The sequence below is a fragment of the Mauremys mutica genome, chromosome 12 (genome assembly GCF_020497125.1).
Source record: "Mauremys mutica isolate MM-2020 ecotype Southern chromosome 12, ASM2049712v1, whole genome shotgun sequence".
In the NCBI taxonomy this organism is placed as follows: domain Eukaryota; kingdom Metazoa; phylum Chordata; order Testudines; family Geoemydidae; genus Mauremys; species Mauremys mutica.
The window spans coordinates 54800865-54853371 of NC_059083.1; the positions used below are offsets into that span (position 1 = coordinate 54800865).

At 48.5% G+C, this 52507-nt stretch overlaps 1 protein-coding gene across 8 annotated transcripts; it reads left to right on the forward strand.

The window, feature by feature from the left end:
• Positions 1–1167: 1167 nt before the first annotated feature.
• On the forward strand, positions 1168–28727 carry LOC123345409 (zinc finger protein 34-like). 8 transcript variants are annotated; one of them, XM_044982259.1, is made up of 6 exons: positions 1168–1634; positions 19384–19471; positions 19980–20085; positions 21010–21106; positions 21806–21919; positions 22141–28727. In XM_044982259.1, the coding sequence occupies exons 4-6, from the start codon at positions 21031–21033 to the stop codon at positions 23226–23228; spliced, it is 1278 nt and encodes a 425-aa protein (XP_044838194.1). In that variant the 5' UTR covers positions 1168–1634; positions 19384–19471; positions 19980–20085; positions 21010–21030; the 3' UTR covers positions 23229–28727. The 8 variants fall into 8 exon arrangements, with proteins under 8 accessions (XP_044838194.1, XP_044838193.1, XP_044838189.1 ...); XM_044982258.1 differs by having other exon boundaries at positions 19980–20043; XM_044982254.1 differs by lacking the exon at positions 19980–20085.
• The last annotated feature ends 23780 nt before the right edge of the window (positions 28728–52507 follow it).

The window sequence follows — 52507 nt, forward strand, 5'->3', positions numbered from 1 at the left end:
CTGGCCTCTCTCAGCACAGTACATCTAAGTCTCTCCTTCATCCAGGTGGGCTCTGCCTGCTCTCTCTCTCCAGTTCCGAGCCCCCTTGCTTTCCAGCTGGGCATCTGATATCACCTCCCCCAAGCCCTGCCTCTGTCCATCGTCTTCTATCCAGGTAAACAGGGTCACCTGGCTGGAACTCGCTGATTAGGTCACTGGGGTCCTCTCGTGGCAGCCCATTGTCCTCCCACTGGCCAGAACTAGTTGTGACTCCCGAGCTGGGTCACCATGACACCAGTTGCTGGGGTAGCCATTCCCCAGGCCATTGGCTGGGGTCCTAAGTTCTGTTGCTGGTCCTCTGTAACAACAAACTCCCTCTCCCATCACTCCATTAAACCAGTAACACCCAGGGAAACTGAGTCCCACCCCTTCTGCATGCAAACCATTGAAAAAACCAAGAGAAGCCCCCACTTCATCTCACCTGGTGTCAGAGCTGAAGGTCTGTGCCATGGATCAGGTTTCCTCATTCTCAACACCCCATTTCTTATCACTGGTTGTCTGCGCTACACCATGTGTCCCCGTTCTCAGCTGCCCATGTCTTAACTCTGTGTTTGGGGCATGTATTTAACTCAGGGCTGCCTAGAGGATTCAGGGGGCCTGGGGCAAAGCGGGGGAGCTGCAGCGCTTGTACTCACCCGGCGGTGGTCCGGGTCTTTGGCAGCATTTCGGTGGCGGGGGGCCCTTCAGTCGCTTCGTGTCTTCAGCAGCACTGAACGGCCCCCGCTGCCAAAGACCCAGACTGTCGCCGGGCCAGGGCTCACGGGGCCCCTGCGGGGCCTGGGGCAAATTGCCCCACTTGTCCCCCCCACCGATTTAACTTCCCCATTCTCAGCTCCCTTGGTCTCAGGGCTAAGTGTGGGTGCTCTGCACTGAGTCTTGGTCTACACTACAAGTTTAGGTCGAATTTAGCAGCGTTAGATCGACAAGGGGATTAGTGCTGAAATTGACCTTGCTGGGTCGAATTTGGGGTAGTGTGGATGCAATTTGACGGTATTGGCCTCTGGGAGCTATCCCAGAGTGCTCCATTGTGACTGCTCTGGACAGCACTCTAGACAGGAAAAGCCCTGCGAACTTTTGAATTTCATGTCCTGTTTGCCCAGTGTGGAGAGCTGATCAGCACAGGTGACCATGAAGTCCCAGAATCGCAAAAGAGCTCCAGCGTGGACCAAACGGGAGGTACCGGAATATTTGAAAAAATCTCAAAGGGCATGAAGGACAGAGGCCATAACAGGGACCTGCAGCAGTGAAACTTTAGGAGCTGAGGCAACCCTACCAAAAAAACAGAGAGGCAAATGGCCGCTCTGGGGCAGAGTCCCAGACATGCCGCTTCTATGATGAGCTGCATACTATTCTAGGGGGTGCCCCTACAACTACCCCACCCCTGTGCTTTGACTCCGTCGATGGACTCTCATGCAACAGGGATGCGGATTTAGGGAATGAGGAAGAGGAGGAGGACATTGAAGTTAGCGCGCAGCAAGGACGCGGAGAAAACGTTTTCCCCGACAGCCAGGAACTGTTTATCACCCTGGACCCAGTACCCTCCCAACCCACCCAAGGTGGGCTCACAGACCTTGAAGGAAGCGAAGGCACCTCTGGTGAGTGTACCTTTGTAAATATTGTACATGGTTTAAAAGCAAGCACGTTTAATGATTAATTTGCCGTGAAGACTTGGGATGCATTCGCGGCCAGTACAGCTACTGGAAAAGTCTGTTAACGTGTATGGGGATGGAGCGGAAATCCTCCAGGGACATCTCAGTGAAGCTCTCCTGGATGTCCCCTTAATAAAATACAATTAAGCCTTTGCAAAAGGTTTCTGGGGAGGGCAGCCTTATTCTGTCCTCCATTACCATGCCAGGCCAGTAGCACGTAGTCTGGAATCATTGCATAACAAAGCATGGCAGCATATGGTTCTGGTGTTTGCTGGCATTCAAGCAACACCCTTTCTTTATCTTTCTTGTTATCCTCAGGAGAGTGATATCATTCATGGTCACCTGGTTGAAATAGGTCAATTTTATTAAGGGGACATTCAAAGGTGGCTGTTCCTGCTGGGCTGTTTGCCTGTGGCTGAACAGAAATCATCCCCGCTGTGTGCCACGCGGTTGGGGGAGGGGTGAAGCGATCATCCCAGAGAAAAAGGTGGGGTGGAGGGCTTTAGTTAGGTTTGAGCTGCACGTTAACCCGAAAACTGCAGCCCCTCCTTTTAAATGGCCAACCCATTTTAAATGGCCAACCCAACGGATGCTTGGTATGGGACATGAGGGCGCTGCTGTTTGAAACCATTCCCTCATGTTACGAAGGTTAAAGAAGCCAAAAGACTGTGGCTTACCATAGCTGCCTGCAAGCCGAATTCTGTTGCCCGCCAGCCCTGCGTGTGTGATCTCTCACACCAAACTGGCAGGCCCTCAATATAAGAGTCAAAATGTGACCTTGTAAAGAAAGCACACATGCTATGTAATGTTAACAGCTTGGTTCACTGTGGAAACGTGTACCCTTTGCTCTCTAAAATGTCTTTTAAAATACTACTCTCCCTTTTTTTCCTTCCGCAGCTGCAAATATTTCAATGCTCGCTATATTGTCTCCAGCCCAGAGGCTAGATTAGATTAGAAGGCAAAAAAAAAACCGCACTCACAATGACATGTTCTCTGAGCTCATGCAGTCCTCCCACACTGAAAGAGTCCAGCAGAATGTGTGGAGGCAGGCAATGTCAGAGTGCAGGAAAGCACAAAATTAACACGAGGACAGGAGGGACGAGCGAGAGGACAGGAGGGACCAGCGAGAGGAGATGTGGCGTCAGCGTGATGAAAGGAGGCAGGAAGCTCAGGCTACTCGAGGATCAAACTCATATTCTCTGGTGTATTGTTGAGCAGGACAGGCAGCAGGAGGCACACAGACCGCTGCTGTGGGAGGGATAGCTCGGTGGTTTGCTAATCCCAGGGTTGTGAGCTCAATCCTTGAGGGGGCCACTTAGGGATCTGGGGCAAAAATCTGTCTGGGGATTGGTCCTGCAAAGCAGGGGCTTGGACTAGATAACCTCCTGAGGAACCTACCAACCCTGATATTCTATGCTGCAGCCACTGTGTGACCAACCGCCCTCCTCCCCAAGTTCCATAGCCTCCTTACCCAGATGCCCAAGAACATAGTGGTGGGGTCACCGGCCACCCAACCATTCCACCCCAGAGGATTGCCCAAGCAACAGAAAGCTGGCATTCAATAAGTTTTGAAGTGCAGTGTGGCCTTGTCCTTCCCTCCTCCACCAATCCAACCCATTGCTTCCCTCCTCCCCCACCCCTTCTGGGCTACCTTGGCAGTTATCCCCCCATTTGTGTGACAAAGTAATAAAGAATGCATTAATTTTGAAAAACAGTGATTTTATTGCCTCTGCAAGTGGTGATCAAAGGGGGAAGAGGGGAGGGCGGTTTATTTACAGGGAAGTAGAGTGAACCAAGGGGGCAGGTTTTTATCAAGGAGAAACAAACAGAACTTTCACACCATAGCCCCCTGACCAGTCATGAAACTGGTTTTCAAAGCTTCTCTGATGCGCACTGCTATGCTCTTCTAATCACCTGGTGTCTGGCTGTGCATAATCAGTGGCCAGGTGATTTGCCTCAACCTCCCACCCTGCCGTAAATGTCTTCTTACTCTCACAGAGATTGTGGAGCACACATCAAGCACTAATAACAATGGGAATATTGGTTTCGCTGAGGTCTAACCGAGTCAGTAAACTGCACCAGCGTGCTTTTAAATGTCCAAAGGCACATTCTACCACCATTCTGCACTTGCTCAGCCCATAGTTGAACAGCTCCTGACTACTGTCCAGGCAGCCTGTGTATGGCTTCATGATCCATGGCATTAACGGGTAGCTGGGTCCCCAAGGATAACTATAGGCATTTCAACATCCCCAATGGTTATTTTCTGGTCTGGAAAGTAAGTCCCTTGCTGCAGCCATTGACACAGACCAGAGTTCCTGAAGATGCGAGCATCATGTACCTTTCCCAGCCATCCCACATTGATGTTGATGACACGTCTCTTGTGATCCACCAGTGCCTACAGCACCATTGAAAAGTACCCCTTTCGGTTTATGTACTTGCTGCCTTGGTGCACTGGTTCCAAGATAGGGCTATGCGTTCCGTCTACCACCCCACCACAGTTAGGGAATCCCATTGCAGCAAAGCCATCCACTATGGCCTGCACATTTCCCAGAGTTACTACCCTTGATAGCAGCAGGTCAAAGATTGCATTGGCTACTTGGATCACAGCAACCCCCACAGTAGATTTGCTCACTCCAAATTGATTCCCAACAAGCTTCCAGAGGGCTATCGTCACTCGCTTGTGAACTGTGAGGGCTGCTCTCATATTGCTATTCTTGCGCTTCAGGGCAGAGGAAAGCAAGTCACAAAGTTCCATGAAAGTTTCCTTACGCATGTGAAAGTTTCGCAGCCACTGGGAATCATCCCAGACCTGCAACACTATGTGGTCCCACCAGTCTGTGCTTGTTTTCTGGGCCCAGAATCAGTGTTCCATGGCATGAGCCTGCCCTTTTGTCACCAGGATGGACAAATTGCTGTGGCCCATGCTTTTAGCAAAGTCTATGTCCATGTCCACATCACTCTTGTGACTGCCCTGCCATCGCTGCCGTCGCCTCCTCGCCTGCCTTTGCCTTTGGTGCTGCATATACTGCAGGATAATGTGCGTGCTGTTTACAGTGCTCATAACTGCTGCGGCGATCTGAGCGGGCTCCATGCTTTGGCATCTGCGCGGAAAAGAGGCACGAAACAATTCTCAGCTGTTGCTCTCAGTAAGGGAGGGGCGACTGATGACTGTAGCTATTCCACGGTTCCCGCAGTCTCCGCCAACCATTTGAATTCTGGGTTGAGCTCCCAATGCCTGATGGGTCAAAAACATTGTCATGGGTGGTTCTGGGTACATGTCGTCAGTCCACCCCACCCCCCATGAAAGCAACGGCAAAAAATAGTTTCTCGCCTTTTTTCACTGTCACTGGGTGCTGCTGGCAGACGCGGTACTTCAGTGCTACACAGCAGCATCCCCTTGCATTGCGGATGGCAGATGGTACAGTATGACTGGTAGCTGTCATCATCGTCCCATGGGTGCTCCTGGTTGGCCTCGGTGAGGTTGATTGGGGGCACCCGGGCAGACATGGGTGCTCCTGGCTGGCCTCGGTGAGGTCAGTCGGGGGCGCCTGGACAAAAATGGGAATGACTTCAGGTCATTCTCTCTTTAAGTTTTGTGTTATGGAGATTCAGTCCTGCCTGGAATATCATGCCAGCTGGAGGCTTCTGCCTCAGGCTGCTCTCCCAGTCGGCAGCACTATGCGGTTGCACCTACCCCAGCCTACCTCTTGCTCCCATGGCTCATGAAGCCTGGACAGTAGTAAGGAGGAGTCCAAATATAGGCTGGGCAAGTGCAGAATGCTGGTTCACTCTACTTCCCTGTAAGCCAACCCCCGCCCCTGCCCCTGATCTCTGCTTGCAGAGGCAATAAAGTCAGTGTTGTTTCAAATCCATGCATTCTTTATTAATTCATCACATAAATGGGGGGATAATGGCCAAGGTAGCCCGGGAGGGGTGTAGGAGGAGGGAAGCAATGGGTGGGGTAGTTGTTGGGGCACCCCCTAGAATGGCATGCAGCTCATCATTTCTGCGGGATGTCTGGGGCTCTGACCTGGAGTGGCCGTTTGCCTCTCTGGTTCTTTAGTAGGCTTGCCTAATATTCCAGGCAGGACTGAATCTCCATTAGACAAAACTTAAAGAAGAGAATGACCTGGGGAGTCATTCCCATTTTTGTCCAGGCGCCCCGACCGACCTCACTGAGGCCAGCCAGGAGCACCCATGTCTGCCCAAGCATCCCTGACTGACCTCACCGAGGCCGGCCGGGAGCACCCATGTCTGCCCAGGCACCCCTGACTGACCTCAGTGAGGTCGGCCAGGAGCAACCAGGAGACAGCAGCAGACGGTACGGTATGCAAAGGCAAGGAATTGAGTGGACTCCATCCTTGCCGTGGTATGTCGTCTGCATGGGTAACCCAGGAAAAAAGGCGAGAAATGATATTTTGCCATTGCTTTCACCGGGGGGGGGGGAGGGGGCTGACACTATGTACCCAGAACCACCCACGACAATGTTTTTGCCCCATCAGGCATTGGGAGCGCAACCCAGAATTCCAATGTGGGGGGCGGCGACTGTGGGAACTGTGGGATAGCTACCATAGTGCAATGCTCCGAAAGTCTACACTAGCCTCGGTACTGTGGACGCACACTGCCGACAATCCGCTTAGTGGGGACACACGCAAATGACAGTATCAAATCAATTTCTAAAAAATCAACTTATGTTAATTTGAACTAATTTTGTAGTGTAGACAAACCCTGAATTGCCCCCTTCTTAGCTCCCTTGTTCTCAGTGCTGCATGTGCTAAGTTTTCCCATTGTCAGCTTCCCTGGTCTAAGCACTGGCATGTAACAAGCTTTCCCATTCTCAGTTCCCCTGGTATCCTTGCTTGGTGACTGTGTCATGATGAGTTCCCTCATTGCTTGCTGATTTCATGTGAGTCCTGTGTGTCTGTACCATGGACCGAGTTTTACCATTCTCATCTGCCCTGGTCTCAGTGCTGTGTGTCAGTTTCATGCACTCATTTCCTATGCTCATCATCCCTGGTCTGAGTGGTGTGTGTATGTGCCAAACTCCGCATTTCCACTTCTCTGGTGCCGTGGTTTTAGCATTATGTGTTTGTACCATAAGAACATAAGAAGAACATAAGAACGGCCGTACCGAGTCAGACCAAAGGTCCATCTAGCCCAGTATCTGTCTACTGACAGTGGCCAATGCCAGGTACCCCAGAGGGAGTGAACCTAACAGGCAATGATCAAGTGATCTCTCTCCTGCCATCCATCTCCATCCTCTGACGAACAGAGGCTAGGGACACCATTCTTACCCATCCTGGCTAATAGCCATTTATGGACTTAGCCACCATGAATTTATCCAGTCCCCTTTTAAACATTGTTATAGTCCTAGCCTTCACAACCTCCTCAGGTAAGGAGTTCCACAAGTTGACTGTGTGCTGCGTGAAGAAGAACTTCCTTTTATTTGTTTTAAACCTGCTGCCTATTAATTTCATTTGGTGACCCCTAGTTCTTGTATTATGGGAATAAGTAAATAACTTTTCCTTATCCACTTTCTCAACATCACTCATGATTTTATATACCTCTATCATATCTCCCCTTAGTCTTCTCTTTTCCAAGCTGAAGAGTCCTAGCCTCTTTAATCTTTCCTCGTATGGGACCCTCTCTAACCCCCTAATCATTTTAGTTGCCCTTTTCTGAACCTTTTCTAGTGCTAGAATATCTTTTTTGAGGTGAGGAGACCACATCTGTACACAGTATTTGAGATGTGGGCGTACCATGGATTTATATAAGGGCAATAATATATTCTCAGTCTTATTCTCTATCCCCTTTTTAATGATTCCTAACATCCTGTTTGCTTTTTTGACCACCTCTGCACACTGCGTGGACATCTTCAGAGACCTATCCACGATGACTCCAAGATCTTTTTCCTGACTCGTTGTAGCTAAATTAGCCCCCATCATGTTGTATGTATAGTTGGGGTTATTTTTTCCAATGTGCATTACTTTACATTTATCCACATTAAATTTCATTTTCCATTTTGTTGCCCAATCACTTAGTTTTGTGAGATCTTTTTGAAGTTCTTCACAATCTGCTTTGGTCTTAACTATCTTGAGCAGTTTAGTATCATCTGCAAACTTAGCCACCTCACTGTTTACCCCTTTCTCCAGATCATTTATGAATAAATTGAATAGGATTGGTCTTAGGACTGACCCTTGGGGAACACCACTAGTTACCCCTCTCCATTCTGAGAATTTACCATTAATTCCTACCCTTTGTTTCCTGTCCTTTAACCAGTTCTCAATCCATGAAAGGACCTTTCCTTTTATCCCATGACAGCTTAATTTACGTAAGAGCCTTTGGTGAGGGACCTTGTCAAAGGCTTTTTGGAAATCTAAGTACACTATGTCCACCGGATCCCCCTTGTCCACATGTTTGTTGACCCCTTCAAAGAACTCTAATAGATTAGTAAGACACGATTTCCCTTTACAGAAACCATGTTGACTATTGCTCAACAGTTTATGTTTTTCTATGTGTCTGACAATTTTATTCTTAACTATTGTTTCGACTAATTTGCCCGGTACCGACGTTAGACTTAATTGCCGGGATCACCTCTAGAGCCCTTTTTAAATATTGGCGTTACATTAGCTAACTTCCAGTCATTGGGTACTGAAGCCGATTTAAAGGACAGGTTACAAACCTTAGTTAATAGTTCCACAACTTCACATTTGAGTTCTTTCAGAACTCTTGGGTGAATGCCATCTGGTCCCGGTGACTTGTTAATGTTGAGTTTATCAATTAATTCCAAAACCTCCTCTAGTGACACTTCAATCTGTGACAGTTCCTCAGATTTGTCACCTACAAAAGCCAGCTCAGGTTTGGGAATCTCCCTAACATCCTCAGCCGTGAAGACTGAAGCAAAGAATCCATTTAGTTTCTCCGCAATGACTTTATCATCTTTAAGTGCTCCTTTTGTATTTTGATTGTCAAGGGGCCCCACTGGTTGTTTAGCAGGCTTCCTGCTTCTGATGTACTTAAAAAACATTTTGTTATTACCTTTGGAGTTTTTGGCTAGCCGTTCTTCAAACTCCTCTGTCGAAGAAAAACTCAGTTCTCGCTTTTTGTTTGGGTGCAGCAAAATCAAATTCTTTATTATTTCTCCAGTAATTACCATGGAGGGAGAGAGTGCCATAGGACACAGGGTCACCCCAGTCCTGGACAGGTCTCTCAACTGGTAAACAATTACATCAAGCCTTTATACCGTTGTTTCAGACAATTTCTAGCAATAATACAGACAGTAAAAAGCAACAAATACATTTTGTTTATACATAAGCTTTTCTGCTATCTCACTAGAAAAACAAGACTGCAAGACTGCATATTGCAAGGTCGTAATAACTTTCACACAATTCACTCTGTCTTACATTATCTTGCTTCCTCACGTCACCAGGGTCACAGTTAACCTAACTCATGCTAACTAACATTCATTAAGATCTCTTCAAAACCTTGTTAATTATTTACTGGCTTCCACACTCCCCCCTTTTGTACTTCTAGTACAACAAACAATTTCAACTCTCAATTCGCATGAAACCATGGACTTCAGATTCTACAGCAAACATGTCAACCGTCATGGGACGTAATGACAATGCATGAGTAGCATGAACATGAAAGGTATTGCTATTCTTACGTTATTTACAACAACAACAACAATAATATAATCCTAAATTAACTAACAACGTTACAAACAATAACAATCCCATAGGAATAATATAATGGGGCTGTTGTACAATTGCGAACACAAAGCACAAAACATCATACCTAGTACATAAAGTAAACACTCTATAAGCTGTATGAAAGACATTCCTTCCATCTTGATATATATTCTAAAGCATGGGAATTTGCCCTTGCAATTCAGAGATTCTTTGAACCTTTGGTAACAATGAAAGCAAATTTTGAAACTGATCAGGCACTATTCTAGTCCAATCAAAATATACCTAAAATCTAAGAGCTACCTGCAACATTCTATCTGCATTCTATCTGCATTCTATCTGCAGGCCAGTAAATGATATAATTGCCTGCAGCAGTGGTAAGATCAATATGTATATCTTGTCAGGTGTTATTCTAGGGGTACTGTCTATAAATCAGGTAGGTATACCAGGTGGTCTAATTTCCCAGATGTCTCGGTAAATAATTCAGTTCCACATGCATCCTCCCCATGGACCCAGCAGGATTCGGTATGTGGGAGCCCACACCCCCTAAATGGTCCATATGCTTGGAAGGAGCACTGTGAATGTCCACACTTCCATCCAGAAAGTGTCCAAGTATGTCTTCATGACCACAGATCAGATGGTACTCCTGACGTGTCTGTAAGGGCAGTGGGCCAAGTCTGGTACAGATCCCACTGCAATGCCTTCCCAGCCTCAGTGATATGCAATACCATCTCTGTCAGTAACTTCTGGGTCATAGAACTAAGGGCTGAAATGACATGTAACTCACCAACTCCAGCCTGTACTTAAGATAGCTGAGCTTCAAAAATAAGACTAGTGGCCTTTTCTAGTTGCCCCAATTTCTGATCATGTTCTTGGCCTTTAAGAATAGTCCAAATGGCTACTACACTATTGGCTCCAGCCCACAGGGATCTGGTCAATTCCCTTTTTGTCCAGAGGAAATAACCCAGGCCTTTTGTTGTGCTAATCTAATGGTAGCCCCTTGTGAGCAATCTGGGTATGTAGAAAACTGGATAAGGGCAATGTCAGTTAAAATCCAATTAGGGAGGGCAATACATACTGAAGTATTTATCCAGAACACAGGGCGCAGCCTGTAGAATAAACCTCAAAATCCAATTAATACCACAGTCCCAAGCATGGGTCCCACAAATTTCTTCCTGCCAGTATGTAATTCTTTGTTTCTTCACCAGGGTCAGTTCTCAGTGTCCTTTTCAGTCAGGAATTCCTGGACTTTGGCAATGTCAGTGGAGTGAGTGTTTCTTCTTCTTTCCCAAAACAATCGAGGTTTAGCATCCTACAGGGGAGAGGTTGCCAGCACATATCACCCTGTAATAGCTGTGCTTTTTCTAGAAAAGTCTAAAGGCACAGTTGGTCTGTCAGTGGACAAGGGAGAGGTTGTCCAGAAGCACAGTAGAACTAGAAGAAAGAATAGGCTAATCATCAATAGGAAAATTCTTCTGATGTGGAGGGGTCTTTTTGCAGTGAGAATCCTGGGTCCAAGCAGTCAGTCTGTGGCACTTTACAGCGGTGTCGGTAGTCAGCAGGACTTGGAAAGGGCCTTTCCAGCATGGAGCCAAGGCAGTCTTTCGCTGATGGATCTTTATGTAGACCCAGGCTCCTGGTTCCAACGAGTGGCAAGGTTGCACAGGATCCTTTGGTAGTGCTTCCATCACCTGTGTATAAAAAAGACTTAACACATTTCATTAGTGCCTGACAATATTTAAGCATTATGTTATCCAGCAAATGAATGTCCATCTGAGCTGGGGTTAGTGGGGGTGCAGTTGGTAGTCAGCATTGGGTGTTCTGTCAAATTTCATGAGGGCTGAGTCCAGTCGTTCGATTGGGAATGGCTCTCATACACATCAGTGCCAAAGGAAGGGCATCTGGCCACTTTAAGTGTGTCTCAGCACAAATCTTGGCCAGTTCATTTTTTGTAAATCCCGTTCCGGCGTTCCACTGTCCCAGCAGACTGTGGGTGGTGAGGGCAGTGAGTTGCACATAACTCCTTTACAATCTGTCCAGTAAAGTGAGTTCCACGACCACTGTTGATAGTCACAGGGATGCCAAAACGTGGTACAAAATCTGTAAGCAAAGACATCTACTGTCCTGCAGGGAAAAGCTTCAACCCAAGTGGTAAATACATCAACTAAAACTAATACATATTCATAACCACAACATTTAGACATTTAAATAAAATCAATCTGAATATTTACAAAAGGTCCCCAAGGAGGAGAGTGGGCTGGCCGCTGCACACCAATCTCGTGTAACTGCAGCAAGCATTCCCCCCCCTTCTCTTGGTAGGCAGCCAAGCGGTGTCCTTGACTGGGGCCAGCGCATGTTAGCCATTCTCTTCTTGGCTTTTTTTTTTTTTTTTTCATTTAACCTACAAAGGAAACTTTTACTCTTCAATTATACACCTTTTTCATACCATGAACACATAAACAGTACTGTTATACAGTACAGAAGTATTATCATTCAATGTATGCCACATATACCCTTTCACTAAAATAACCTTATTACAGAACTTTGGAAGAACAAGCCAGGAGAAGCACACCCACTTTGAGAAGTTCACTTAATATAACTTCTAGGCCAATAGCTATCCACCATCCCCAGCCCTCTGGCTAAAAGTCTGAGGTAGCCAGAAGGATCCCTTGTACAATATGGGGAGTGGGTTAACTTTTCATGTCCTCGCTTCCAAAGACTGTCAGTATGCAAATTTTAACAACAATTCTCAATTAAAAGATTTGGCCAATGTAGTTTCTTTCCCTTACTTAAGAAAATGTATTAGACTTTAGTATATCACATTTTCTGATGTAACCAAACACTTTGTATTCTAAATTGAACAAAACAAGTATCTGCATCTCAATCCAACATTTCCGCTTGATATCAAATCAGACCATCTCATGAAAATATTAAACACAACAATTCTGGCCACGAAAAAAAACACAACAAGACAGAACATAGAACACACAACATAATTTTTTACTGTGCCAGTAAATCAAGGTACGTTGAATGCTGTGCAGCTGGCATTAGTTTTCTTTGATTATCTGAAAGACAAAAACAGAGGTCCACCCCGTCTGGGCAATTAAATACTTAAAATATACAAATACTCTTGTTGATTCTAGGCAAAACAGAGGAATTACCCCATATTTTCTCGTATGTGTTTCTTAGACAGCCTTGGTTTCAGCGGCCTTTACCTTATCAGTTAGTTAATTTGCAGTAACACAGATTATTTCTGGCTTGCTTTTTATTTCTTTTAACTCCTGCTTTTAAACACTGAAAGAAAACATCACCACTTATAGTGCCTGTAGAGCCTAATAAAATTCCCATTACATAGCACTGTATACATTCTTCAACTGATTTAACAAAATTGTTCATAGCCAAATGATTGCAATCTAATAAGTTCTTTGCCTGAATTTATTTACAAACATTTCATAGACACCAAAAACTGTTCTCTTAAAAATCACTTGCTTTTCCCTTCCAACAGCCACTTTTATCAACTCAAATCACCATTCCAAATATCCTCTTGAGTATTTGAAATCCTCATGCTTATATTCACTTACTCCTTCTTTCCACTACACCCTCAAAAGTTTCCAACCTGTTTTCCAAATCTCTTTGTCTGTCGCCTGTCCGCCTGGGCCCGATCCTTTTTTCCTCACTGAATCGTCCCGTCCATGGACACGAGCTTGTTCCACAACCAGTTCTTAGCTAGGAGGGTGGGCTTCACAACTAGCCCCCACCCTTCTGGTCTTGTCCCCAAAACATTTTTACTCACAAGACTACCTGAGTCCTCCCTAGTAAGGCTTGCCACCTGGGCAAAAATACATGGCCATTCACTTAACACATAATCCAAACCCCTTTGGGGGTCTACCCAGAGACCCACCCATTTGTCTGCTGACACTTAAACAGAAAAGAAAATTACACAGAAAGCAGAGAAAATTACAGTCTAAGCCAAATTTTTCTACTTCTATTATATTGTCCGCTACGGGGGGGGCGGGACTGTAAAAATCTCAGGACAACCTCAGAGCTTCATCGCACACATGGCTTCCACCCTGAGGAATTACGAACGAGAAGTTCAGTTCCGCTCACACACCTAACGCCCAAATGAACAGAGCAGAAAAACATCAGTAACCGGTTAAACAAAACAGAGCCAAAGCTAAATAGTGCACCAAAACCAAATAGTGTTTCCTTATTCTATTAGAGCTCACCTATAATCATGCTATTCTTAACACATAACACCAACAGTACCAAACAAAGCAAACATAAACTAACAAGGGTAAAACAGATAGATGGTGTAAATTCTACAGTGCCCCCCATTCTTAATTGCTCACCAAACTGTGACAAATTCCTGTTACTAATTATCCCTTATGTCAGGTGATCAAACTGACATTGCAGGACGGGGGGGGGGGGTAGATAGAGAAATCACACCATATAACCAAATTTTAAAGCTTCATTAAAATAATAAAACAACAATGGAGAGTGTTGGGAATGCTCCCACATCACTCGGGAAAAATATGAATGCCCCAAGCCTTAAACCACTTTAATACTCACACATGTCTCACTGGGAAGTTAAGCTTTGCAAATATAATTCCAATTCTGTAACTCCTGCTGTTGGTTTGCCTCAGTTTCTATTTTCCACAAGCAGCTGGGGCTGAAAGCAGTTTTTCTTTGCACTTAGCATAGTCCGCACTAATTCATGACCTTGAAGACAAAACAACTTCTCCTTTATCTCAGGGCTAAGCCGAATTTCAAATTAACCCGTTCCTAGACAAATTGCTCACACTGTGTCAGAGGTTTTTCTCTGTGATTAAAGCTCCACTGAGATATATGATCTTATCTAGATTGAAGGTACCTTCTAATGGGCATTGTTTAAATGAATTTTCACGCGTGTACAGATTCCAATCATTTAAATACCTGCAGGTTTTAGGACCATAATGTACGTACATGTAATATGCTGGGGCACCCTTAGGGGGTAAGGTGGAATATTTAGACTGTCCCTTACCCATTTTCCACTTACACACACAGAGAGGGTGTCCTGTCCGTGCTAGCGGCTCAAAAACCAAGGAGATGATCAGACTGTCAGTAGCCCACACGGAAGGGAAAGGGGAGGGAAGATGGGTTCACACACCCCTAGACCTAGGCAGCTTCCTTGCCGAACTATGCCAGGCTGAGTCAGCCCACCGTGGGTCGGATCTCCTAAAGATCCACTAGTTACCGGGCTAGCCCGGTAACAGCCACTCACACTGGTGTACACACACACACACCAAGGCCTCTTTTTCTTCCTTTTTCTTTTTTTTTTTTTTTTTTTTTTTTTTTTAACCATGATGCATCTTTACCTGGTCCGGACCAATACCATGAGGCGGTATGACAACCCCTCTTGAGGCGGTAAAAACCCCTCAGCACCGGTGCATTCTAATGCATTTACCTATGCATTACCTTATGCATTACCTTATGCATTTCCTTGGCGAACTCAGCAGTTCCCAGTACTGCTATAAACTAACCTTATTGGGGCCTCTCCCCAATACCACTTTGCATCTGATCCTGCTGCACAGTCAATAAGTTCAGATGGCGTGAGCCCAACAGAGACAGACGTCCTCACGGAAAGTCCTCCTCCGATACCCCAATAGAGATTTCAAAAGGTCTCATACCTCTCATGTGGCGCCATGGGGTTCGAAGGGGAATGATCCGTAGTAGTTGTCTGTGGGTCCGTGGGCGTTGCCATCCCGGACGAGCCCCCAAATTGTCGAAGAAAAACTCAGTTCTCGCTTTTTGTTTGGGTGCAGCAAAATCAAATTCTTTATTATTTCTCCAGTAATTACCATGGAGGGAGAGAGTGCCATAGGACACAGGGTCACCCCAGTCCTGGACAGGTCTCTCAACTGGTAAACAATTACATCAAGCCTTTATACCGTTGTTTCAGACAATTTCTAGCAATAATACAGACAGTAAAAAGCAACAAATACATTTTGTTTATACATAAGCTTTTCTGCTATCTCACTAGAAAAACAAGACTGCAAGACTGCATATTGCAAGGTCGTAATAACTTTCACACAATTCACTCTGTCTTACATTATCTTGCTTCCTCACGTCACCAGGGTCACAGTTAACCTAACTCATGCTAACTAACATTCATTAAGATCTCTTCAAAACCTTGTTAATTATTTACTGGCTTCCACACCTCTTTGGCTTTTCTTATTACACTCTTGCACTTAAGTTGGCAGTGTTTGTGCTCCTTTCTATTTGCCTCACTAAGAACATAAGAACATAAGAAAGGCCGTACCGGGTCAGACCAAAGGTCCATCTAGCCCAGTATCTGTCTACCGACAGTGGCCAATGCCAGGTGCCCCTGAGGGAGTGAATCTAACAGGCAATGATCAAGTGATCTCTCTCCTGCCATCCATCTCCATCCTCTGACGAACAGAGGCTAGGGACACCATTCTTACCCATCCTGGCTAATAGCCATTTATGGACTTAGCCACCATGAATTTATCCAGTCCCCTTTTAAACATTGTTATAGTCCTAGCCTTCACAACCTCCTCAGGTAAGGAGTTCCACAAGTTGACTGTGCGCTGCGTGAAGAAGAACTTCCTTTTATTTGTTTTAAACCTGCTGCCTATTAATTTCATTTGGTGACCCCTAGTTCTTGTATTATGGGAATAAGTAAATAACTTTTCCTTATCCACTTTCTCAACATCACTCATGATTTTATATACCTCTATCATGTCCCCCCTTAGTCTCCTCTTTTCCAAACTGAAGAGTCCTAGCCTCTTTAATCTTTCCTCATATGGGACCCTCTCTAAACCCCTAATCATTTTAGTTGCTCTTTTCTGAACCTTTTCTAGTGCTAGAATATCTTTTTTGAGGTGAGGAGACCACATCTGTACACAGTATTTGAGATGTGGGCGTACCATGGATTTATATAAGGGCAATAATATATTCTCAGTCTTATTCTCTATCCCCTTTTTAATGATTCCTAACATCCTGTTTGCTTTTTTGACTGCCTCTGCACACTGCGTGGACATCTTCAGAGAACTATCCACGATAACTCCAAGATCTTTTTCCTGACTCGTTGTAGCTAAATTAGCCCCCATCATGTTGTATGTATAGTTGGGGTTATTTTTTCCAATGTGCATTACTTTACATTTATCCACATTAAATTTCATTTGCCATTTTGTTGCCCAATCACTTAGTTTTGTGAGATCTTTTTTAAGTTCTTCACAATCTGCTTTGGTCTTAACTATCTTGAGTAGTTTAGTATCATCTGCAAACTTTGCCACCTCACTGTTTACCCCTTTCTCCAGATCATTTATGAATAAATTGAATAGGATTGGTCCTAGGACTGACCCTTGGGGAACACCACTAGTTACCCCTCTCCATTCTGAGAATTTACCATTAATTCCTACCCTTTGTTCCCTGTCCTTTAACTAGGATTTGACTTCCACTTTTTAAAGGAAGTCTTTTTATCTCTCACTGCTTCTTTTACATGGTTGTTAAGCCACGGTGGCTCTATTTTAGTTCTTTTACTGTTTTTCTTATTTTGGGGTATACATTGAAGTTGGGCCTCTATTATAGTGTCTTTAAAAAGGGCCCATGCAACTTGCAGGGATTTCACTTTAGTCACTGTACCTTTTAACTTTTGTCTAACTAACCCCCTCATTTTTGTATAGTTCCTCCTTTTGAAATTAAATGCCACAGTGTTGGGCAGTTGAGGTGTTCTTCCCACCACAGGGATGTTGAATGCTATTGTATTATGGTCACTATTTCCAAGCGGTCCTGCTCCACTCAGGATTAAATCTAGAGTTGCCTCTCCCCTTGCACAGATTGTCCCTTTTCTTAGCTATCTTGTTGGTCTCACCTCTGTTTGTCTGTGGCATACTCTGAGTTTACCAGATCTTGGTCTCAGAACTGAGTGCCTGTGCCATGCACTGAATTTCCCCATTCTCTGTTCCCCAGGTCTCAACACTTTGTTTCTGGTCTGTACATTGAGTTTTCCTGTCCTTAGCAACTCAGGTATTAGTGCTTTGTTTCTGTGACATGCACTGAGTTTCCCCATTCTCAGCTCTACTGGTCATTGTTTGCAAGGCCATGGCAGCAAGGGTGAAGTGATATGCTCTTAAAAATGGAGTCCTCTGTGTGTGATACTGGACAAAACCACATCTGATTTTATCTCAGTACTGGACAGCGGAAAACCCATACCCTACCCCATACCCCCGATTGTCTGTCTTAAAACTGAATGAATGGCCTGCCTGTGTAAGAACTCTGCAGTAACACACACAAACTAATCTGGCCCTTCATAGGCTTGGTCTCTATAGACATTGAATTAAATGCTGAAGCAGGAGGATTAATATCCCTGCCAAAATTATCTTTTTTTGTAATGATTTTGAAAAATTTCAAACCTTTAAAATATCGTTTAAAAAGATATTCTGGGTGTTTTTCCTTATTTGTTTAATTTTATATTTCAACTCTAGGAGCAAAGAAGGCTGGTCACACATAAAGGCTGGGGGACTGTTGTATCCTTGACAGCAGTGCTTCTGGGTAGAATTTAGGATTCTTGGTGGAATCCAGCTGAACACAGGCTCCTGGTGTGATGCTGTGTTGCTAAGAGAATCAGTATAATCCTTGGAGGTAGAAGCAGGGAAATACTGAGTAGGAGTAGACAGGTGGTATTGTCTGGATATAGGGCATCAGGGAGACCATTACTGGACACACTGTCCACTTCTTGTGTTCTCACTTCAACAAGGATGTTGAAAACCTTAAAATGACAAAGAAAAGAACCACCAGAATTATTCAAGGTCTGGAAAACCTGCCTCAGGGCGAAAGACTTACAGAGATCCATCGGTTCGTTTTATTCAAGTGAAGGTTAGGGGGTGACTTGATCCTGGTTTATAAGTACCTACATGGGGAGATTCATGTGGGTTCTTTATCCCAGCAGAAAAACGCCTCTTGCATTGAATTACTCCCCAGGAAGAGGAGGGAGGGGAAAGGGCCCTCGTCTGGTACCACTAACTGTGGCCACCAGAGGGCCCTGGCTATTGTCGCTTGCTGACTATGGACAGTTCTTCCAGTGGGTGTTTCCCTGTCTGAGGATACCGGGTTTGAGCTTCCTGGGTCAGAGGCTGCTGCTGCCTCCATTGTGAGTCTGGATTCTTTTCCAGGCTGAGCCGTAGCTGCTCCACGGGGTTTGTGGGGGGAGAGCCCTTTCTTAGCATCCCTCTGGGCACAGCCGGGGGGACTTTCTCCGTTTTTTTTTTGTTGCTGCTCCGCTGGCACCCCCCACCCCACCCCTGTGTCCTGATATTTCACGTCTCTCATCTAGACTCCCTATCCGAGGGAGCGGGGGTCTGCGAGTCCCAGAGCTGCTGCCCTCCCTGATGCCCCCAGACTCTGCTCCCCTGAGCGCCTGCAGGAGCCGAGCCAGCTCCGGGGAGCGAAGGCCCCGGGCCGGGCCAGGAACCGAATCTCCCAGCTCGAAAGGAGGTGCGGGAGGGAGACAGGGGGAGAGACTGGCAGGGGCAGCAGGAGCGATCAGTGGGGAGGGAGGTTCCCAGCTCCCAGCCCTGCCCAGCCCCATTCCCTGCAGCACCCCGGGGCACATTGACTTTCCTGGGACAAGGTGAGGGGCAGGGAGAGGAAAAGCCAGTTCCTGCCTCTGCCTGGTGCCCGCGCCGCTGGGGGAATGTGCTGCTCTGGGGACAGTGTCAGGGGGATTCCCCAAAGCGGCTCCTTCGATTCTGCTCTTTTCTAGTGTTTGGCTCAGGGACTCTGCTACGGAGCGGGTGGCCGGCCGGCCGGCCGGCGGGGGGGGGGGGGGGAATGGCTCGGTGGGGTTAGTCCTGGTGGGAGAGGCCGGGTCGGTGACTGAAGCGTGTTCTCAGCACTGCAGAGTCCCGTGTGTCTGTTTGCAGGGAAAGAGCCTGTGATGAATGGGGCTGTGAAATGCACCAAAGCCCCTTCTGAAATCTCCCCACTGGCCCTTCTTGCCCTGATAGGCTGCAGAACCACGTCAGCGCTTGGCTCCAGATCGCCCCGTGTGCCGGGGAACGGGAAAGGGACATGGCTGCAGCGGATCATGCTCAGGTAGGGGATCTATCCAGGGGAAGTGGGTTGTGGCAGGAGGAGTAACCACAGTATGGAAGTGGGAGGGTTAGTGCATTGGGTGAGGAATTTCCTCATTGGGCTGTGTTTAAATGGAGGCAGTGTGGCCTAGTGGCTAGCGTACCTGACGGACACGTGGGAGACCTAGCTTCTATTCCCAACTATGCTGCTGGCTTGCAGCCTGGCCTTGGGCAAGTCACTTCCCCACTCTGTGCCTCAGTTTCCCCATCTGTAACGTGGGGATAATGATGCTGAGCTCCTATGTAAAGTGCTGTGGGGGGCGTAGCATAAATTTAGATGGAACAAAGGGGCCAAAGAGGTTTACGTAACCCAGTCCTTGTCTAACGTTAAACAAGGGCCAGGGCTTGGTGTACAGAGATCTCACCACTAAACACCTTTTGAACCTTCCATTATAGATACAACATTTGACATGTAAAGTGCTAAGTGAGGCCTTCATTTTAATGACATCCCATCTTCCCTTTTGCTTTAGCTGGAGAGGATTTTAGAAGGAAAAAGCCCCTTGTCTCGCAGTCTCTTACCTGGTATCAGAGACGGTAATAACTATTCTTTAGGGGAAAGAGAAGAAGTTAATTGAGGTGGGCTGGAGCTGTTGTTAAAGTCTAATCCCATTTCACTGGGATTCCGGTGGGAACGGTACGGGTGGTGATGTTATGTGGGTCCCTTTCTCTGTCCCGGGCCGGTCAGGACAGCTCTCAGGATCAGGACAAAGAGTGTCCAGGATCCTGGGAAAGGGTGGAGGTGGTGGGCAGGGTGGTGAAGCTTACCCCACTAGCCTCTGTCTGTTCTTTCCGACTTGTCCTCACACAAAGGGAGTGGTGAGTGGACATGGTATTTTGTCCACTGATTAGGTCCAATATCTGAAACACTAATTTTGGTTCATTAGTTTCCAGCTCCACGTCAACCGTTTTTAACAAGCATTAGTTTCGGGAGCCATTGGATTACATCAGCATGGTCTTTTCGGTTTAGACCAAACCAGTCTCAGTCTGGTTTCCTTGTACCAGTTCCCATCACCATTTGTTATTACAGGTTATTGTGAAGTCTTATGAACTCACACTCATGTTTAGGCTCAGTTCTCCCCACAGAGGGTGAGGGAGGGGGCAGGGGATGGGACAGAGGTGGGGTGTAATGGCCACTCCTCCAGCCTAGCTGTTCAGAGAAGGCCATAGGAAGTGGCCTCCGAACAGCCAGTGAGGCGGCGGCCTAGGTGCAGCCCCCAAGCTGGAGAGGCTGGAGAGCTGGGCGCACAGGGAGCGAGAGGGAGGCGGATTCTCTCCTGTGGAGCAGGGGAGGTTCTGATCCGGTAACAGTGCAGGGGCAGGTCTGTGTGGGTTATGGCGGGGGTGATTTGGGAACATCCTGAGGGGCTGGTGTGCAGGGGATGTAACCAAAGGCCTGTGGGAGCTGCGGCAGATGGTGAGGGAGGCTGGGACAGGCTATGGCTGAGCTAGTGCGCTTGCGGCTGGCAGCAGGCACTGAGCGGGGGACACTTGCTGTTCCAGGGGTCGGTTACCTTCGAGGAGATGGCTGTGTATTTCCCTGAGGGGCAGTGGGCTCTGCTGGATCCACGTCACAGAGTTCTTTACAGGGACCTCCTGGGTAAGGATTCATTACCCCTCAGGTATCAGGAGCTGAGCATCCCTGAAATTCCCACAGTGGGTTCTGATCTGGTCCCCTAGCGTTCAGGAGGAACAGCCCCATAGTCCCCAGACCCCATGTGGGAGAGACTGTTCCTGCACAGGATTGGAGATCCAGGGACTTAATGATGGTGCTGTTCTCCCTGTAACCTGGGCTCCCAAGTGGGACAAACTCACTGTCTCCCCTACTTCCCAGGGCAGATTCCACCTCTGGGACCTCTGTCCCATCAGGGATGGACATGTGTCTCCTGACTCTGCTCTGCCTGAAGCCCCACTGGCCAGAGTTTTGCTGGTAGGTAACCACCTAAAGATGCAGACAGGCACTGAGTGAGATTTTCAAAATCTCCTCAGTGTCTAATGTCTAACTTCCATTGTGCTTCTACAGAATCCCACTAGGCCCCTGTCTGTGACTGTAGTTGTCTAAACCTCTTTAGAAATCTTGCCCAAGTTCCCTGTCTGTGTAGATCCCTGAGCTCACTTCAGGGGACACAGCATGTCTCCCCTAGATGCTGGCCTTTCCCAGTGGGCTCTGGGTGCATTTTCCTGTCTGTTCACATGAAATCTCCCTGCAACAAAGAAAAGGGCTGGGCACCCTGCAGCAGCCTTCCCAACCTACAAACAGAGAATGTATGTGAGCCCACTTGCTTTTTCCCCTGAGCAGGGTTTCCTGTTCCCAAGCCCAGTGAGATCTCCCGGCTGGACCGAGGGGAAGAGCCATGGGGCCCAGATCTCCAGGGCTGTGAAGAAAGGGGTATCCTGAGAAGCAGCCACACAGGTGAGGGATTGCTTCAGTAAGCTCCTAGCCCAGTTTTATGTCCTCATGGCAGAGGTCATGCATGGGATTCCAACAACCCTGTCTGCTGCCTGGCTTACCCCCTTCCCCTCTCTCCTCTGGGGAAGGATTTGGGGGGATTTGGTTCCTGATATTGATTTGTTTCACCCCTTTTTGTGTCAGCCTCTCTGAGTACTGAGTGCTGTCTGGATTCTCTGTCTCAGCAGGAGACGGGATGGGCAGTGAGAGTGAGGAGGAGAACTCTCAGCTGGAAGGTCCTGAGCTAGTGCAACCACATAGGAGGATGTCAGGAAGAGCTGAAGGGAACATTTCCCAGAGCCCTGAGCAGGGAGAAGCCTGGGAGAGTCAGCACAGACTGCAAAGGCAGCCAGGAACCCAGCCAGGGAAAGGATTGGATAAATCGTGTCACAGGCCCGTGGACACCACCCACCAGAGAATCCCCAATGAAGAGAGACCGACCATCTGTGAGGAATGTGGCAGAAGCTTCAGTCGCAGCTCAAACCTGATTGTCCATCAGAGACTCCATGCCGGAGAGAAACCCTATAAATGTCTGGACTGTGGGAAAAGCTTCAGCCGGAGCTCCCACCTGATCACCCATCAAAGACTGCACACAGGAGAGAAGCCCTACAAGTGCTCCAACTGCGGGAAAAGCTTCAGTGACAGCTCCACCCTCATCACCCACCAGAGACTCCATACTGGAGAGAAACCCTACAAATGCCCTGACTGTGGGAAAGGCTTCAACCAGAGCTCCAACCTCACTTCCCACCAGAGAACCCACACAGGGGAGAGACCCTACAAGTGCCCTGAGTGCGGGAAAAGCTTCAGTGTCAGCTCCTACCTCATCAGGCACCAGAAAATTCACACGGGAGAGAGACCCTACAAATGCGAGGAATGTGAGAAGAGCTTCAGTCAGAGCTCCAGTCTTATCAACCACCAGCGAGTGCACACTGGAGAGAAACCCTATAAGTGCATTGATTGTAACAAATGGTTCAGGAACAGCTCAGACCTGATTAGACACCAGAGAACCCACACAGGAGAGAAACCATATCGGTGCCCAGACTGCGGGAAAAGCTTCAATCGCAGCTCGAACCTCATGACACACCAGAGGATCCACACGGGAGAGAAGCCCTATGAATGCCCCGAGTGCAGGAGGAGCTTCACCGTGAGCTCAGCCCTGATCAAACACCAGAGGACTCACCGGGAGGAGAAGCCTTACGACTGCCCTGATTGCGGGAAAAGCTTCATTCGCTGCTCCAATTTTCTTACGCATCGGAGAATCCACACAGGGTAGAAACTGGCATCCCCTGATATCCCTGCCCCCGCCCCATGCCAGCTCAGAAGGAGCCGCTTTGAGCCAGGGTCAGCCTGGCTGGCAGACTCCAGGGAGCTGCTGCTCAGTGGGGTCTGGGAATCTGGTTTGGGGGCACAGAGGACTGGGGCAGATGGTTATTTCTAGGAAGGGAGGGATTGTTTTGTTTTGGATTTCAAACACTTTTATAAACACAGTCCCACTCATGCAGCCTCAGCAGGCGGCACCATGCCAGGCAGCTTTACCCTGCCTGTCCTTGTGGTGAGGAGGATGCCTAAAAAGCAGTGGTTACGCTAATAAACATGTCTATGAGCTCTATCGATGTTACGTTCATACAATGTGCCTGGGGAGGTTACACAAATCAAACTGGCCGTGGAAAAGCAGACTCATACTCAGAGATTCATTACGTTTGAAAGACTGTGCTGAATTAATGGCATTTGAAGTATACATTTGGATTCAGACGCCCCCAGGAAAGTTTATCTATGCACTGGTTTCACCTGATAAGTAACAAAGAATTCAAACGTATGTCTGCTCTGGCCCAGCAACAGCTCGGTCATTCTAGGTGTCGGGAAGTGTGTTCTTGAGTTCATAGAAGCCTGTAAATGATGTAAATGTATATTGTGTTCTGTGTGGCAATAGCCAGCTGTCACAGAGTCATAGGATCTGGTCTGGTCCCAGCCTATCATCAGCCCCGTGGGAGTGACCCCTTTAATGTGCCCATCCCAAGGACCCACACAGCTCCACAGGGGCAGGCCTGTGGCCTCCATGACTCCCAGACTGGGCCTTCGGCACCAGCAATCCCTATCTGCGGCTCCCTGCAGCGAATCCAGCCCAGCCAGAGTCCTGCAGGGCACAGTGCTCTCAGTGACACCAAGCGGCCCTTTCAATAGAAGGTGACAATTCGTTAGTTACCTGGCGTATAGAATCTGAAAGTCCTTACGTTAGCACAGTGGGGCAAAGGTTAACACATGGTCCATGCTGTCTACATCAGTGCAACCAGGCAGTATTTGTTTCGGTCTCCATTTCTCCTCTCAATGTCATCCCAGGTGAGAGCTCCAGACTCTTTGTAAAAGTCAGGAGTTATCCCAGTATCCTGACGCTAGTTCGACCCATTGTTCTTGAGCTGGAGCCTTTGCGCTGTTTCTCCGCTGAGAGGTGGGGGTAAAACTCCTTCCTTTTGGTCTGGTTCCTGGGTCTGAATGTCCTGGCATTTAAAAAAGGGTCGGTTTCAGCCCATCCTTTAATGTCCCAGTCACTCACTGCACCCCAGTCAGCTACATGACACAGCATCTCATGTCTGCTGCTCTGCCGCAAGAGCCACATTTTGAACCCTTTTGCACCCACTGGGTGGCTATGCAGAGTACGGAGGGAAACTGAGGCTCGCCCAGGAACCATAAATAATTACAGAAAATTCCTGCTTTGTCACACCAGCCTCACCCTGGCTGTTTAGGATTAAAATTTAGTTAGTAAATGTGACTTGGGGATTTCTTACACTAGCTCAGCATAGAGCTACTTTGTTAGGAAGATGTATGTGCATACCCCAAAGAGGAGCTGGCAGCCTGTAGGCGGACTGATGGGCACTCATCACAGCTCAGTCACAGATGACACTTGCTTGAATTTGGGTGGTTTTATAAATCATTGTTTTATCACTTGGTGAAAGCAACATTGGAGCTTCCAGTACACCACGACTGGGATTGCAGAGTATTTATGGTAACACCTTCTGCTGAACTGCCATAGAAATAACTTTGATACCATGGGGCTATGTTAATGTGAGATATCTCTGTGAAAGGAAGAGGCTTGGCTCTGAATTGTCATTGTTGCAAGGCAAATTTAAACTGAATTGACATGTTAGTGACCAAGTAATTGTTTAAAGGTTGCCTTTTAAGAATGACTCTTTGTTGAGCTGCCACTCACAGTCCCATAACTTTGGGTTACAAAGTTTGACTGGTAAATTGATCCAGCCCTGTACTAAGGATTCAGTGTTGTAGTAAAAGCCCCCACTCCATGCTAGAGTACGTTTCCTATTGATTGGTAAATCTGTGTGGTTTGATTTGTTACTTGTTAGTGAGTGGGGGTGGGTGTTAACACCATATCTTAACATTTTTTGTTGTAACTTCGTGCACTCTGCCCTGTTCATCTTCAAGTTCTGTTTTGAGTACTAAAGCTGATTAATAAGAAGCTTCTCATCTGTACGTCAGCTAAGCAACATGAAATCCAACGAATTCCAAACAAACGAAAAACAGTAGGGAGATAAACCAACCTCCCCTGCAAAAGGTGCATCTTCCTCCCTGTGAAGAGCTCTGTCAAATTAATAGGCCATCCACCCAGCTGAAGCACAATGAGCAGGAGAAAGTATTACCAATACTGGAATGCACTATGTTATCATTATGGTTAAGAGTGAACAGTCTATGGCAATAAATAGGCAGTTCTCACCTCTCAGCTCCAGACACCAGTGATGTTCCAGTGGGTTCTCCAAAACAAGAAAGGTAAATTCTGCAAAATCCTCAGAATGCTCTGATGCGCAAAATTCTACTCCAGATTTCTAGTGTCTCCTGCTGCCTCCATCCCTGCAGCAATGTTCAGTATGTGACATAATGTACTCAGCAAGAGATTCTCTCTGCCCCATGGGGATAATACTCTCAAGTGGGACTGGAGACATGGATGTTGTTGGAACATGCTCCTGCCTGCAGGAGAATCTTCCAGCAGCCACAGGGTTAACCCAGTAATGCTGAATGCTCTGGTTATTGCTAAGGAGGGAAGGCTTCTTTCTCTCATCAGTCATTGGGGTCTTGTACATTTCGAAGCCAGGCCCATTAACTACACTAGTTCCATTGTAGTTAGCTTGTTATTTCACTTTTTGGGTATAGGCAATAATCACAAAAATATATTTTAAAAAATCACTTCAGAGTCAAGACACTATAAATACTTTGAAGCTAATTCTCTGAAATATAAAAATACCTGATTGACTGAAGATGCAACAAAAGTGATACCACCAAGAGATTCCATTTAAAAGTTAATCTGCTGCTTGTATGAACTTATGGTAATGATGGGCGAAAAGAAGATCACAGTAATTATAGTCACTGAGGTATGAGGGAATCTAGTTTGCCTACCTTGAATTGGAATATGATAGAATCAGTGAGGTAAGGCCTGGTCTACATAGGAAAGTTTTCACAGTGAATGTTTTTCTGCTTTATCTGTACCAGTATAACTATGGTGAAAGGATGTGTCTATACTGTTTTGTTTACTCTGGCTTAAGTTAGTTCCCTTATGAATCATTGTGGATAGAGGAAGAGGATGAGATCAAGCAGTTACTTCTACATTCAGTTTTCCCACAGTGGCTTCAGTTGCTGGAGAACCTCTTCTGTTCATGGCCCCTTAGCACTGATGGGTGGTACAGGACAGTGCTGCAGAGCTGGGATGAACTGCAGTAGCCACAGAACTTCAAGCTGCAGAAGTCTATTTCCCTAGACATCTGCGTGGAGCTCGCCACCAAGTTGCAGCGCCAACCTGAGAGTCCCCCTCAGCGTAGAGCAGATGTGGCCATCAGCATCTGGAAGCTCCCAAGTCCCGACAACTGTTGTTCAGTAGCTAGCCAGTTTGGGAGATCAATTGTCGGGACTTTTTGTCATGTAGGTGTGCACTGCTAGCCAATGCACAGGAGACTATTGATGGCCTTGCATAGCTGAGGTTCCCAAATTGTACAGGAGGCCTTGATCAAACCCATCTGACGATCCCATCCCCCTCTCACCAGATCAGTATTGTTTATTGACAAGAAGGGGTATTTTTCCATGGTGCTGCAAGGCCTGATTGATTGCCATGGGATGGGGTGGGCAGGTCCATGATGTGAAGGTCTTCAGAAACGCAGCTCTGTTTTCTGCAAAGAAAAAGAGAACGTCTGCTCCCATGGCCATTATGGATATTGGTGGTATTGTTCATATGTTCGAAGGCCAGAAGGGACCACTGTGATTATCTAGTCTGTTCTCCAGTATAACACAAGCCAGAGTCTTGCCCCCAAATACTTCCTACAGCAGAGCTATTAGAAAAAACATCCAATCTCAATTTAAAAATTGTCAGGGATGGAGAATACACCATGACCCTTGGTAAATTGTTCCTTTGGTTAATTACTCTCAGTGTTAAAAAATGTATAGTGTTGTGATTCCTTCTGTCATTTTGGGAGACCCAGCTTACCCTCTGCTTCCCTGGCTTATGAATCATTTCCTGGAGACAAGGGCAGGAGAAAGGAGCTGTTTGACTGTACCCTGAATAGCTGAAGAACGACTGTGGAGAGGGTGGTTGGAAGACTCAAGGACAGGAGGAGAAGACCCCTGACATGGCTGAAGGCTGCTGAATAGTATCTGCCTAGTGATAGGCACTTGCTCGGTTTGCACAACATCTGGGAGAGCCAAGGGGAGATCCTCACTGATGGCTGTTAAGTAAAGATGATGGCACTTTCTGTACCTTATGAACAGCCAGCCCCAAGTGGTCAGGGGCACAGGGTCAAGGATGGGTTGTGGTAGGAAATGAATGTCCTGTAGCCAAGGAAATGAATGCAGGGTGTTTGTGTAAAGACCTGATTAAGAGTTGGTGTTACTGGGGGCAGCCACACCTCAGTGAAAGTTTTCAGTCGAGTTGTACATAACATTTATGGATTTAATGTAACCATGCAAAGTGACAACCAATGGATGTGTGGCAGAACATGCCCAAAGTGCTGAGTGCATGCACATGGCTGTGCTGATGGGCTCACAACAAATGTGTATGTCGGACCTGTTCTCCTTGTTTGGTGGGTAGAATGGAGCAGGCAGGTCCTGCCATTTGGGGAAACAAAAAAAGGCTCCCAGTATCCTGTGTTCTCCACAAGTTGCAGGACAGGATGGGTTGCTGGCTGTGACCATAGCACCACAATGTTCTCCAGCAGAGCTGTTTGCCTCTGTCCAGCATCCTTTCCTGCCTGTCCTCTTCTTTGTCCAGGATCTCCCTTGGGAGCCTCTCTGCCTGCTGCGGAGACCTCCCGCTGCTCTTCTGTCTTCTTGGTGGGATGCAGTCACAAGGTCCATGAACATGTCCTCCCTTGCTCTCTTTTTTTCCTTCAGATGTTTGCTTGGGTTCTGAGGGGAATCACAACCAGTGCCCTCACTTCCTGTTCCTGTGCCTCAGAACTCAGTGTTCTGAAGAGAGATTGGCTGTCTGGTGTGATCACCTCCTGGTTTGTGTCCTTAGGGTACTTGGGTGCCTTCCATGCTCAGCTCCAAACTGTTCTGAACCCCATGATAGAGTTTGGTGGTGGCATCCATTGCAAAAATTTGGTCCTGCTCTTCATATAGGGCAGGCCCTGGGAGCATGGCTGCAGGTCCCGTTCTCATCCCTTGTGTTCTGACAGCTCTGTCCTTTGCCTTGGCAGAGTGCTGGGCCATGTCTCGGGACTGACCTGTCTCCAGCATGGGCTCTGCCAGTTGAAATGAGTAAATAAAGGATTTTTCAGTTTGAAAATTTGAAAAAAAGTTTGGTTTTGGATCGAATGGAATGTTTTTGAAATTTTTGGCAAATTGAAACATCAAAGAGTTTTTGAGCTGAGTCAAAATGAAACATTTTGTTTAGATGTGACCTGAAAGTTTTCAATTTGGTTTTGACAAAACCCTAGGGAATACCTGATTAACAAAATGGCTGAGGGGATACAGTGAAGGCCACCTCCCTTATAACCTTTCAGCAAGTGGTTAGGGACCTCCCTGGATATGTGGTTTCAGTTCCCCCCTCTGTCTGATATGGAGCAAAGATCTGAATTTGGGGGTCTCATACTGCAGGAGCGTGCTCTGCTCACTGGCTAAAGGATAGTCTAACGTGAGGCTTTCTCAACTATTCCTCTTTTATCAATAAGTAAATAGCCATTGGAGCAGGGACTTAAACTGGTGTTGGCTGCACCCTTAGGTGAGTGTCCTAACCACTACCCTATAGAATCATTCTGGGCACTTCCCTCTGCCCAAAATCTAAACAAAAATTGTCAGGCCAGGTTGAAACAAAAAGTTTCAATGCTTCTAAAATTTTGATGTTTTGGTTCAGCCAAAATTATTTGAGAATGAGTTGGGGTTGACCAAAACTGCATTATTAGGGTGAGTAAATTGTTTGCATTCCCCAGGGCCACCCGGGAGGGGGCAAGTGGGGCAATTTGCCCCAGGCCCTGCAGGGCCCCGCCTTCCCCATCCCCCGGTGCCTCAGTGTGCCGCATACAGGAGCGGCCCTGGACAAAGCTAAAGTGGCATGGCTCTAGTGGAGCCTGAGTTCTGCCCCACTCGGAGCCGCATGGTAAGGGGCCAGGGCTGCGAGCTTCGGGGCCCCGCTGGAGTCAGGCCACTGCAGCGCTGTCCACGGCTGCTCCTGGATGCGGCGTGCTGAGGCTCCGGGAGAGAGGGAGGTGGGAGTAAGCAGCATAGAAGAGAGCCAGGGCTGGGGTGGGGGGTTGGATAAGGGGCAGGGAGCAACAGGATGGTCTGGCCCCTGGACTAGAGTTCTTTGCCCACCCCCTGGCCCTTTAACAACCAGTTCTCCATGGAGGTCTAATTTTAGCAACCGGTTCTTGGGAACCTGTGGGAACCGGCTCAAGCTCACCACTGGGTGGGGGTTGGATAGGGGGCAGGGCCAGGCTGTTTGGGGAGGCATAGCCTTCCCTACCCTAAAGCTCATTCAGCACTTTGAGGCTTGCAGACAGCTATTCAACACAAAGAGCCAAGCTGTTATCTTTTCCATGGGAGAGGGATCACATGAGAAGAGCAATATCCTACCCCACCTACCTCCTTCCCAACCCTACCAAGGGAGACCCCCCTCCCCTGCATTCCCCGAGGCTCCAGAGGGGTTAATTCAGCGGTTCTCAAACTTTTGTACTGGTGACCCCTTTCACATAGCAAATCTCTGAGTGTGACCCCCCCTATAAATTAAAAACACTTTTTGATATATTTATATTATATTAAATATATATTATAAATGCTGGAGGCAAAGCGGGGTTTGAGGTGGAGGCTGACAGCTCGTGACCCCAGTAATAACCTCGTGACCCCCTGAAGGGTCCTGACCCCCAGTTTGAGAACCCCTGGGTTAATTTAATTTTAGCACGCTGTGTCCATTCACATGCATGTGTTATTTTGAGCATTTCAGTTTTCACAACATAGGCTCATCCCAGATTCTGGAACAAGCTCAATACTCAGTTCATGGAGTATGTACATAAGCTATACTAAAGACAAACCCACAGTAACCATCTCCAGTTTGTAAGGGACCCTGTGGAGCCAGTGTCTAGGAAACAGATAAATGCATGGAGGTTAAGTCCATTAATGGCTATTAGCCAGGATGAGTAAGGAATGTTGTCCCTAGCATCTGTTTGTCAGAGGGTGGAGATGGATGGCAGGAGAGAGCTCATTTGATCATTACCTGTTAGGTTCACTCCCTCTGGGGCACTTGGCATTGGCCACTGTCAGTAGACAGGATACTGGGCTGGATGGACCTTTGGGCTGACCCAGTATGGTTGTTCTTATGTTCTAAGCTAAATGAACCCAAAGTTATGGAGACAGATAGGAGTCAAGGAAGCGAGCAGAGTATCAGAAACCTGGAAAAATCTCTGAGTGTATGGGCTCAGGCATTTGGTCACAAGCTGAGGTGGTTCAAAAATTTTGGATTTTTTTTTAAGCAGAATTGTTTTATTGTTTCTTTAAACAAACACAGCAAGCAGCAAATTTTTGGCCACACACTTCTGAAACTCCAAACCATGTTCAGGTTTTGGCAGACTAATTTCAGCTTTTCAATTAAAAAAACAACAAAAATTTTTGAAGGAAAGCAGATGTTGTTCATGATTTTTTTCTGCTTTTAAAAAGCCCTAGTTTTTGAACCAAAAAAAGTTTTGACGGAAAATATTTGTCCAACCCTTTTAATGAGCTTTAGTGCCCTTTAGCACTAGCTGATGCTGAGAACACATGATACCTTGTAAAGGTGACTTGAAAAGAAGTTTTCTCAAAACTGGGTTTATGCTGAGATGCGGAAGGTTTTTAAATGTTTATTTTTCCCAGGGCTTCCCCGGGAGGGTGGGGGGCAAGTGGGACAATTTGCCCTGGGCCCCACAGGGGCCCCCACAAGAATATAGTATTCTATAGCATTGCAATTTTTTTTTATGGAAGGGGCCCCTGAAATTGCTTTGCCCCAGGCTCCCTGAATCCTCTGGGTGGCCCTAGCATTCCCCCCACAAAAAAATTGCCCAACTGTATTTGCCAGGCACTCATAGATCCTGGTATTCCAGTGACACTCGTTCAAATGGAACTGGACATGTCTTCTCCTCAGAGGGCAAGGTAGTGCAGGGCTGAGACAGGACCATGTGGAAGCATGGGGCATGGCTGCTATCATGGGTAGGTGACTTGGGCGTGTGAACATGGCAATCACAAATGGGCAGACCTGGCTATGTGCTTGCATTTACACAGAAAAGTGACATCCAGCCAAGATGACCCTGGAGCAGTAGAGGGCAGATAAATTAAGAGATCGGCTGTTCCAGTGCGACACAATGCAGTATGGAAGAGCAGCTGGAGGACCTCTGGAAGACAAACTGTTAATCAAAAATATGGATGTGTCTACACAAACCTTAATACTGATATAAATCATTCCAGAATAGAAGTACAGCACTTCTAAAGAGTGTTAATTAAATTGGAGAAGTCACTCGACAGATAGATTAGATTAGAGAGGGGGTGTATGGGGATAGATAGATTAGATAGAGGGGGGTATGGGGAGAGAGATTAGATTTGATGAAAAAATGTGTTTATACAAAACCAAAAACTTTTATGTGTTATGTAATATTTTTGCCACATAGACCAGGACTTATAGATGGGATTCCCCATTTGTCTCCATCCTGTCCATGTCACTTAGCCAAAAGAGGATTCTTCATTACTGCCAGGGCCACCTGTTTTCTGCAATTTCTTGGCTGCAGCAGAATCCACCCCCTGTTAAAGTAATTCTACTCCAGAATCTCAACCGTCCTTTAAAATAAATGCTGTGTCAAGCTCTTACAGCTGCAAAGAACATCTTAAAAATGTGGAGTGAGTGTAACCGATGCAGGTGTGTCTGCCTAAATTTGAGGACAGCTGACACAATAGCACTGAGCATTGGGGACTGTCCCTAATGATGACATTTACATTGTTAACAGCTCAACAACATTAATCTGCATCTCCTTTGCTGATGAATGCAGGGTTAGAGACTTGGCATGAGGGAGTAAAAGAGAACAGGGAGCCAATGAGTTTCTGCCCAGATTGTTGGGGTAGTGTGATGGGGCAGCTGCCCCTTACTGGTATGTAAGAGGTTAAAGCAACCCTGGGAAGGCTGTGCGGGAGGTATCCAATAAGGAAAAGGCTTGTAGTGCCAGCCAATTAGGGGAAGGTTTACTGGAGGAGCCAATCAGAGCCAGCCTGGCCCATAAAAGAAGGGGCTGCTGTGCAGAGCAGAAGCATTCAGGGCTACCCAAGGAGTCAGGGGGCCTGGGGCAAAGCAATTTTGGGGTCCCCTTCCATAAAAAAAAGTTATAATACTATTGAATACTATATTCTCATGGGGGCCTCTGTGGGGCCTGGGGCAAATTGCCCCACTTGCCTCCCTCTGGGTGGCCCTGGAGGCAGTCACTCCCTGGAGTTTGATGGAGGAAGACTGGTTGCTTAGAGGGTTGGAGCACCATGGACAGAACAGTGCTTGGCAGGGCCATAGAGTAGGAGGAAGCTCCAGGATGATGGCTGCTAGATTGAGGCCCTGATACAAGGACAGAGGAGAGGTGCTGGTGTTATGGGGTAGTGGCCCAGGGAAGGAGATGGTGGAGTGGGAGGAGGGGTAGTATGTGGCTGTTGGCTATAGGATCCCTGGGATAGGGCCTGGAGTAGCAGGCTGGCCTCCCCACCCCCACTGGCCACTGAGGGAAGTGGCCCGTACATGGACTGCAGTCTGCCACTGAGATGAGTGGCTAGAATGGGGACTGCAGATTGCCACTTGAGGCATGTGGTAGGACTGTGGACTATTGGTCCCCTGGAAGAAGGGAAAGAACTGAGTGGGGCACAACTGGAAGGCTGTGTCCAGGAGAGGATGAAGCGGTGTAGGGAGCAACGCATGTCCTGAATGCAGAGACAGGAATGATGACGGGTGAGACACCACCTGAGGAGGGCGCACTGGCAACTCTGAGCTAATTCTTAGGAAAGCCAGTGGTGAGTCAAACCCCGTTACAGGTAGAGAACCACATCCTTACACCCCCAAGAAAGTCCTGCCCTCTCTGAACCTGTCCACGAGGCAGATGGAAACAGAGATGCATTTGCAACCCTGACTCCTTGGTCCCCAAACTGCTTCCTACCCTTCCCTTGAGGAGATCTTGCCACCAGACCCCCCCTTCTGGATCCAGCCAGGCTCAGTCCCCTCACCACTGTCAATTCTACAGCTAGATGAAGTGGCTGGGACAGCTGGTGACACAACATGGGCTGGAATGTCAGTAAAACAAAAAGGCTACCCAGCTGTACATCTCCTTCCCATCAGATGGGAGCAGAACCATCTCCCAGCCCTCCCACTTCCCAGCACCACCTGGAGGGGGAGCAGTGTCCTGGACCTGAATACACCACCCTGGTGCTCCCAACTCTATACTGACACCCTGCTGAAGGGCTCCATTTGATCTCCAAACCACTCCCTGGGACTGTCCAGGGCTCCCTCTGCTGGCAGCGACATTCACTGGCGCAATGACTCTACCACTCACAGGCAGAACATTCACAGGAGCCAGCCCCTGGCTTGGGCACCCCTGCAGGAAGTGAGGATGCTGTGTGCACTGAGTGTTTGCTCCCTGGGAAACTATTTGGGATGTTCCCATCAGCCAGGTTTCACTCCCTGTCAGAGGAAGTTCTTGCAAATGAGGAAAGGATTGTCTAGAGGTTGTGGGGTTGGACTGGGCCTCATGTGCATCAGGAACAGTCAACATGGATTTACCAAGGGAAAGTCATGCCTGATCAACCTGATTGCTTTCTGTGATGAGAAAATTGGCTCTGTGGATATGGGGAAAGCAGTGGATGTGATATACCTTGACTTTAGCAAAGCTTTTGATATGGTCTCCCACAGTATTCTTACCAGCAAGTTAAAGAAGTATGGACCGGATGAATGGACTAAAGGTGGATAGAAAGCTGGCTAGATCATTGGGCTCAATGGGTAGTGATCAACAACTTGGTGTCTAGTTGGCAGCCAGTATCAAGCAGAATGCCCCAAGGGTCGGTCCTGGGGCTGGTTTTGTTCAACATCTTTATTAATGATCTGGATGATGGGATGGATTGCTCCCTCAGCAAGTTTGCAGACGACGCTAAGCTGGTGGGTGAGGTAGATATGCTGGAGGATAGGGATAGGGTCCAGAGTGACCTAAACAAATGGAGGATTGGGCCAAAAGAAATCTGATGAGGTTCAACAAGGACAAGTGCAGAGTCCTTGCACTTAGGAAGGAAGAATCCCATGTATTGTTACAGGCAGGGGACTGAGTGGTTAAGCGGCAGTTCTGCAGAAAGGACCTGGGGATTACAGTGGATGAGAAGCTGGATATGAGTCAGCAGTGTGCCCTTGTTACCAAGAAGGCTAATGGTATATCGGGCTGCATTAGTAGGAGCATTGCCAGCAGATCGAGGGAAGTGATTATTCCACAGAGGCTTTGAAGGCCCGGCTTGACAAAGCCCTGGCTGGGATGATTTAGTTGGGGTTGGTCCTGCTTTGAGCAGGGGCTCAGATTAGGTGACCTCCTGAGGTCTCTTCCAACCCTAATCTTCTATGATTCTATGAGCCCCCTGCCAGTCACTGAATGTCTCACCAGCACTCCTTTTGCTTTGTAACTAAATTCACTGGTGTGAACAGGCCATTGCTCCGGTGGAATCGGCAGAGCTGGGCGGATTTACACCAGATTGATATCTGGCCATTTGGTTTGTACGTCACGGGGTGATTAAAACAAAGCCATTGTGTCCATTACACCCCGGCTCTGGGGCCAACTCCCTCCCGCAGCTCCCAGGGCTGTCTCCGCCTCCTTACCAGCCCTTGCAGCCCCACCCCTGTCACTTCTCAGCCACCCACCATGACAGCCTTGGTGGGTCTATCTCCAGCTGTGAGAGCACCCCCCCATGCCAGTTTCCCACTTGGCACCCCTGTTCTCCTTAGGGGCAGCCTGGACACCCAGCAGCCCTCCCCACCCCCCGCACCCATGACACAGCAGGTGGGGATGAGGAGACTCCAGGAGACAGAGGTAACTTCAGGGGTATGTATTGTTCCTTCTGGGACCACAATATAAATAGCTGCAGGGCCGGTGGGCCCCAGCCCCGGCTGGCAGCAGGGCCAAGTTCCTCTGGGGCACGGTGAGCCTCTGTCTGGTTCATGCGCGCTGGAGGTTTCTGTCTGTCCAGGCAGGAGAGAATGAGTCTGGCCAGGTCCCTTCTATGCGCCGTTTCTGCCTCCCTGGGAACTCCAGGGCGGGGACTACCGGTACATTCCCAGTGGTCGCTAGAGGGCCCTGGCTAGTGCGGGGCGGCAGCGGCTGCAGCTCCTGCTCCTGTCTGCCTTTAACTCTTTGTCCGCTCAGGAGACCTGAAATTTTAACTTCCCGGGTCGAGATCTCAAAAGCTGCTGCCGCTGCTGCCTCCATTGCAAGTCGGGAGCCCGGGCTGAGCCGCTACTGCTCCCCAGCGGGGTGTGTGCGGGGAGAGCCCTTCCCTAGCGCCCCTCTGTGTCCAGCCCGGGGGACTCTCTGCAGGGCCGCCCAGAGGGGGGGGCAAAGGGGGCAATTTGCCCCGGGCCCCGGGCTCCGCAGGGGCCCCCAAGAGAACAGCGGAGGCTCCCGCCTCCGCCCCTCTCCTGGAGCCTCTCGCATCAAGCGCCGAGTCTCCGCCGGGGCCTCTGAGCCCCGCCCCGCTCAGAGCCGCGTGGTCAGGGGGCGGAGCTGGGAGCTCCAGGCTGAGGTCTGCTCCCTCTGCTCAGCCCGGAGCTCCCAGCCCCGCCCCCTCACCACGCGGCTCGGAGCGGGACGGAGCTCAGGCCCCGCCGGCCACACGCTGCGGCTGTTCCGGCGAGGCGCTGAGACTCCAGGTGAGGAGGGAGCCGGGGGTAAGAGGCTGGGGCCGGGGCGGGGGGGAAGCAGGACCCGCCGCCGAAGCGCAGCCCGGTCTTCGGCGGCGGGGGGCCCCTTCCGTTCCGGGACCCGCCGCCGAAGTGCCCCGAAGACCCGCGGCGGGGACCCCCCCCCTCCGCTGAATTACCGCCGAAGACCGGGCTGCACTTCAGCGGCGGGTCCCGCTTCGGCGGTAATTCGGCGGCGGGGGACCCCCACCACGGGTCTTCGGGGCACTTCGGCGGCGGGTCCTGGAACGGAAGGGCCCCTCGCCGCTGAAGACCCCGGGCCCCCGGAATCCTCTGGGCGGCCCTGACTTTCTGCGGGGGCTGGAACCAGCCCCTGGGGCAGCCCCGGGCTCTGCCGACACCAGCCCCTGAGCCAGAGCCTGCAGGTGAGGGGAGAGACCCAGGGGCAGGGCAGGAAAGTGACTCTGCACCAACGGCCCCTCCTCGCCCCAGCTCTGCTCCCGGGCGGGCGGGGGTCTGCGAGTCCCAGAGCTGCTGCCCTCCCTGATCCCCCACCCCCTGCACTCTGAGCGCCTGCAGGAGCCGAGCCAGCTCCGGGAGAGCTTGAGGGAAGGATAGCTCAGTGGTTTGAGCTAAACCCAGGGTTGGGAGTTCAAGCCTCGAGGGGGCAATTTAGGGATGGGGCAAAAATCTGTCAGGGACAGTACCTGGTCCTGCTGTGAAGGCAGGGGATTGGAATCAATGACCTTGCAACGTCCCTTACAGTTCTATGAAATAGGTATCTCTCTCTCTCTCTCTCTCTCTCTCTCTTTATATATAAAAAGAATGCCAGGACCTAGACTCTCAGCCTGAGGAGCAGGCAGGAAGGGAGATGGGGAGAGACTGGAAGGGCCAGCAGGAGCAATAAGTCGGGAGAGAGCATTCCTGGCTCTTAACCCTGACCAGACCCATTTCCTCCAGCACCCCAGGCAGATTGACTTTCCTGGGGCAGGGAGAGGAAAAGCCAGTCCAGTGCTGCTAGGGAATGCCCTGCCTTGGCAACAGTGTGAGGAGGCTCCCCCAAAGCCGTTCCTTGGATTCTGCTCTTTGGCTGCACAACTTCAGCTTATAACACGTTCAGAATTATTAGAAGGACCTTGGGTCTGATCCAGTCTGGCAAATTTTATGTTCATCTTTAGGGTTGACAGTTTCTGTCAATGGGTCAATTTGTTTTAGAAACTTTTCAGTAAACACCACTTAGCCTGTTTTTGAGAAGAGGCTGGACGGGGGTTTTTTGTTTTCATCACTTTAAAAAGCTTTATCAGATTTTTCAATAGCTCTAATGTTAAAATATTTTGGCTGTAAACTTTACATATGACAGATAGGGAATTACTAGGTCAGATACTCTTCTCTCTATAGACTGGAAAAAAATTGTGTTGAGATGTATGTGTATGGGGTAGGGTTTAAATAAATTTCCCTTGTGCATACACATGGATTTCCCCCCATTTGACAAGAGTTCTTACTCACTTTAGGGCTAGTCTACACTTAACACACTGCACAGCTGAACTACTCCAGTGAAGACATTACTTATGCCAATGGGCGTAGGTATTCCACCTCGCTGAGAAGTGGTAACTATGTCAACAGGAGAATTCTTCTCTCAACCTAGTGCTGTCCCCATGGGGGGTTAGGTCAGTATGATTGTATTGCTCAGGGGTGTGGATATCCTAGTGTAGACCAGGCATTAGAGTGTGTCTGCAATTAAAGCACTACAGCGCACCACTGTAGCGCTTCAGTAAAAACAGTGAGGAGTCCTTGTGGCACCTTAGAGACTAACAAATTTATTTGGGCATAAGCTTTCGTGGACTAAAACCCACTTCATCTGGCCCAAATTTGAAATGGGCCACCTTGTTTACATTGGCCTCATTAGCATTACAAAAGTGATTTCCACCCCTTCTTGTCAACTGTTGAGACTAGCCCACTTCCACCTTAATTGAATTGGCTCGTTAGCACTGACCCCCCCACTTGGTAAGGCAACTCCCATCTTTTCATATGCTGTATATTTACACCTCCCTACTGTTTGTTCCACTCCATGCATCTGATGAAGTGGGTTTTAGCCCACAAAAGCTTATGCCCAAATACCTTTGTTAGTCTCTAAGGTGCTACAAGGAATCCTCATTGTTCTTGCTGATCCAGACTAACACAGCTACCACTCTGAAACCTGTTTCGCTTCAGTGTAGACACAGTGTATGCTGATGGGAGTGGTTTTTCTGTTGGTGTAGGTACTACCCCTCCACGAGAGGCAGTAGGTAAGTCAACAAGAATTCTTCCTTCGATCTAGCGCTTCCTTCACTGGGGGCTAGGTTGGTTTAAGTACATAATTTGTTGGAGTGTGGATTTTTCACACCCTAGAGGACCATAGCTGTGTAAGTTCCCGGCGTAGACCAGCCCTTTTATCTGAGCCCATAAAAGCCTGGCCTACATAGGATTTTACATCTATGTCTCTCGCGTGTGAAAAATCTCCACCCCTGCAAAATGTAGCTGTGCCAGCGTAACCGTTGGTGTAGACAGCACTAGGTTGACTGACTCACTCCCATTGGCATGGATAGTGTCTACACTGAAGTGCTACAGGGGCGCAGCTGCAGCATTTGAAGTGTAGATGTAACACCGGCAGACCCCAGTCGTCAGTGGGCAGGATTGAACCTGGGACCTCTGAAGCTAAATGCATGAGCCTCTTCTGCAGGGGTAGGCAAACTTTTTGGCCTGAGGGCCACATTGGATTTCCAAAATTGTATGGAGGGCTGGTTAGGGGAGACTGTGCCTCCCCAAACAGCCAGGCGTGGCCCGGACCCTGCCCCCATCCAAACCTCCCCCCTGCTTCTTGCCCCCTGATGGCCCCCCCGGGACTCCTGCCCCATCCAACCCCCCCTGCTCCCTGTCCCCTGACTGCCCCCTGCCACCCAATCCAACCCCTCTTCTCATTCCTGACTTCCCCCCCTGGGACCCCTGCCTCCATTCAACCCCCTGTTCCTCGTCCTCTGACCTCTCTGCCCCCTATTCACACTCCTGCCCCCAACCACCACCCTGAACTCCCCTGCCCTGTATCCCCGTACCATGCTGCCTGGAGCACTGATGGCTGGCCCAGAGCACCAGGACAGGCAGCTTTTCCGCCTGGCTGGAGCCAGCCATGCCACCGTGCAGCACAGTGCACCAGGTCAGGCCGCAGCTCTGCAGCTGCGCTGCCGCCCAGAGTGTTGCATTGCTGGTGCAATGAGCTGTAGATGCGGGGGAGGGGGAACAGCAGGGGAGGGGCCAAGGGCTAGCTTCCTGGGCCAGGAACTCAGGGGCTGTGCAGGAGGGTCCTGTGGGCTGGATGTGACCCATGGGCCGTGGTTTGCCTACCTCCGCTCTACTGGATGAGCTAAAAGCCATATGACTGTTAGCCATATGACTGTAGAACAGACTCATTAATCTCTCTATGTGGTCTCAGTGCCAATAGATGGGACAGATGGATAAGGAACTGGTTAAAGGGGAGACTACAACGGCTCATACTGAAAGGTGAACTGTCAGGCTGGAAGGAGGTTACTAGTGGAGTTCCTCAGGGATCAGTTTTGGGACCAATCTTATTTAACCTTTTTATTACTGACCTTGGCACAAAAAGCGGGAATGTGCTAATAAAGTTTGCCGATGACACAAAGCTGGGAGGTATTGCTAACACAGAGAAGGACTGAGATATCATACAGGAAGATCTGGATGACCTTGTAAACTGGAGTAATAGTAATAGTAATAGGATGAAATTTAATAGTGAAAAGTGCAAGGTCATGCATTTAGGGATTCATAACAAGAATTTTAGTTATAAATTGGGGACACATCAGTTGGAAGTAACAGAGGAGGAAAAGGACCTCGGAGTATTGGTTGATCACAGGATGATTATGAGCCGCCAATGTGATATGGCTGTTAAAAAAGCTAATGCAGTTTTAGGATGCATCAGGCGAGGTATTTCCAGCAAAGATAAGGAGGTGTTAGTACCGTTATATAAGGCACTGGTGAGACCTCATTTGGAATACTGTGTGCAGTTCTGGTCTCCCATGTTTAAGAAGGATGAATTCAAACTGGAACAGGTTCAGAGACGGGCTACTAGGATGATCCGAGGAATGGAAAACCTGTCTTATGAAAGGAGACTCAAAGAGCTTGGCTTGTTTAGCCTAACCAAAAGAAGGTTGAGGGGGGATATGATTGCTCTTTATAAATATATCAGAGGGATTAATATTAGGGAGGGAGAGGAATTATTTAAGATTAGTACCAATGTGGACACAAGGACAAATGGATATAAACTGGACACTAGGAAGTTTTGACTTGAAATTAGATGAAGGTTTTTAACCATTAGAGGAGTGAAGTTCTGGAACAGCCTTCCAAGGGGAGTAGTGGGGGCAAAAGACATATCTGGCTTTAAGACTAAGCTTGATAAGTTTATGGAGGGGATGGTATGATGGAATAGCCTAATTTTGGCAATTAATTTGGCAATTGATCTTTGATTATCAGCAGGTAAGTATGCCCAGTGGTCTGTGATGGGATGTTAGATGGGGTGGGATCTGAGTTACTACTGAGAATTCTTTCCTGGGTGCTGGCTGGTGAGTCTTGCCCACATGCTCAGGGTTTAGCTGATCGCCATATTTGGGGTCGGGAAGGAATTTTCCTCCAGGGCAGATTGGCAGAGGCCCTGGAGGTTTTTCGCCTTCCTCTGCACCGTGGGGCACGGGTCACTTGCTGGAGGATTCCCTGCAGCTTGAGGTCTTCAAACCACAATTTGAGGACTTCAATAACTCAGACATAAGTTAGGGCAGGCCTGCACAACATACAGCCCGCGGGCCGCATGCGGCCTGCGGAGCCTCACTGTGCGGCCCGCGGGGGGATTCTAAATGGCACTCTGCGGGCAGTCCAGAGCCCTTTGAATCCCAGCCGGGGCCGGGAGTCAGAGGGCTGTGGGCTGCCGGCAGCCGCGGGGAGCCCAGAGCCCTTTAAATCCCAGCCGCCGCCGGGAATCAGAGGGCTGTGGGCTGCTGGCAGCCGCGGGGAGCCCAGAGCCCTTTAAATCCCAGCCGCTGCCGGGAATCAGAGGGCTCTGGGCTGCCGGCAGCCGCGGGGAGTCCAGAGCCCTTTAAATCCCAGCCGCGGCCGGGAGTCAGAGGGCTCTGGGCTGCCCACAGCCGCGGGGAGTCCAGAGCCCTTTAAATCCCAGCCGCGGCCGGGAGTCAGAGGGCTCTGGGCTGCCCACAGCCGCGGGGAGTCCAGAGCCCTTTAAATCCCAGCCCGCAGCCGCTGATTGCCCCCTCCCCAGACCCCTGCCCCAACTACCCCCCAGGACTCCCACCCCCTATCTAAGCACCACTGGTCCTTGTCCCCTGATACCCCTCTCCCAGGACCCCACCCTAACTGCCCCCCAGGACTCCACCCCCTATCTAAATGCCACTGCTCCTTGTCCCCCGATTACCCCCTCCCGAGACCCCTGCCCCTTGGGACGCCAGCCCCTATCTAAGCCTCCCTTCTCCTTGTCCCCAACTGCCCCCTCCTGAGACCCCCCCCAACTTCCCCTCAGGACCCCACCCCCTACCTGTCCCCTGATAAACCTCTGGGACTCCCATGCCTATCCAATTGCTGCCTGTCCCCTGACTGCCCCTCCGAACCTCTGCCCCATCCAACCCCCCCTGCTCCCTGTCCCTTGACTGCCCCCTGGAACCCCCTACCCCTTCTCCAACCCCCAAACCGCTTACTGTGCCACTCAGACCAGCGTGTCTGGCTCCGTGCAGCTCCAGACAGTTGCTGCCATGCTCCCCCATGGAGCCCACAGCCCTCTCCCACCCCCAGCACCTGCCTTCCAGATTTGAACACCTCAAAATTCAGGAGTGCTCAGGCTCGGTTTGGGCAGCTTTTACTTCATTTCTCCCAAATCAAATATACTGATCCACTGTAACTTGCTGTAGAAAAAGTAGGATAAAATTGAGCAAGAAATGCTTATTAGGACTGGAATTGCTATTTTCAACAGCCATTGCCTTTTTGTTTGTTTGAAAGGAAGACAGTGATATTGCATTGGCAAATTCCCCATAGAAAGAAAGAGTGGAACAAAAGAATAATAAAGGCACCTCAACTTTTCCTCATTTATGGAGGACAGTCTTATAATATGCATCCAGATATCCTCCAATCACACAAGCTGAAAATTGTTCCACTTTACTGCAGCTCTGTAACCATATAGGAACCAATCCCGTCTGTGTTTTGTGCACATCCAAAATTCCTGCTGAATGACCCGCCCTGGGAGCGAGTTACTAGTGACCCAGGGCTGGGGCGGCAGGAGGTGGGGGCACTGGTGGAGGGGAGCCCAGGGCTGGGCCAGTAGCAGGGTGGAGGGAGGGCACTGGTGGGGAGGAAAGGGGGAAGCCCAGCGCTGGGGTGGCAGGGTGTGTGTGTGGGTGGGGGGAAAGCCCAGGACTGGGGCAGCAGGAGGGTACGGGGGGATCCCAGGGCTGGGAAGGGGGACAGCCAAATTTTTTTTTGCTTGGGGGGCAGCAAAAAACCTAGAGCCGGCCCTTCCGGGATCCCCCAGCCGCCAGAGCCCCGGGCCCTTTAATTTGACCCTGAGGGCTCCCAGCCACCTCTTTAGCTGGGAGCCTCTGGCTGATTTAAAATAAAGTTTCATCTCCCCACCCCCAACCTTCCTTTTTGGCCCGCAGCTGTTTTGGTGGGGTGGCGCTGGGGAACGAGGGTTTGTTTCCGCAGGGCTGGGCAGCCTTGGGGCGAGGTGTTTCCTTGGGCTGGGAGGTTTCAGCCCTCAGCTGTTTTCTTTGGAGGAATGTGGCCCTCGCCGCTTTACGAGTTGTGCAGGCCTGGGTTAGGGGTTTGTTATAGAAGTGGATGGGTGAGATTCTGTGGCCTACATTGTGCAGGAGGTCAGACTAGATGATAACAATGGTCCCTTCTGACCTTAAAGTCTGAGTCTATGAGAACCCCACACCCAGGAGGTATGTGGGTTACATAGACAAGCCCCTTAGGCTATGTCTACACTAGCATTTTTGTTGGTAGAACTTTTGTTGATCAGATGTGTAGGACACCCTCCTCTCCCCTCCCGACTGACATAAGTTTAATCAACAAAAGCACTGGTGTGGATAGTGCCATGTTTGCGGAAGAAGCTCTCCCGCCATCATAGCTTCTGCGGCTCGTTAGGGGTGGTTTAATTATGCCAGTGGGAGACCTTAAAGAAGCATCACTATAGCGGTACAGCTGTGCCACTGTAAGGTCTGTAGTGTAGTGTAGACATAGCCTTATATGTGCTTGTCTTTGCCGTCTGCGTGGTCCCATTGACTTGATTGAATCTGTTTCAGTGGATTAAGCCCTGTGTAAGGGACTGGGTCTGTGCTGTAATTAGTGACTATAACCAGGATTTTTAAATATAGGAGTCTAACGTTAATTTTCTAAATCCCCCATCAGGCTGCTGAATAAATGGCCTGATGATCAGCAGTGCTGAACACTCACAACCGAACCCCAGTGCTGCAGACTCAGCATTTTTGGAACTCCAGCCACGTATTGAGAGATCTGAATGTGGGTTTGGGACCTAACTTTAGGTTACTCTTTACGAAAATCTTAGTTGAATCATTTCCCCAGCACAGCAGAGTCTAGAGCATCTGTGTGCAGGGAAAGAACCCAGGGGGAATCAGAGTGTTAAATGGACCAAAGCCCCAGTCTCCCTTCTCTCCTTGACAGGCTGCAGAATAACAGTCCAGATCATCCCATACTCAGAGGAATGAAAAAAGGAAGCGCTTGCAGCAAAGCTCCTGATGCTTGAGGAAGAGGCTGTGTAAGAGGAAGGGTGGGCTCTGCTGGACCCGTGTCAGAGAGCCCTCTACAGGGATGACATGCAGGAGAATTATGAGACTGTGACCTCACTGGGTAAGGGATTCCTGTCCCCTTGGGTATTAGAAGCTGTGGAGTCTTTGAAGCTTCTGTGCAGGGTTCCTCGTGAGTTTCCTGGATTTCAGGGGGATCAGCCTCTCTAATCCCCAGAACCCAAGTGTCCCCTCCCATGGGACAGGAGACTAAGGGATGGAACAATGGCATAGAGCAGCTCCATCAGATGCGCTGCAGCACTGTACTTATGGACATGGCCTAAGGGCTGGTCCATGTTGAAAATTAGATCATCCCAGCTACACTGCTCAGGGATGTGAAAAATCCACACTTCTGAGTGACATAGTTAAGCCAGCCGAAGTCCCCATGTAGACCGTGCTAATGTAGTGCTTCAGTGTAGATCAGGGGTAGGCAACCTATGGCACGCGTGCCAAACACGGCACGCGAGCTGATTTTCAGTGGCACTCACACTGCCGGGGTCCTGGCCACCGATCCAGAGGGCTCTGCATTTTAATTTAATTTTAAATGAAGCTTCTTAAACATTTTAAAAAAACCTTATTTATTTTACATACAACAATAGTTTAGTTATATATTATAGACTTATAGAAAGAGACCTTCTAAAACGTTAAAATGTATTACTGGCACGCAAAACCTTAAATTAGAGTGAATAAATGAAGACTTGGCACACCACTTCTGAAAGGTTGCCGACCCCTGGTGTAGATATTTAATACAGTGATGGGAGCGGTTCTCCCTTCGCTATAGTAAATCCACCTCCCTGAGAGGTGGCAGCTAGATCAGTGGAAGAATTCTACTGTCAACCTAGTGCTGTTTGCTTGGGGACTTAGGTCAGACTAACTGCATTTCTTGGGGGTGTGGATTTTTCACACCTGTGAGTGAAGTAGCTGGGTCAACCTAACTTCATAGTGCAGACCTGGCCTTAGCCTAGGGGCATGGCTACACTTGCAGATGTGGAGCACTGGGAATTAAACCAGCCCTCGGAGAGCACAGCAGGGAAAGCGCTCCAGTGTGTTCACACTGTCAGATTCAAGTGCACTGGCGTGGCCACATATGAGCAGCTCTTGCAATGCCACAGAGAGCAGGGCATTGTGGTAGCTAGCCCAGCATGCAAGTGGCTGCAACGTGCTTTTCAAACGGGGGCGGGGGGGTGGTGGAGTGTGACAGGGAGTGTGTTGTGTGTATGTGGGGGAGGGAGAGAGTGGTTTTTTGTAGGGCTGAGAGCATGTCAGCATACTGTCTTGTAAGTTCAGATAGCAGCAGACCCTCCCTTCCCCCCCGCCTCTCTCTCACACACATAGGGTGACCAGATGTCCCGAATTTTATAGGGACAGTCCTGATTTTTGGATCATTTTCTTATATAGGTTCCTATTACCCCCCACCCCCATCCCAATTTTTCACACTTGCTGTCTGGTCACACTACTCACACACTCACAACAGCAGCATTCCACGCTAATGGCTTGCTTTGTCCCAGAGCAGATAAGCAGCCGGCTGTCAGAAACTGAGCTTTGAAAGGGCATATTTGCATTCCTACAGCTGATTCCAAACCAATGACAAGAGTGGCCACTTGACTTAAGGGGATTATGGGACATTTACAGAGGCCGATCAAAGCGTCGTTCAGACTGACGCTCAGGCATTTCAGCTGAGGCGCAGCAAGCGTAATGCTTCTCATGGAGGTCGATTAACAGGAGTGCTCCAGCTGCAGAGTCCAGGAGCTCTAAGTGCCTTGCCAGTGTGGACAGGTCATGAGTTAGGGCACCTGGGGCTGCTTTAATGTGCTCTAACTTGCAACTGTAGCCAAGCCCTCAGTAACATCTTTCTGTTCTGGCCTGTGTTGTGGAGGCCTGTGGGTGGGTGGGTGGGGGCACATATGTGGCGGGGGTGTAATCTGTGGTGGAAATTTAGTTGTAAACCAGATGTTTTTGCAGCATGAGCTTTCGTGGGTGAATACCCACTTCTTCGGATGCAAGTAGTGGAAATTTCCAGGGACAGGTAAATATAAGCAAGCAAGAAGCAAGCTAGAGATAACGAGGTTAGATCAATCAGGGAGGATGAGGCCCTGTTCTAGCAGTTGAGGTGTGAAAACCAAGGGAGGAGAAACTGGTTCTGTAATTGGCAAGCCATTCACAGTCTTTGTTTAGTCCTGAGCTGATGGTGTCAAATTTGCAGATGAACTGGAGCTCAGCAGTTTCTCTTTGAAGTCTGGTTCTAAAGTTTTTTTGCTGCAGGATGGCCACCTTAAGGTCTGCTATTGTGTGGCCAGGGAGGTTGAAGTGTTCTCCTACAGGTTTTTGTATATTGCCATTCCTATTGTCTGATTTGTGTCCATTTATCCTTTTCCTTAGAGACTGTCCAGTTTGGCCGATGTACATAGCAGAGGGGCATTGCTGGCATATGATGGCATATATTACATTGGTGGATGTGCAGGTGAATGAACCGGTGATGGTGTGGCTGATCTGGTTAGGTCCTGTGATGGTGTTGCTGGTGTAGATATGTGGGCAGAGTTGGCATCGAGGTTTGTTGCATGGATTGGTTCCTGAGCTGGAGTTACTATGGTGTGGTGTGCAGTTGCTGGTGAGAATATGCTTCAGGTTGGCAGGTTGTCTGTGAGCGAGGACTGGCCTGCCACCCAAGGCCTGTGAAAGTGTGGGATCATTGTCCAGGATGGGCTGTAGATCCCTGATGATGCGTTGGAGGGGTTTTAGCTGGGGACTGTATGTGATGGCCAGTGGAGTCCTGTTGGTTTCTTTCTTGGGCTTGTCTTGCAGTAGGAGGCTTCTGGGTACACGTCTGGCTCTGTTGATCTGTTTCTTTGTTTCCTCGTGTGGGTACTGTAGTCTTGAGAATGCTTGGTGGAGATTTTCTAGGTGTTGGTCTCTGTCTGTGGGGTTAGAGCAGATGCGGTTGTACCTCAGTGCTTGGCTGTAGACAATGGATCTTGTGGTGTGTCCGGGATGGAAGCTGGAGGCATGAAGGTAGGCATAGCAGTCGGTAGGTTTTCGGTATAGGGTGGTGTTAATGTGACCATCACTTATTTGCACCGTAGTGTCTAGGAAGTGGACCTCCCGTGTAGATTGGTCCAGGCTGAGGTTGATGGAGGGGTGGAAGCTGTTGAAATCATGGTGGAATTTTTCCAGAGTCTCCTTCCCATGGGTCCAGATGATGAAGATGTCATCAATGTAGCGTAGGTAGAGAAGGGGCATGAGTGGATGGGAGCTGAGGAAGCGTTGTTCCAGGTCAGCCATAAAAATATTGGCATATTGTGGGGCCATGCGGGTGCCCATAGCGGTGCCACTGATCTGGAGATATATATTGTCATTAAATTTGAAATAATTGTGTGTGAGGATAAAGGCACAGAGCTCAGCAACCAGTTGTGCTGTGGCATCATCAGGGATACTGTTCCTGACAGCTTGTATTCCATCAGTGTGTGGGATGTTTGTGTAGAGAGCCTCTACATCCATGGTGGCTAGGATGGTGTTTTCTGGAAGGTCACCAATGCATTGTAGTTTCCTCAGGAAATCAGTGGTGTCACGGAGATAGCTGGGAGTGCTGGTAACATAGGGTCTGAGTAGAGAGTCTACATATCCAGACAGTCCTTCAGTGAGAGTTCCAATGAGTTTCTCCTCCCTTGGTTTTCACACCTCAACTGCTAGAACAGGGCCTCATCCTCCCTGATTGATCTAACCTCGTTATCTCTAGCTTGCTTCTTGCTTGCTTATATTTACCTGCCCCTGGAAATTTCCACTACTTGCATCCGAAGAAGTGGGTATTCACCCACGAAAGCTCATGCTGCAAAAACATCTGTTAGTCTATAAGGTGCCACAGGATTCTTTGCTGCTTCTACAGAACCAGACTAACACGGCTACCCCTCTGATAGTTGTAAACCAGATACCTATGTAAGGGGACTGTTGCCCCCTTACTAACATTCAGTGGGGGTGTTTGGTTGCTAGCTCCCAGCACTAAAAAGGGAGCGGTCGATGGGAAATCAGGAGCCTGAGACTGACAGTCTCCAGGAACAATGTGGAGAGGCCAGTGCTCCAGGCCAGCCTGATTGACAGGGCGGGCAGGCTAATCAAGGAGTCAGGAGGCCAGGGGGGTCCCGTCCTCCGTGTGAGCTGGAATTGTCTGAGTCAGATGGAGTGGGGCCGAGCTAAGGAGAGAGCAGGGCCCCAAGCTAAGCTGATGGGAGCGGAGCTGCAGCCCAAAAAGCCAAAGCACAGCCCAGAGAGAGAGCAGCCCTGCCCTGGGAGCAGAGCTGCAGCAACCAGAGCCAGAGAGGCCAGACAAGCAGCCCAGGAAGCAGATGAGAGCTCAGAGCAGAGTCACAGAAGCAGCCTGCAGAGCAGACCTGCCCTGGGAGCAGAGTGGTAGCAACTGGAGCCAGAGAGGCCAGAGAAGCAGCCCAGGGAGCTGAAGTCAGAGCAGCAGCAGCAGCCGTGCTGAGGCAGAGTGGAGCTGGAGCTGGAGCAGTCCGGAGCCGGGTGCGGTGAGCAGCTGGGGAGAGCGAGGGGGACCCCGGGCAGTGCGCCCAGCGCAGGGAGATACCTCAGCCAAGAGGCCCCGCAGGCCAGACTGGGAGGGGGATCGTAACCCTGACAGGGCGGGGGTGATGCTGGAGAGAAGGGTCCTGCCACCCAGAACCTGAGAGCGTGTGGCCACCGCCAGAGCAAGTGTCCGACCCACAGCATCCCTGCAGCACAGCCAGGACCTGAGAAGGAGGCCTGGGACCTACAAGGAACAGACTGTGAACTGCCCTGACCTTTCAGAGACACTGTTTGTGATGTTCCCTGCCACAGAGCAGGGTGATGTGTTTTCCTGTAACCTTTCCCATTTTTCCTTATTCTTTTTTTAAATTAAGTGTTAATTAAATAACTTGTATTTGCATTAAATTGTATGATGTGATCAGTGGGTCAGGGATGTGCGCAGTGCAGAGAGGGTACCCCGGAGTGGGGACACCCTAGCCCCTGTCCTAGGTGACCACAGCAGGGTTGGGGGTCGAGCCCCCTAGGAATCCTGGGCCCAGCCTTGTTGGGGTTACGAGGACTCTGCCAGACAGGAGAGTGGAAGGGGAATCCTCAAGGGCAGGGAGGCCTCTGGGTAAAGGAAGTGGGAGCGAGGACTCAGATCCTTTCGCTAGCCCACTTCACCGGGGTAGTGCAGAAGCCAGGAAAGTTCCCCACAATAGCGGGACCATTCCCCCGCTTACACCTAGATAGTGTAGCAACCTGCTCAGTTCCCCAGGGGAATAAATTAGGACTGTTCCCTAGGCAGTGGTTGAATCCTTGCTCTAGACCAGTGTGTCATGGGATCTTGTATGATTTATAGCCCAGTCCCTGTAGGGTAGGGCTGGGGAGAGGAAGGAGCCTCTCTCGGGGACAACTCATATCCTGGGTCTGGAAGTACTAACAGCACTGACCTTAATGAATGAGATCAACCCTTGTTCTTCCCTCCCACCCCCCGCAGCAGGATTTCCAATTTCCAAACTGTGATCTTCCAGCTGGAGAGGGGAGGAGCCTTGGGTCCCTGATCTCCAGGACTATAAGAAAAGGGAAATCCTGAGAGATACCAACACAGGTGAGGATTCTGCTAAAATGACTTAGTTTTTGTATCCTCATGGCAGACATCACTCTGGGAGTTTCACCGGTTGTGTGTGACCCTGTAGCCCCTACCCTCGTCTCTAGTTGGTTGGGATGAGGAGATGGAATTGGTCCCTGGCTCGCTCTCTTCTGGGAAAGGGTGTGCGATAGAAAGAGGTAATTTTAATTGATGGATGATAACACACTTTATTTTAAAAATTACCAAAAATATGTAGTGTTGATAAACAAGCAATGGCAAGCCAGCTCTTACTAATTGTTTGTCTTCTGCCAACTCAGAGGTGTGGCTCCCACTACTTTCAATCACAGGGGTTCTTTGACATACTATTAAGAGTTGGGTGAAACCTTTTTATGGGTTGAGTTAAAACTCCATTGAGATTGGTAGGGGTGAACTTACCTTTCAGTCAACTTAACTGTAAGCATAAGCCCTACCTAAGACAAAAGGTGCGTGTGAACCCAGCCAGGAGCATCTGGCTAAGTATTGTTTTGGGGAGGTGTGTGTATGTGTGAAGAAAAATCACACAAGAACAGGCTGAAGTCAGGTCAATACCTAAAACGTAGATCACCCTAGCTACATCGCTCAGGGGTGAGAAAAATTTCATGCACTGTGTGATGTAATTATGTTGACCTAACCTTCACTGCAGAAGAATTCTTCTATCAACCCTAACCCCAACTCATGCACCTCTCCAAGGTGCATACCTACATTGATTGGAAAAAACCCTTCTGTCAGTGTAGGAAATGTCTACACTGCAGTGGCATAGCTGCTGCACTGTAGTTGTTCTGCTGTAATGTAGACATACCCTGAGAGGAAGAGGCAGCCTGAAGGAACAGATGAAAGCATGGTGGCTGACCTGGAAGAGACCTGGGAAGAGGTTTTTGGGTCAGGGGTGCAGGTTCAAAGTGTGTTCTTGGTGTTGTGAGCAAAAGAATCTGCTTCCTGCTATTTGATTCCCTCTGCATCCAGAGACACAGTGTACGTTCTTTGTAAATAAACAAAAACTGCATCAAAGGAATACCTATCGCCAATTTGTACTCCCAGCTGGAAAACCCACAGGGCCCTGAACTTTGACTAGCCACTTGGGTCAAAAGTGGCAACAATACCTTAAGGGACATCATGATTAAGATCAATTACAATAATCACAATTATTAAGCATGGCTGTTTTTATTAAAGAAAAGAAAGCATTAATCAAACACAAATGACCAAACATAAGCGATGAACTGGTTACTTCTATTACACACTCTACTGTGTCTCTCTCTGTGGAGAGCTTTTAAAAGAGATTGCATCCTTGTGTCTCCTAGAATACATGGTCTAACCACTTGGTGATTAACAGGAGAAACTGTTCATATTTTAAGTTACAGCAGCATTTTCAGATCCCAATAAAATAATTACAGGAGTTTTAAAGCTAATCCCCTGCCAGTTGTCTTAGCTAACTTTCTCTCACCAGTCCATGTGGAAGTCTTGGAGAGTTTTTCTTTGGGTTGGCTTCCTCTTGAGTCTTCTGTTTTTCTTACCTGTCTGTGGCAACTTGCTTGGAGATGGGCACAGTATGCGCTGTGAAGTGTTTGCTGTCTTAGCAGGGTAGCAGAGGGTTGTGCTCACTTCAGAGTTTATTTATACTCTTCTCTTTCCTATTTCCATGAAATTATAGAAAAACTTCTTTCAGGCTTGTTTAGAGTCAAAGCTGGTGTTGTCACTCTTTCATGGGCTCCATGCCTTCGGGGTTGGCTTAGGTGACACCTTCAGCTTCTGAATATGCAATCAGTCTAATGAGCGTGCAACATTTCTTAAATTGCCTTTGCCCTTCTTGTGGCAGGAAAGCATTTGATAACTTAAAAGTTACTTTTAAAACTTTCTTTTTATTCAGTCCATTTTCTGAGATATTCTTTCAATTTTATTAGAGTTTGACAGGAAATGAAATTCTATTTTCAAAAAGTTCAGACACTCCCATTCCTTGTATAAAGTCTTGTAGGTCTCAAAACTGTCACTTTCAATGCAATAACTCTTACAAAGCCTCTAGCTTAAATAATGTAGAAGTTTTTGACTCTTGCAACAGCTTTGTCTTCCAGAGTTGGGTGAAGGTTTGCCTGTGCACTGCCAATAATTAATTCTCCATTAATGTAAATGTATTATACTTAAATGGCTTCTTACATTAATAAAATTAATTTAGCATCAGATCACTTTGCGATATTTGTGCATGAGACATCTTACCACTCCATAGAACAACGATATCAGGCAGTTTTCTTATGAACATTTGCATTTAGATTAAAAATATTTGCAAATATTCATCTCCTTAAGCACTCGAGAAACAATAAAGATTTTCACTTTTTAAGTGGAAACATGATTTGGAAGTAGCCAATGTATTCTGTAAAATATTTCCCACCATACATTTTCTCCATATTTAAAGAATGAAGACATTAGTGTGTTTACAAAAGAAATAATTTCCAATAAGGATATTTCTAGAATTCTTTGTGTGGGTTTAACTGAAGTTTTTCTTTGTAAATATGATGGCTATAAAAAATATGACTTGGTTTAGAGCTGTGATAGCACATCTTAAGCATTACTTCTTTTTTGAGGTTTTCTGAATAAAAACATCCTCACATTCTTTTTCACATCCAGGACTCTTTCTCAACCATACATATCTGACAAAATCTCTTTTCTGGTGATAAAGATCATATCTATACCACATTGGGATCTTGTACCAGAGG

Bases quoted from the DNA above. Each gene is read 5' to 3' on its own strand.
- LOC123345409 (XM_044982251.1), top strand. From the start codon at position 18,292: ATGGGGAGATTCATGTGGGTTCTTTATCCCAGCAGAAAAACGCCTCTT. The intron at 18,528-19,383 runs GTGAGTCTGGAT...TTGCCCTGATAG, and splicing joins AGGCTGCTGCTGCCTCCATT to GCTGCAGAACCACGTCAGCG. The intron at 21,920-22,140 runs GTGAGGGATTGC...TCTCTGTCTCAG, and splicing joins CCTGAGAAGCAGCCACACAG to CAGGAGACGGGATGGGCAGT.